Source organism: Eublepharis macularius, chromosome 10 (genome assembly GCF_028583425.1).
Source record: "Eublepharis macularius isolate TG4126 chromosome 10, MPM_Emac_v1.0, whole genome shotgun sequence".
Lineage (NCBI taxonomy): Eukaryota > Metazoa > Chordata > Lepidosauria > Squamata > Eublepharidae > Eublepharis > Eublepharis macularius.
This window is the reverse complement of record NC_072799.1, coordinates 3014282-3084471: the sequence shown is the minus strand read 5'-3', so window position 1 is coordinate 3084471 and position 70190 is coordinate 3014282. Positions and strand designations below refer to the sequence as shown.

At 47.3% G+C, this 70190-nt stretch overlaps 3 protein-coding genes and 1 pseudogene across 4 annotated transcripts; 3 read left to right on the top strand and 1 right to left on the bottom strand.

Moving 5' to 3' along the window:
• Nucleotides 1–18814: 18814 nt before the first annotated feature.
• On the top strand, nt 18815–34004 carry LOC129336934 (C-type lectin domain family 4 member K-like). Its single transcript, XM_054990356.1, has 7 exons — nt 18815–18922; nt 25950–26069; nt 28821–28928; nt 30090–30173; nt 32308–32459; nt 33194–33315; nt 34001–34004. Exons 1-7 carry the CDS (start codon nt 18880–18882, stop codon nt 34002–34004), a joined length of 633 nt encoding a protein of 210 aa, XP_054846331.1. The 5' UTR covers nt 18815–18879.
• LOC129337081 (CB1 cannabinoid receptor-interacting protein 1-like) lies at nt 20165–20658 on the top strand (annotated as a pseudogene).
• Nucleotides 34005–40412: 6408 nt separating the features above from the next.
• On the top strand, nt 40413–53942 carry LOC129336460 (C-type lectin domain family 4 member F-like). The gene is made up of 7 exons (XM_054989561.1): nt 40413–40692; nt 42796–42915; nt 45105–45212; nt 46383–46466; nt 49619–49770; nt 50507–50619; nt 51905–53942. The coding sequence occupies exons 1-7, from the start codon at nt 40689–40691 to the stop codon at nt 52053–52055; spliced, it is 732 nt and encodes a 243-aa protein (XP_054845536.1). The 5' UTR covers nt 40413–40688; the 3' UTR covers nt 52056–53942.
• Nucleotides 53943–56803: 2861 nt separating this feature from the next.
• On the bottom strand, nt 56804–67426 carry AP5S1 (adaptor related protein complex 5 subunit sigma 1). 2 transcript variants are annotated; one of them, XM_054990237.1, is made up of 3 exons: nt 67154–67426; nt 59962–60162; nt 56804–57822 (listed from the first exon to the last, which is right to left on the bottom strand). In XM_054990237.1, exons 2-3 carry the CDS (start codon nt 60132–60134, stop codon nt 57408–57410), a joined length of 588 nt encoding a protein of 195 aa, XP_054846212.1. In that variant the 5' UTR covers nt 60135–60162; nt 67154–67426; the 3' UTR covers nt 56804–57407. The 2 variants fall into 2 exon arrangements, with proteins under 2 accessions (XP_054846212.1, XP_054846213.1); XM_054990238.1 differs by lacking the exon at nt 67154–67426 and adding an exon at nt 63855–63962.
• Between the last annotated feature and the right edge of the window lie 2764 nt (nt 67427–70190).

Genomic DNA, 70190 nt, shown 5'->3' with positions numbered 1-70190 from the left:
CAAAGAGAAAAACCTCGGAGGTACACTGGAAATTAAATTTATAAATTTTTATAATTTTTTTGTGCCAGGTGCCAAGTGCTAATGTATAATTCCTAATAAATACGATATTAAATATCCAATAATTACATACATACAAAAATACATACAAATTCAATCAAGAGTCCAACTGATATAGTTTCACCACTAAGGTGTTGGAGTAGAACCTCCAGAGATGTCAATAATAATATTAAATCTTTTTTTCTGTTCTTTTGTAGAACCATTGATTCCCATGTGGAGTTTCCTCAAAGGACAACATGGTCTAGTGGTTACAGTTGAAGGCCAAAAATTATGGCTAAAGAGCCTGATGGGTTTTGTCAGCCTGTTGTCCCATTTCGGCAAAATGCTTTTTCAAAGGCTCATAAATATATTGTATAAATTACTCCAACACGATAACACTCATCTTGAGGTAGATATAAAATCCAACAGACCGTTGCCAACAATGCCATAATTTTTGGCCTTCGACTGTAACCGCTGCACTACATTGTCCATCAAGGAAATGCCAGATAGGAATCAACAGTTCTACAAAAGAACAGAAAAAAGATTTAATATTATGAACGACATCTCTGGAGGTTCTACCTTACCACTTTAGTGGTGAAACTATACCGGTTGGACTCTTAATTGAATTTATATGTATTTTTGTATGTGTTTATTGGATATTTATATGTAGTACTTATTAGGAATTATTCTTTAGCACTTTGGCGCTTTGCGCTGTGCACGAAAAAAAATTATAAAAATTTATTAGTTTAATTTCCAGAGTACCTCTGAGGTTTTTCTCTTTGTAATTTGGTAGCTTTCCAGACTCGGAAGAGCCCTCCTCTTTTCTGATCCCTAAATCTCAGCAGTGAGGTTGGTAGTGGAAGAGATCGCTTACAGCACCCTATTGGAGAAAGAAAACCAGAGCAGCTGGAATGAAGAAAAGGAACAGCATTTGGGTCGTCGTCATTTTTATTACAGTACTGAGATCAATATACAAAAATTATGTGACATTTGGGTCATTTTGCTGGGCGCTGCAGAGGAACTTTTCTGGTGCCACCTTTCAGGCTTACCTGCTCTAGAGGAGGGGCTTTCTGTTGGAAATAGCAATGTCTGGTGTACTGCAGCAGCAAGAAGGAAGAAGAGCCTTCCATGCAGGGGGCAGCAAGGATCACTTAGTTAGGACAGTGAGGGCAGCACCTCTCTTGTTTCCTGGGGGGTCATTTCCTTGTCTTGTCTCCTATTGGGCTAAACAGGGCAATATCCTGCTTCTTCTCTCTCCTGCCACACTTCTCTCTCTCTCTGCAAGATGTAGTCAGATAGCAAGGAATCTCTCTCTCCTCTATACTATCAAGTATGTAACTTCCTCAAATAAAACTTCTTGCCTCTCTAATCAGCACAGCGTAATTCCGCTGCATTATTTACACTCACTCCATCACTTTCTTCCCATCTCCTTTCCCTTTTGTAAAATGCCATTCTTTCCCCCCACCAGCAGTCATGCTTGCCCGTTCACTTACCACCGCTGTGTTTAAGGTCTGGACGGTCGAGGGCAGATGCCAAGGTGATTCTCAGCTGCTGCATTGGTTGGTCATTGGGGCTCTCAGCTTCCTTCAGGTTGAGATCTAAAGATAGTAAGACAAATGCCTCATATTAAGCTTCGGGAAATATATTCTTATATAAGAGAACTTGATTCTCGAAAGCTTATGCTACAATAAAATTGGTTAGTCTTAAAGGTGCTACTGGACTCTTTTTGATTTCACCCACGGAGAGACGCACCAATGCATTTTAAGATGATGCCGTGGCCTGGGGACTGATTTCATTGAACAGTCACACAGGCAGAGACTCTTAGCCCCTATTTAAAGGGATACAAATAGGCACCAATAAGGAATTGGCAGGAGGTGAAAGGAGAGCTGCCCCGCCACCTTCTCCTCCTCCCAGTCTCTCCCTCTGATGCTTTATCACCTTCTATCCAGGAGGGGAAGGTCTGAAAGAAGGCAGGACACAGCCAGTGGGGTGAGGCTGCACCCTCCTCCTCCTCCTCCTAGCCTTCTCTGGTTTGCCTTTTCTCTTGGGTAGAGACTCGAGAAGGAAGGAGAAAGAAAGGTGTTACTGCCTTGTTTCTTGCCTGTCCTTTGCTTTCTCCTGCCATGGCCGTGCCAACAGCCATTGACTGCTTCCTCCCCCCATTTCTTTCTAGTCCTTTCTCACGGCTCACCCAGCTTCTCTTCCACCTCCCTGGATTCCCCCACGTCTCACCCCACCAATCCATTTTGTGATGACTTCATGCCCCAAGGAGTGTTCCAGGGAACACACACACAGGCCTGGACTCTCAGCACAGATTTAGAGGCATATGAACACACGTCATGGACCCTTGAGGCTTGCCTAGCGCCTACTTTATTCTCTTTTAAGTGCGCTTTTTTTAAGTGCCAGGCTAGAACACATCTTTTTACCCAGGCTTCTCATTAAGGCTTTGTCTTATAGCTTTTTAATAGTCTGTCTCTTTTATGGATAGAATGGTGCAGCTTGCGTTTTGTAACGGTTTGTGTTTTTAAATGCTTGTATTTTATAGACTGTGGTTCTTAATTGGAAGCTGCTTCGAGCAAGACTCTGAAGGGCTGGCATAGAAATATTCTAAATAAATAAATACCCTGAGGCTACTGGGAGGGAAGGCAGCCTGGAACAGCCTGATCTCATCAGATCTCAGAAGCTAAGAGGAGGGGGTCAGTACTTGAATGGGAGACACCAGGGAAGATGCTGCAGAGGAAGACAATGGCAAAGCACTTATGCTTCTCACATGCCTTGAAAGCCCTTTGCTAGGGTCGCCATAAGTTGGTTGTGACTTGACAGCACATAGGTACATACATATATACTGACCCATCTAGCCTAGAATAACTGGCCAAGGTTTCAGCCAATCATCCAGCCCTTTCCTGCCACTGAACCTGGGAATTAGGCTCTGTGCCCCTCTCCTAAATGTCCCTCTCTAACAGTTGATCAGGGCTTTTTTTCAGCCAGAACGTGGTGGAACAGCATTCTGGCACCTCCCAGCTGAAGCTGGAGAAGCCCCAAACTTTAAACTTCAGCTGAGAGGAGAGGGATTCCCCCCTCCTAACTGAAGCTTGGAAAGCCCCAAATGGGCTTTAAACTTCAGCTGAGAGGAGGGGGATTCCCCCCAGCTGAAGCTGGGAAAGCTTCAGCCACTTTTTTTACCCGATGGGAAGGGGGAGGAAGGGATTTCTATCTCCCATTGGGAGAGGGAGGAGGGGGAGGAGGGTACCCCCTCCTCCCCCTCCCATTGGGGGTAGGGGGAGAGGGAAGCTTTGAAAGCTCAAAGAAAGCTTTCAAAGCTTCCTGCTGGCTTTTTCACCTTCACCTTTTTCACCCCTTCAGTGTTTCAGACTGTCCGGGGAGACAGCCGGCAAGACCTGCGGTGGAGGGCACGGCTGCAAGGTAAGGGGTGTGCTTGGGGGGGGCTGAATTGCAGGAGCGCTCCTGGGGGGCAGCCATGCTGTGTGTGGTGATGTCTCTTCCCAGAAGTGATGTCATCACGCAGTTCCAGGAGCGAACGCTTTGCGTTCCACAGAAAAAAAGCCCGAATTGATAGAAAGAGGGATTTGGCAAAGGGGATAGAGCCACATTTCATAAGCCATTGGCTTTCAAGGAGACTAGAAATAGTTTGATGGGTGCAAAATGGAAAGGAAAGAAGACTGCTTTTGATAAGAAACAGGAAAATGCTTAAGAAGCAGAGGAATCTTTTAGGGAATTTTTAATAAAGACTCGTACCGTTTTAGTTTTGTGAGCAAGAAACTTTGCCTGGCATGTGAAAGTTATGGCCGTTTTCACACGTCCCGGCATAATGCTAAACTCACAGAAAGAGGGCGTCTTCATGGCACAATTTCTGATGTCACCGCGCCACGAAAACAGAATTATGGCGTGATGATGTCAGAAATCGCACCATGAAGACGCCCTCCTTCCATGAGTTTTAGCGCTAGGCCGAGACATGTGAAAATGGCCCTAAACAGCACATTCCGTGTCTCTTGTTGTTATGCTGCAGGTCGATATGACATCACACAACTTTGTAAATACATAACTATAAGCAATTTTTATCTAGAATAAGGCTTTCACATTCAGCCTCGGACACTTCATATTGCAGATTGCTTATGCCCCAGCCTTACCAGAAGGAGCCAGAAAGGATTCTTATTTGTATTATTTTGATTGTATCTTGCCACTCAAAGTAACGGTGCCATTACTCTCTGTAAGATGATGTCTAAGTGAACTGTTCATAATCTTTTTGATCTTTTGATTCATTTTGTTCTGTAAACAATTTAGTATTAAAGTATTTAGCCATAAAGATAAGGTAGCTCAGGACACATCAGACCCTGAGAACCTCATGCGTCTGTGGGCCAAGCTACAAGTGACGAATGACACTTGAACGGCAATAATAATAATAACAACATTCGATTTATATACCACCCTTCAGGTCAACTTACAGAGCAGTTTACAAAGTATGCTATTATTACCCCACAACAATCACCCTGTGAGGTGGGTGGGGCTGAGAAAGCTCCAGAGAACTGTGACTCGCCCAAGGTCACCCAGCTGGCTTCAAGTGGAGGAGTGGGGAATCAAACCCGGCTCTCCAGATTAGAGTCCCGTGCTCTTAACCACTGCACCAAACTGGCAAGTGGATCGAGTGGAGAGCAAGTGGAGGGCAAGTGAACAGGGAGGAATACACTTGCTGTTCAAGTGTCGTTCGTCACTTGTAGTTTGGCCCTGAGTTTTGTGTAATAATAAAACTCATATTTCTCTGTATCACTGTGGTTGGTGTCTTGGATTATATTTGGGTAAGTGGCAGAAGGGAACTTTATAATTGGCAGCAGAGTACTATTAAAAAATCCCTTATTCGTATCCTGTTACAGAATAGTCTCTGAAGAACATTCTGTATATGTCAAAAAGTTGGCCTTGCCTGGCTGCATAAATTGGGCAATCCCTGCTTCCTATGAAACTGATAAATGAAACTGATAAATGGCTGAACTGCTGCCATGAGGACTGGTGGCATACCCTCTTGAAGGCCACTTTGAAAACTTATTCATTGTAAAATCTGCTTTTTGTTACAACCCAGAGTACAACGTGATTTCCGTGATGAGTTCTTCGTTGACTGAATCCCTGTGTATAGCAAGAGAGAAAAGGGGTCAAAGCATATCAAAGACTCATTTCAGGAGGATGGACTGGTAACACAGAACTGGACTTACACATCATGCTCATTGCAATAATTGTGGCAGTGCTCAGCAAAGCTATAACCACACAAGCCATACAAATCATTTTGTCACGTCCTGTAACGGCAGGACTTCGACGCCCTGCTAAACGTGCTCTTGATCCCATTGATGGGCTCGTCTGTAGCTTTCCTGATTTTGATGGGCTCGTCTGTATCTTTCCCGATTTTGATGGGCTCGTCTGCAGCTTTCCCGATTTTGATGGGCTCGTCTGTATCTTTCCCGATTTTGATGGGCTCGTCTGTATCTTTCCCGATTTTGATGGGCTCGTCTGCAGCTTTCCCGATTGTGATGGGCTCGTCTGCAGCTTTCCCGATTTTGATGGGCTCGTCTGTATCTTTCCCGATCTTGATGCCACTGAGGGGCTCATCCGTGGCTTTCCAGCTTGGGCCATGGCTTGAAAGACAAAGGAGAAAGGATGCCTGTGAGGTTAAACAGCACAGGAGAAAGACCACCATCTGATTTCTCATTCTCGAGTTCTGCCAGGAGCACAAACATTCACTGGTTGCTGAGCAGGGGATCACTTCTGTCTGGTGAGCCTCGGTCTTCCATCAAAGACACTGTGCTCCACATGCCCACACTAATAGGGATGAGATTGGCAGGTTTCTGAAACAGAGAGATCTATCAGGCTCCCTCTCTGTTCATTTACCCTTCCTGAAAGATGAGGACATGATTTTATTTTGGAAGGAATTTTCATGAAGGTGTAGGGGCTTTACCCCCATTGCCAGCATGCTCTGTTATTTTTTTTAATGCAATATACCCTGCCCCTATTTGTTTGTTTGTTTGTTTGTTTGCAAGATTTTTATCCCATCTTTCTGCCTTCATAGGGCCATCAAGGCAGCTAACAAATTAAAACATACAGATTAAAATCTTGTCTTAAAAAGCCATTAAAACCTGCACACAATTACATCATTAAAATCAGAGGTTCAAATAAATACAGAACATAAAAACAACAGTTAAAATATTGGGGGTGGAGGTGGGATCATTGAGGGAATGCCAAGGGACATTTGAATGTCTAAAACAGCTCCGGCTGTCTCTAGGTTCTCTTGCTGAGTTTATAATTGACTTCTGTTTTTGATCTCTGATGCTTTTTGGAAGTTTTCTTGCTTTTTCAGTTTTTCGATTCTGCAACTGGTTGTTGCTTTAATTAGACCTATTTTTAATTTATTTTATTTGTCATTTATAGTCCGCCTTTCTCACTGAGACTCAAGGCGGATTATACAATGTGAGATTAGTCCAGTTGATATCAACAACATTTCCATAAACAATGCCATAAGGTAAATAAACAGAAGTTTACAAAGACATCGCATTAGTAAGGATCCAATATAGAGTTGAAGAAATGCTGAAACAACACAACCAATTCTAGGACTGAGGGCCAAGCTACAAGTGACGCCTGACACTAGTAGGACACTTGTCAGCTTCCCTCAAGTTTTGATGGGAAATGTAGGCCTCCTGGTCTTGCAGCTTGGCTCTCCGACTGTTGTCCAGTGGACTTTTCAACTGCCACTTGTCCAACATTCCATCAAGCTGCCTACATTTCCCCTTAAAACTTGAGGGAAGCTGACAAGTGTCCAACCTGTGTCAGGCATCACTTGTAGTTTGGCTCTGACATTAGACAACATAAAGCACGGATAGCTCATAGGAGCACATATTTAAAACAACAGATACTACGTAAGGCAACATAGTGGTGAAGTCTATGGTCCTTAACTCATTAGCAAAGCATCTGAGACATAGTACATTTGAGTCCCATCCTGCCTTCATGAATCTTAGGAAAGCATACATGATCCTTCCCCATTTTATCCTCACAACTACTCCGTGAGATAGGTTAAGGAGGTGAGACGGTGATCGGCTCAAGATCATCCAGTGAGCTTCATGGTAGGATTTGAATTCACATCAGCCAGTACCTAGGTCAGCTACTGCTACACCACATTGGCTCTCAATGTGAGAGCCAGTTTGGTGTAGTGGTTAAGAGGGGCAGGACTCTAATCTGGAGAGACAGGTTTGATTCCCCACTCTCCACTTGAAGCCAGCTGAGTGGCTTGTAGGGAGGGGGTCTCAGATGCTTTGCTAATGAGTTAGGGGCCACAGACTTCACCATTATGTTGCCATGCATATTATCTGTTGCTTTTAAGATGTACTCCTATACACTACCTGTGCTTCATGTTATCAAATGTCAATTCTTGAATTGCTTATGTTCTGTTTCAGCAATTCTTCAACTCTGTACTGGATCCTCGCTAATGCTATGTCTTTGTAAAATCCTATTATATTGTTTATGGAAATGTCCTTGACACTGTTTGGAAATGTCCTTGATAAAGTATGGAAATGTCCTTGATAATGATTGTACTAATCTCACACTATGTAATCCGTCTTGAGTCTCAGTGAGAAAGGCGGATTATAAATGGCATAAACAAACAAACAAATATAATATAATTTCCCTCATTCAATTAGTATGTAATTTTCAGAGATTATACCCTTTACCCAAGGGATCCTCCTGGCCAAATTACAGACAAAAAAGGAGAAAGCCTCCCAATTTTAAAGTCCTCTGTTGCAGAGCTGGCATGCAAACCCTGGGAAACAGAAATAGAAAAGCAAGCATGGGCTTGCAAGAGGACTGCCATTGTCCTGGTGGGGCTTGCGGTTCTCCTGGAATTACAGCTGATCTCCAGTGTACAGAGATCAATTTCCCTAGAGGAAAAGTCCACTTCGTAGGGTAAAACCTACAGAATCATAACCTTGCTAAATTCCACTCCCCAACTCAGCCCCTCTCCAGGATTCGCCCCCAAACTTCCAGGAATTTTCCAAGCAGGAGTTGGAAACCCTAGATTACAGACATCCTCATGCTGCCTCAAAAAAGGGCTAGACTGAGTCAAGTCCAAAAGTCAGGGGAAATTTTATTCCGAGTAGCGATCCTTCCAAAGTTAACAGGCTGGATATGCTTCATCTTGGTCCGGCCTCTCTGAATGCAAATCCTGACCTGTGGGCCAGCAGCTGAGTTCTAGCTGGATGCAGCCACGGCAGGAAACATTGAGCTGCAAAGGGAGGCAAGGAAGTGGCCGGACACTTGAGGAAATGAGGAGGAACTGGGAATGTGGGGAGGAGAAGGAAGACAGAGGAAGACAAATTAGGAATTGAAATAATGACTCAGATAAAATTATTGGGCCCTGACCTGAATCTCATCAGATCTCAGAAATTAAGCAGGGTCAGCCTTGGTTAATAACTGGATGGGAGCTTATACGTTATTATGCTTGTTCAACTACATGGGTGGGGCTTAACATTATTAACACATTATTTAGTTGTGTTGCTTCGTAACAAAGCTTCAGGTCCAGAAGATTCAGACCTCCCAGCTTAGATCAGATTTCTCTCTGGCTCCAAAGGATATGGGACTATTTTATAATGGAGAAGATCTCTGATCAGTTAGCACAAATAGAGTGTCCCATAACCACAAATCGTTCTTTATGGAGCAACGGCTCCCAGTGTTAGAATACCTTACCCCAAAAAATCAGATTACAGGTGTACTTCAACTCAGGAGTATTATGATGCTTTGCTCTTTCTATAAACATTTTCAGTCTTTTAAATATATGTATTCAGGGCTTTTTTCTGGGAAAAGAGGTGGTGGAACTCAGTGGTGGAACTCAAGACCGCACAATGACGTCACTTTGGGTCAGCTGAAACAAGGGGGGAGTTTTTTAAAGTTTAAATTGCCCTCGTCGAAAATAGTCATATGGCTGGTGGCCCTGCCCCCTGATCTCCAGACGGCGGCGTGGAGGGCAATCTAAACTCCCCTCTGTCTGGAGATCAGGGGGCGGAGCCACTGGCCATGTGACCATTTTTAAGAGGTGCCGGAACTCCATTCCACCGCATTCCCACTAAAAAAAAGCCCTGTATGTATTAGTCATTATATAACTTACACCCTTGCCTAGCATGTATTTGTACTCTATTGTTTTTGTGTAAATATCTACATCTGGTTAATTCTTCTTGATCGTTGTTGGGCTACTGTTCATGTTTCATCTTTGTTATAATTTTGTGGCAATCAAAGTTAAATAAAGTTTTCTAAAAAAAATAATTGGATGGGAGACTTCCAATAAAGACCAGGGTTGCAGAGGCAGGCAAGGGCAAACCGTCTCTGTTAGTCTTTTGCCATGAAAACCCCATGAGGGGTCTCCATAAGTCAGCTATGTTTTGAGGGCACTCTCCACCAAAATTACCAGCTAAGGGCAGGGCAAGGAGAAAACTATTGGAGGGCCAGAAAAGTTGTCTTTAGAGGGAAACCTTCAGGATCTACTTAGCTTGCCTCAGCACAGGGTAGCATGCCAAGATGACCACCCGGTATTAGAGAGTTTCACAGCCAGTTTGACCACCGACTGCCTTCAGCGCTTCTCCCCCTGTTTCTCTTCAGAGGGGCTGCTTGACACGAGGCCTGCAGGAGCCCCATCTCCCATTGCCTCTGCCTGGCTGGCCCACCCCTTTGCCCTCCCCACAGAGCACAGGCTCAGCCCATTATTGCCCTCCAGGTGCCTGCTGATTGGCTGCCCCTGCCAGGCATCTGCAAACTGGTGGCTGAGAGAAGGCGGACTGTGATGGCACAAAGGGGGCTGTGCCCTCAGGCACCCCTTTCAGCCCTGCCCTTGGGACAGCCAGCCATATACCAGCACACAGCCACATGCCATCAGATACAAAAGATCACCGTGTAAAAGTTAAAGGGCTCATGAATCTATTATAGACTTTTATAATCGACCGTAAATAAATGTTATTTGAAATGTCTGCTAGGATATGTGGAATGAAATCCTTAGTGTTCAGTACAATTGAAAAGTTGGACCTTTCTCCTAGATATTGTTTGTACATACGAATGGTACAACTTGCGTGTTATGAAGATACGTTGTTGTTCTTTCGTGTATGTATGTTTTCTAGTTGCATGTAATTGTTCTTGACTTCAGGTGATATTCTGATGTGTAGTTTGCCTTTGGAATTACATATAATTGCACATGAACACTAAAGATTTCATCCTACATATTCTAGCGTTTATTTATGGTTGATTATAAAAGTCTGTAATAGACTCAGAACTTTAACTTTTGCACAGGGATCTTTTGTGTATGTTTCCATGGTCCATTGTGTTGTGTAGACGAGCCATGAGATGGCATTTGGCATGGGATTTCAACCACAGTATCTGCTTCTTGACCAGCTGATTGGGGAAGAGGAAGTTCATCCCACCCTCCCCCAAAACTTGCTGGCTTGCTAATACCACCACTTGTCTCCAGGAAGTGATTCAACTCTCTTAATTCTCCTTTTAGCTTCCTTCTGATTAGTGCACCCATTTTCTCAACGTCCTCTCTTTTGAAATTATGGGGTTTTGGCAGTTTAAAGGGACCTGCCACTTGCAAGGTAGGAAAGGGCCCTTTAAACTATCAAATTCCCCTTTCCTTGCTACTGCTAAGTGGCCAGAAAATGGCATTTAAACCCCACGAACTGGTTCATAAATTTGCCCCAGATCATGCCAGTTCGTGGTTCCTGGTTCGTGAAAACCCATGAACCACAAACCTCATGGTTCGGGTTTTTTGTGGTTCGTGCCTAACTCTAATCCCTACCTTCTTCAACTCTGAATTTTCCTGAAATCGCCCTCCTTTACTGCCCTGCTTTCGAGTTCTAAATAGATCCCACCAATATTTTGCCAATAATTTACCATCTCATCCCTTTGGGATGAGTTATTTCAAACAGGAGACTGTTCCCCAGTGCCTGTTTGTTATGCAAATAGGAGGTCTCCTTAATTAGTTGGGGGAATTAGCTTTAAGGCGATGCAGTGAGCAGGAGTAACTGGGATTTCTCCACCTATGTATACCAGGGTTATTTCTCAAAGAACTCTCAAATAAACAGGTCGGTGAACAACAGGAAAGGTTTCTTTATTAACAGAGAAATAAAAGACAAGCATACAGAAATAACACATACAGCTAACTGGAAAACGGGGAGGAAAGTGGGAGAGCAATTCAGGGTAGGGTCATATTTACCAGTCCTGGAGAGGGAGAAGGTTCATGGGAATAGCACTGAAAACGATGAGTGCTTCACGGGAAGAAGGAGAAGACTCAAGTGAACTTGAGGGTGCATGGATGGATCCAGAACACACACGCAGAGCACATGGCTGGGAAAGCCCAATTATAGGGCAAAACTTTCCCTGGGGCAAAACTGACATCAGGCAGGTAAGGCCCCCAAAACAATGGCTTAATGGCTGTCTCCAGAGGTGGACAAAGGGGTTGGGAGAGGTTTGAATCGACTAACTGGGGTACACTAAAGATAAAATATTGCTTGATGACATGGCAAGTACTGGACAGGGAGGATATCAGATGTGCTGAATAGCCTTGATTAGGTAAGCAGGAGTGGTAAGGTGGAGGAAGATGTTGATGAGATCAGGCAGGGAGGTGTCTGAGAAAGTCCTGTTATCTCTGCTGCTCTCTGGGGCGTGGAGGGCATCAGCTAGTCAGACCACCTATCACTCACATTCTGGTAATTTTCCAACTCCTGTCCAGCTGATATCCACCCTGGACCAGGGAATGCCATGTGCTTATGGCATATAAGGAAAGAAGTTGCATCCATAAACTGCCCTTTTTGCTAACATGTTCTTTTCCCCCAGGAGCTAGCTTGAAAGTCCTTCTAGCACCTTTTTGTGATAAAGTGCCAGCGGCATGGCTACCTTTCAGTTCAAATGAAACGCGTCTCTTTTCCCTAGGTTCAGCTTTTCCCAGGAAGTTTTCCCCGGCCTAACAAATCTAATCCGTTCCTCCCGTCACCAATTTCTCATCCACTCATGGAGGCCCTTAATCCATGCCTGTCTAGGTGGCCCTGCAAATGGAACAGGTAGCAATGACCTTGGAAGCCATTGGCTTTAACTTTCTGCCTTGTGACCTAAGTTTTTCTCCAGGAGCACAATACTACATTTCCAATGTACCCCATAACTGCTGTCTCTTCTCTGCACAATCAGCTTATGTAGACAACATGTGACGTCCACAACATTTACATAAGGCACCATGCCATCCCAGGCCCTAGGGAGGTTCATCTTGCTTCAACCGAGCCCAGGCCTTTTTCGGCCCTGGCATCAACCTGGTGGAACTCTCTGTCTGGAAACCTTGGCCCAGGATTTGTTATATTTCCACCAGGCCTGCATGAAAGAGATGTTCCACCAGGCATATGGTGGTTGAGGCATGTAGGCCACCAAACCAGCCTCCTGCCGGAGGGGGGTGTTGCTCCCCATACTGTTTTCATCTAGCAGCTGGTCATCCTGCCCCATGGTGAACCGTGCAATATGTGAGTGACTGTCTTATATAGATTTTATTGACTGATGTTTTCGTTTTTACTACGATGTTTTTACTGTATTTATTGGATTTTGTGATCCTCTCTGAGCCGGCTTGCAATGAGAGTGGAATATAAATTTAATAAAATAAATAAAATTACTGTCACAGACCCTGGTCTCTGTATTCCGGATGACCTGTGATTTCCCACTTCAAAAGCCCAGCTTCCCCCATCATAATAAGATGCAAATTCTCATTTCTCTTGACTGGCACTTGGTTTATGACAGAGACTTGAGAAAGCTGATTGAGTGAGCCAGTTTGGTGTGGTGGTTAAGAGCGCAGGACTCTAATCTGGAGAACCAAGTTTGATTCCCGACTCCTCCAAGCCAGCTGGGTGACCTTGGGTCAGTCAATTAAGAGCGGCAGGACTCTAATCTGGAGAGGCAGTTTTATTCCCCACTCTTTCACTTGTAGCCAGCTGGGGGACCTTGAGTGAGTCACAGCTTCTAGCTCTCTCCGCCCCACACACCTCACAGAGTGATTATTGTGGGGATAATAATAACACACTTTGTAAACCGCTCACTGTTAAGTCATCCTGAAGGGTGGTATATAAATCAAATGTTGTTGTTGTTATTATTTTTATTTGTTGTTGTTGTTTGTCCAGGGCTGTGTGTTTGTGGAGAATCCCAACCCACTGATGGGGTTCCCCCTGTTTCTTCCCAAATCTTTTCCTGAGAGCTTGGGGTTTGGGGAATCTGCCACCACCTAATATCTAATATTTTAGATACTTAGAACTGAAAAACAGGCTTTCAGGATATCAGCGCCAAAAGTCTGATGGACAAAAAGTCTCTTCAGTTATCAACTGATCAATGCTTACTAAACAGCCAACTGGTAGAGAAGTTATTTGCAGCAAACTTGCAAATTAAGCAACAAGTTCTAAAAGTCAATCCAAACCAGTATATTTACAACGATAGAGGCTGGAATCCTTAAAGCTATTCTTAAGCCTCTTGGGGAAAATTCTAAAGACGATAAAGATATAGCATTTTTTAAAAAAGATAACGTCTGACTCTGCACCCAACTTTTATACCAGGATAACTTCAAAAAGAGAGGGACAGATTGCATCTTGCGGTCAAGCAATTACAGCATCAAACCCAGTTCTGCTTTCGGCGAACCCAGTTTTGCTTTTGGTGCTAACTTACACAATTCTTTTTTTCCCCTTCGACATTCATCATTATGCCTCACCACCGCCCTTTCTGCAGCTTTCTTTGATTGAGCAATAGCCTCAATAAAGACTGCAGTTTTAGAATAAGGCTATCTTATCCCATTCCTCCATAAAATCATATTAAGCAATACATTTTCAGTCCAACCATCATATCCCTGTTAATCCTGGCCATGTTGAGCACATGCAGCAATTAGCAGTTAAATATCACCAGTGAATCAGCACAAACCAGCTCTGTCAACTGAGGTTCATAACCCTTTTCCAGATTCTTGCCTCTCGCAAATTTTGAAAATAGGGAAGTATAACTCTTGTAAGCAGGAAAGGATTCACTCTTCTTCTTCTTCTTCTTCTTCTTCTTCTTCTTCTTCTTCCTCTAACAGTGTAAAATGTAAAGTTCAGCGAGTGCTGGGTCTTGTGCCAGTCACACCCTGTCATCATAAACAGAAGATGATTGCCCACAACAGGCATAATTCTATGGAGGAATTAGTTTTGGAGAGAAGATGTGAACGTTTTAGATACCTGCTTTGGCCTTTTTCTTAATCTAGAGTTTTTATTTATTTATTTCATTTATTAATTCGATTTTTAGCCCATGCTCCCTGTGAACGGGCTCAGGGTGGGGTACAATAAAATGCTCAATGAGCATTAAATATATATATATGTATATATCAAGAAAACCTAAATACAGGGCTTTTTTTCAGCGGGAACGCGGGGGGACGGAGTTCCGGAACCTCTTGAAAATTGTCACATGGCTGGTGGCCCCGCCCCCTGATCTCCAGACAGAGGGGAGTTGAGATTCCCCTCCGCACCGCTCAGCAGCACGGAGGGCAATCTAAACTCCCCTCTGTCTGGAGATCAAGGGGCAGGGCCACCAGCCATGTGACTATTTTCTCCAAGGGCAACCCACTGAGTTCCACCACCTCTTTTCCCAGAAAAAAAGCCCTGCCTAAATACATAAAATAGCATATCAGATGGCGGTCCCCTCCAGTTTTCCCAATCATAGCATAAACCAAGGGGAGTGGGGGGCATAGTTCGATAATATTCTGGTGACTGTGCTTATAGGGGGGCAGATGACTTTTTAAAAAGAGGCTCCTAAACAATCAGAAAGTCAAAGACTGGCCTCAGCCATATGCCTGGTGGAACAACTCCGTCTTACAGGCCCACTGAAAGGACATAAGGTCTTGGCGGGCCTAGTTGTCCTCTTATTGAGAGTTGCTTTTTGGACAGTGGGAATCTCATTCATCCATTCATACGCATCACTAATTAGATGACGAGGCTGCATTTGGCTATTTAATAAGAGTGGGGACCCACTCTTCTATTCCAAGTTAGTGGGGTTGACTAGGCCCCGATGGCTCGTCCATCCCAGTCGTCTATGCAAGTGATATCGACATGACTCTTGATTGCACAAGATGGTATAGTGCAACCAAGGTAGTAATCATTTCGAACTCCCACCTGTCAGGTGCAAACCAGTGATCTATTATGTACAGATGTATACCACAACCAGGGAACAAATGGTTGGGTAGGGAAAGGAGAGAAATAAAAGCAGGCTAAACCCAATGTGCATATGGACACTCTATCTCCGGAAGATAACACCCAACATGGTGGGAATTCGGAAGCGACAAGTCCATGGGTACTCCCGGCAGGATTTGTTATCTTTCCACCGGGCCTGCAAGACGGAGATGTTCCACCGGGCATTTGGTGGGGGCTGGGCTGTCCTCTCGCTGGCCATACCACTGAAGACCCTCCACCACCCATGCAGGACAATGCTGCATTTTAATATTTAATATTCTACACCCGCCAATTTTAATGGTTTTTTATACGATGTTTTAATGTTTTTATAATGTTTTTACTGTTTTTAATTTGTTGTCAAACCGCCCTGAGCCCGTCTGACGGGGAGGGCGGTCTAAAAATGTAATTAAATAAATAAAATAAATAAATTCTCCCTCAGTTGTTGTTGCCTTCTTGGATGCAAAGGACAACGAGCCATACTTAAGCATTCCAAATCCCTGGAAGAGTAGCCATCTTCCTCCTCCACTTCTCCTCCGAGGTCTTGTGCGATGCACATCTCTCAATGAAAGTAAACTTTGAAGTGTGCATTCAAGCAACTGTCTCTCACCCAGTGCTTGACTTGCCACCCGTCGGTGCACCCCCGGAAGAGTCCACATTGCCCTCTCGCCACTACGGGCAATTGACCTTTAGCCATCATACATCTCTCTGGTACCATCTTCCCACACCCCCAGAAGACAAAATCCTAATCTGGGGATGTGCCTTCTTTCTCGTCAATCTGATTGGAGGGCACCTCCCTCACAATAACTGGGAAACATCCAGTTAGTACCAGGGTGAGCAGCCTCACCAGCACATCACCAGTGCTGGAATTGTCAAATCCAGTCTGGGGTCCAGCCACCTGGACACAGCAGCCGCAGCAGGGTAAGCCCTAAGAGGCCCACTCGCCCCAATGCATGCATTTCCGGTGTTCCTGTGGGCATTAGGGACATAATAACTGATGAAACACCATCTCCAAGGTTTCAGCGCGACCTCCAAACACAGGAGCAAGATTGCTCCATACGACGGGTTTGCGTCACATCGGGGGGGGGGTTGAGGGCAGCCAGACCACACTTAGCCGCTCACCATCTCTCAGCTGGCAAGTGTTACCAGCGGGGCCACAAGGAGGTGGTGGTCTTCTATTGGCTATCCCCGGCAACCAGAGCATTAAATGTTACAGAGTCATAGTTACTCCTGCCGGTTAGTTAAGTTAATGGTTAATTAACACTTAATAGTTAATTAAGTAAACCCATTAAGGTTGTTAGTAAATCAAAGCCAGGTGCAGAATAATGATGATGATGATGATGATGATGATGATGATGATGATGATGATGATGATGATGATGATGATGATGAACAAGAAAAAATGATTAAATATAGAGATCTGGCAATAGAAACCACCTGACTATGTATGAAGAATACAACAGTAGTCCCCCTTGTCATTGGGGCGCTGGGAACTATTTCGAAAAACTTCGCAACTGATACGGAAAAACTGCAGCTTTCTGACATAACATCTACAGAACTGCAAAAGGCGGCGTTACTTGGAACAGAGTACATGTTACACTGATACCTGGCTGATACTTAGGTATCTGGTAGAAACTTGTATCAGCTTAGTAAGGCCAATCAATGAGAACATGTGAACGTTATTTATTATTGATTGTGTTGTGTGTAATTTGAATAATAATAATAATATTAACTACTACTACTACTACTACTACTACTACTACTACTACTACTACTACTACTACTACTACTGTGCTTATATACCGCCCTGAAATTATTTTATATCCGTGGAGTATTGTCATCTATCATATTTGTACTCAAAGCATATATTTTTGTTAGGGAATTTTGGGGTGTCCTGCTCTTTCTTTATGTCTCCCATTTTCTACGCTCTGGAGTAACTAAAGTGTATCAAATCAACATGCATTCACACACACTTTATGTTTTTTATTCCTTTTTACTCTGTTCTTCCTGTGCTCGGTCAGTACAACATAAAGGCCAAACTGAATTTAGCAGGAATGTTAATCCTTGAGTGAATAAGGGCTTGGATGTCTCCCCTTATTGCTCTTCTCTCTCAGCCTTGGGTATATCCTCTCGCAGGCATGTCTAGATACCACTGGAGTCTTAGGATTTTGTTTATAGTATTTGACCCAAAGCAGGTATGTACTTAACCTGTCAATCCATCATATTTAATCATCATGGAACCGTATTTGATTGTTTATATATTCACTTGACTGTTTACACATTCATGTAATAATTTCTTGTTCAGTAAACAAAATTGTTTTTTTTATATCTTCTCTTTCTGAAAAGTATAAAAGTGGATGCTACCAAATTCTGGTATGCACTCTTGCTCTCTGCCTGGTGCATCAAGTTTATTGGAAAATAAACTTTACTTCTGAGATCACTAGATTTGAAGTCTTGATCAATTATGCAGACTAAGAAGAGAGGAACCTCACATTAGTGCATTGAGGAATTAAATTTCCCAACATGTTTCCAGGGTTTTTTAAAAAACATTTTGTATAAATGATATTCTACTTATATTGATAAAAGGCTTCCCGAGTGTGGGGCTGTTTGGGGGAGCATCCCAATGGCGTCATCCTTCCTGCTTCTGCGTCCCCCTTCCACTTTACTGCAGCTGGTCTGGTGTGACATTTTTGAAAGATTGCAACCCAAGCGCCATTGGACAAGGTGTGGTGAAATGTCTCACACCCTAGAATTTATGTCAAAGATATAATAATTGGGTCTGCACTCTGCATTCAGTATATCCTCAGAGAGTGCTCAGAGAGTGCCTTTGAGAGGCAAACAGGTACATCAAGGGAAATCTGACCGGGAGCTGTCCAGCTCAATAGAGACAAGATGACCTAGTCAGGAGCTGTCCAGCTCAACAGTTAATCAGTCGTCATGAACGCGTCCTCTTCTGGTGATATCAATGGTTGGGAAGGTTCATGCTGGGGAACATAGCCCTCGACAGACTCTAGCTTCCAACAATTTATACAGGTTAGAAAGAGAACTTTGAACTGGCTTGGAAACACACTGGAAACCAATAGCAATGTCATGGCATAGATGTGCCAGGCTGAAGTCAGGTTGCCCTCTCAAAAGCCAAGCAGGTGCGCCTTTGGGACCCTTTGAACTTTTCAAAGGCAGCCCAAAGTAGACGGCGTTCCCACTTTCTAGCCAACACGTGGGGTACTGCAGCCATGTCAGTTCTGATTTTCTCAGCACATTCTTCTAGGCCTACAGTTTTTATGTGGCAGGAAGAAATCTTCCTGGACAACGACAACCAAGTTTACATCACAAAACAGCTGGGCATGGGTTTCAGATGGCTACTTGGGAGATCTACGAGAAGAGAAAGCAAAAGAAACTGAGCACAAATGCAGTCAGGAGGTTCTTAACCACAAAACCCACCAGTTCTTTGCCTTCTGCAGTTTCAGAAAATGAATATAAAGAGTGCCTCCACAGTGTCACTGGGTCAAGAAAGAGTCATTTCCCTCTCCATTCTCTCAGCAGCACTCAGAGGCCTCTGGCGAGGGAGCAGCAGGAACAACAACATTCAGGTTCTCGGTGAAGAATGTCTGAGAACTACGAGAATGTTCGGAAACCTCGAAATGACGGTAAGATCACAGCGGAATTCCTGGCTTCAGGGGGTCCTTGCTTGTGTCTTAGGGGTGATTAGGGATGATGTGAAGTTTTCTTAATGTACTGAGTTCAGAGACCAATTCAGTCCCCCTCGTTCAGTTTGCTTATGGTCAACCTGGGAGTCAAGGTGCAGCTAAAACCAAGATACTCTGAAGTGACCAGCAAGATCCTGTATTGGTCATCTCTTGGGGTTTACCATTTGATGCCCGAGGAAATGAAAACCCTGAATCTGTACCCAGGGGAAGAAACTGCACAGGCCTCATGCACCTTCTTCTCCAGCCAAATTCTTGCCAGCTAGACTGTATACCATGGATTGGAAGGAGATACCGGGGCATAGGCAGCTCTTAGAAAATAAAGCTAACTGTATGGAAGCTATGGAGCAATGCACAAAGCCTGCTGCAGTTTCCTTTCTATAGAAAGAAAGGTTTTCTGGGGAGAAACTGGAGATAGATCCAGAGGAGTTAGCCGTGTTAGTCTGTAGTCGCAAAATAGTATAGAGTCCAGTAACACCTTTAAGACTAACCAACTTTATTGTAGCATAAGCTTTCGAGAACCACAGCTCTCTTTGTCAGATGCTCGAAAGCTTATGCTACAATAAAGTTGGTTAGTCTTAAAGGTGCTACTGCACTCTTTATTATTTGGGGGAGAAACTAGCATCAGCAAAAAACAAAGATGGACTCGAGGTAAGCAGATGATAAAGGCACTGCTTGACTTTTTCCGGGGGTTAGCCAAGGGCATTGCTTCCAGTGCCCTGGATCATATAAAGTCAGACTCAATGAACATGCTTCTCCTGAGCCAGAGCCTATAGAGACTGCATCGATGGGCACGTTCCTGAGCAGATGCCGAGCGCCCGTCTTCTCACACGTAAGCAACTAAAAAAAAGTGCTCGTACAGCAGGGATGGGGGCCCCGATCAGCCTGTCATTTGCAGACAGGCTTCAGCCACTTCACCTCTTTCGGAAGAAGACCCACTCTCACTGTAGCTGCTGCTTTAAAAGGCAATGCAGCTTCATTGTGCATTGTTAGCATGAATGAGAGCACAGCGCACAGAAGTGAACGGAGCCCCACAAGAGCTGAAGGGATGCCAGATTTTCAATTTACTCAAAACGTAATCACAGGGATGCCTTGACTGGGCTCAGCTGGCGTGCCCCCGGGTTGGTGGCATCCATGCACCCGCCTGGCCTGGCCTGGCCTCGCCCTTCTCCAAGCCTGGCCATGATGGCCAACCCAGAAGTGCCCAGCCTGCTATGGCTGAGCGTGGCACTGAAGACACAGCCCAATGACGGGCTGGTCTTCTTTAAGGTGGACAGGCAGCACTTCGAGCAGAACTGGACTATCAAGCTGCTCACGGGCGCCAAGTACAAGGGCAACGTGGTGCTGCACTTGGGGCTCATCCAGGCCACGACTATGGGAATAGGGAGTGTGACTGTGCCCCTGGAAGAGAAGTTGCGAGACACCCAGATGTTTATTTACAGTGGAATCTATGATACTGAAGGAGTGCCTCACACCAAAAGCGAGGCAAGGCAGCCAATCCAAGTCACCAGGAGCTCTTGGATACTGGCACCTTTGAAACCGTCTGGCAAGTCAAGTTTTACAACAACCACAAGCGAGACCATTGCCAATGGGGGAATAGTTTTGCATACATTGAGTCTGAATGCAAGCCCAATGAGATGCAAACCCTCTTGTGGATCAATAAGGAGAGCTTCTACTAAGCTGGACGAAAGCAGTGTGGCTGGACGATCTAGTGGCAGACCCTCCCGCCAACAATCTCTTGGGGAACAAGAACCAACACAAAGCCTTAACAGAGGCATTCTACAGAGATGCTTGTGGTTTCTGGCAGTCCAAAGTCCAATTCTTTGGGGATGAGTTTCTTTGGGGTTGAAAATTTGTTTCCATGTGACTGTGCTTAAGAAAGTACAGATTATCTGCATAAAATGGGCATTTTAGGATTTGACATCTACCCCTCCCCCCAGCAAACTGGAAATGCTCCACATCTTCATAGTAAACAGGATGCGTGCAGAGTTCCCATCAAGGTCTAGATGCCCTTCCAATAATTTCCCAATTCAAGTCATTTTGCCATACTCAGCATTGACATTCGATAATAACATTCGATTTATATACCACCCTTCAGGACAACTTAGTGCCCACTCAGAGCTGTTTACAAAGTATGCTATTATTATCCCTACAACAACAAACACCCTGTAAGATGGGTAGGGCTGAGAGAGCTCTGACAGAGCTATGACTGACCCAAGACCACTCAGCTGGCTTCAAACGGAGGAGTGGGGAATCAAACCTGGCTCTCCAGATTAGAGTTCTGCCGTTCTTAAGTGACTGACCCAAGGTCACCCAGCTGGCTTCAAGCAGAGCAGTGGGGAATCAAACCTGGCTCTCCAGATTAGAGTCCTGCCGTTCTTAAGTGACTGACCCAAGGTCCCCCAGCTGGCTTCAAACGGAGGAATGGGGAATCAAACCTGGCTCTCCAGATTAGAGTCCTGCCGTTCTTAAGTGACTGACCCAAGGTCCCCCAGCTGGCTTCAAACGGAGGAGTGGGGAATCAAAACCGGCTCTCCAGATTAGAGTCCTGTGCTCTTAACCACTAAACCAAACTGGCTCTTAGATGAAACCAGTTCGGAGCTTCTGTATTTTACTCCAGTCTTAAACATGCTCCTCCATGCTGGTTGCTTCCTTCTCATCACCACAGGTAGTGACAGGGTAGGCGTTAGATGGTTGCACTTCTGCTAAAGCAAAAGCCACATCTCTGTTTTAAGTTGCATTTGTTTAGTTGCCATATGAGCAGGAGGGGGGGCACTTGGCAATTTCTCATGGTTTTAACTTTTGTTGGCTGTTGTGAAAACTTTTGTGAACAGCTTTCCTATCTTGTGAGCCCCCTTTTCAGGTGTCAAACTTCCCAGTTTCTCAAAACAACCCTTAAAAGCAATGGCAGTAATGAATTGTTGGCACAGAAATATGTAAGGATGGAGAAACAATACATGTATTGTCTTAAGCAACGTGTGTGTCGTATGAATACCTGAACATAACAGTGATTTTAAATGTAATGTTGGCATATAGAGTCTGTTCTATTTTCAGAGTTTACCTGTTTCAGTGATTATTGATAAGGTAAAGCGAAGCAACTCTCCCCATATGATCCCCAGAGGACTCTTTGCTCAAGCGACAAACATCTGTTAAAGATCCCTGGCCCTAGGGAGGCCCACCTAGCATCGACCAGGGCTAAGGCGTTTTTGGCCCTGGCCCCAACCTGGTGGAACGCTCTGTCCTGTGAGACCAGGGCCTGGCAAGACTTGTTATCATTTCGCCGGGCCTGCAAGACGGAGCTGTTCCACCAGGCATATGGGTGATGCTGGGCGGTGCCCCTCCCCCCTAGTGGGGGGGGTGAGATTCTGTGCCCTCCCGCCCAAAGTCATCTCACATCTTTATATGATCGCTGTAATCCACTCTATAGACGGTGATAGGTGATTGTATAGCGTGCTGCTATGTTTTTATTTTTGATAGCTGTATTTACATGGTGCTAATATGTTTTAAATGAATGATATGTATTATTTATATTTTTAATGGCTACTGCTGATGATTGTGTAGTGTGTTTTAAATTGTTGTGATCCACCCTGAGCCCACTTGGTTGGGGAGGGTGGACTATAAATGTAAGTAAATAAACAAACAAACAAACTTGGTTTACTGTTCACTTCTTTGGCTCTGTTCAGTTGCACCAAACAGCCTTTCAAGTAAAATATGATCACAAACAGGACCCACGAGTTCTTGTATTCTCACAATACAAGAACTCATGGGCACTCAATGAAATTGCTGAGCAGTCGGGTGAGAACGGATAAAAGGAAGTACTTCTTCACTCAAAGGGTGATTAACACATGGAATTCACTGCCACAGGAGGTGGTGGCAGCTTCAAGCATAGACAGCTTCAAGAGGGGATTGGATAAACATATGGAGCAGAGGTCCAGCAGTGGCTATTAGCCACAAGGTACAGATGGAACTCTCTGTCTAGGGCAGTGATGCTCTGTATTCTTGGTGTTTGGGGGTGGGGGGCAATCAGTGGGAGGGCTTCTAGTGTCCCTCCTGAGGACACCTGGTTTTGGGCCACTGTGTGACACAGAGTGTTGGACTGGATGGGCCATTGGCCTGATCCAACATGGCTTCTCTTATGTTCTTACGTTCTTTGGCTCTAACTGTTCAGTTGCACCAAACAGCCTTGCAAGTAAAATATGATTACAAACAGGACTATTTTAAGCAAACAAAGTATTTTTGTGCAGGAGTCTGAACTCTGGTGCTATGTCTTCTGTGAATTTGTGTGCAGCTTAGTTGCAAGCAATCTGGAAGCACTTTTTTATATGGGTGAATGAAATGTTGCTCCCTTGAAGTCTCCTGGCCTGAGGTGGCTTGCGTGTTTGCATTGCCATTATATATCAACTGTTGTTAAGTCTCTTCATGTGAATAATCTTTACACTGCAACCACAAGTTTTGCTTTTCCTAATAAAGGAGTTGGAAAGGGAAAAAAAACAGAATCTCAGGGGTGCACCTGCTTTGCTGTCCTATACCTGGCAAGGTGGCCACGTCTGTGCTACTCGTCTGCAATGCTAGAACTTAAGGATCACCTATTGAGACCGATTGACAGAAGACTCAGGGCAGCAAAAGGAAAATGTCAGCTTTAGATGGCTTGGGAGGGGTTAGTTAAAATCAATATGAGGAGAGGCCTATCATCAATGAAGCCTCCATGTACAGCGGCTGTATACCCTGGCAGAACAGAGGACAGCCTCTGTTCTGCCACAGGGCAGAGACCTTTTCAGAGTTATGTCCTCTTTCTCTACATGTGAAATTTCAAGGCATGTGACTTCATATTTTTCCCAAAAATGTTTTAAGGGGTAACCCTAGTTTTGAAGCTTATTAGCCAATTGAACATTCTGCATACACCTGATAGATAAATATTTTGGTTTTATAGGAAAATGTAAAGAGTCCAGTAGCGCCTTTAAGACTAACCAACTTTATTGTAGCGTAAGCATCTGACGAAGACAGCTGTGGTTCTCAAAAGCTTATGCTACAGATCAGGGCTTTTTTTCTGGGAAAAGAGGTGGTGGAACTCAGTGGGTTGCCCTTGGAGAAAATGGTCACATGGCTAGTGGCCCCGCTCCCTGATCTCCAGACAGAGGGGATTGTAGATTGCCCTCCGGGTTGCTCAGCGGCACGGAGAGCCATCTCAACTCCCCTCTGTCTGGAGATCAGGGGGTGGGGCCACTAGCCATGTGACCATTTTCAAGAGGTTCTGGAACTCTGTTCCACTGCTTTCCTGCTGAAAAAAAGCCCTGCTACAGATGCATCTGATGAAGAGACCTGTGATTCTCGAATGCTGGGGCTCAATCCATAATTAATTGCAGATCAGAAGCCAAAACACATCCAGAAAGAGAATTCATCATAGAATGGAACAGGCAGGTTCTGCCCATCTCTCCCCAGAGCCGGAGCGTGTGCAGAATCCACCCAGCTTCTCTTCCTAGGCAAAATTATGATAAGCAAACAACACAAAGCCATCCATTCTCTTTTCACAAGCCGTAGCAGTCCCTGGAGGATCAGGAAATGGAAGAAGGAGCAGTTTAATGTGGTTTAATGTAATGTATAATGTGTGTGTGTACTGAGTATATGTATATGTGTGTGTATATGAGTAGATGTATATACTCATATACATATACTAGCTTGATACCTGTGCTTCGCTAGGGTATTTAAGTACTTTAAATCCAGTTATCACCTTTCTTCAACTGTCTGCAGTTTCCTTGTCCTGATTTTGACCTCAGAACACAGAGTTCCACAACTGACCAATCAGAGAGAGAGGAGTGCAAGCTGGCAGAAGCCTGCCAGCCACACAGGAAAGCCCCACAGGGAGATTGGCAACCGGAGTGAACTTTGAGGGGAAGACTGGGAGGGGCATTTGACCTCAGGACACATTCAATGACTCCCAATATCAACTGCATACTGTTTAGAATGTCATTAGGTGAGGACCAATCAAGTCACATAGGCAAATGAACTCTTGTGTTCCAGCTGTCTTTGGCAGGGATGAGGTGCGGAATTTTGTGAGCCCCAATCTAGTCTATGGCCTCCACAAACTAGTAGGAGAGTAGTAGAGTTTCCCTGCTTGCAGAAAAGAATGTGATGGGTGCAGGAGCTTTATGGGCTAGTGTGCGTGTGTGAGATAGAAAATCACAAACTTAAACTCGGATGTTTGGCTTAGATTTAGAAAAGAAATGAGAGTTGTTTATTATAGGGAACACCATATACTGATAGGAAAGAGGAGAGATAGATTCCTATCTATCAGTCTAGTCAAAGGATGGCACTGGGTAGCAGGATAGGTCCTGCATCCATAGAGCAAGAGGAGAGGACTGTGTCTGTGACAAGGAAGAAGAAGTCAGGAGGAGAAAGTCCTGAGATTAGCAATCTGTGCATCAAAGGACAGTTCAGGGCACTAAGAGTAGGCTTGCCATTTCCCTCTGCTTCCACCTCCTTCCCCCTGCCCCACTTACCTGGCCAGTGGGGGGCGGGCCCCAGGGTACCCCCCTGGTGGCATGGCACACCCCCAGGTAGCGCGGTGCACCCTCATGCCCCGCCACAGCTCCCGCACCCCAACACAATGGGCCCATTTTGGCGCCAAATCAGGCCCACGGGGGGGAGGGCAGCTCAGCCCTTTGGCGAGTGAGGGGCTGCCCTTTGGCGAGTGCAGGGCTGCCCTTTGACCTGCGTGATAGTGTTACTTCCCGGAAGTGACATCATCACCCATGCCAGGAGGGCGCGCATGACACTGAAGCCTCCACAGGGTAAGTGCCAGGCTCCCAGGCTCCCACCAGGGGACTCAAGGGACCTGGCAACCCTAGGAGGGAGTGAACAGATGCACTGACCTCTCTCTCTTTCTAACTTTCAGGTTTGTTCCCCTCTGAAACCTGAGGAAGGGACAGCGTTGATCCTCCTCTTCTCACACTTTGTCCTCCTCTGCTTCCAGGAGCAGCTTCAAAGAAACCGGCCCTTCCTCCCCCTTCCAAGAGTACCGTCTCCGTCCTCTCGTTCCTTGCAGTCCTGGTTCTGCTCCTGGCCGTTGCACTGGCTTCAGTGACTGTCCTGTGTAAGTACAGCTGCCCAAGGGAACGTGCGCCTGTCTCCGCGTAGATCCGGTTGGCTTCTATCCTATCTCCAGTGCTCAGGGCTGGGGGGGGGGGGGCTTCATTCTCCTCGGTCCTGCAGTGACCTGAATTGCACCTCGACTCCTTGGTGGCGGTTGGAGGAAAGTGCTGCTGAGAATTGATTGGTTGATTGATTTGTATCTCCCCAGTGGGAACCCAAAGCGATATACAATACAAAACATCGAATACAGTAGAATAAACAAGGAAATGAAGGGGGAGGAGATTACCCTGAGCTGAAACCAGCTCTCCCCCCCCCCCCGGACTCATCTTCCTGCCAACTCATGCCATCCCTTTGGCTCGCCCCCAATGGCTCACAGCTCTGGGCATGTGCAGGCCTTAAAATGCCTCTCGGGCGGGTGAACAAAGCGTGCCAGTGAGGCCGTGGCATGACTCTTATCCAGGCAGCCAAGACAGATTCCCTAACAAGCTGCGTGCTGGTATCCCTCAAGCCGTGCTAAAAGGGGAGCCGACCAGGGCGCAGGCAGAGCTGGGAAGGGGCACATGCAGAGGGGACCCATCCTCTTATCCCGTGACAGCTAAACGCACTCCGGGGTCTTTGGAGACCCTGTCCTGAGGCCCTGCTCATAAATTCTCAACCAAAGTCCAGCGAGGATGCTGAGATCTTTTCGGCTACTGCTCCTTTTGGTCTTCCTTGGAAGCCTTTTTAAGCCCTTCCCCTCCGTCAGACCCTCTCCGTGGGATCTTGTGGGTAGGAATCTAAACGCTGTGCTGTCTGAAACAGCTCAGCTAACTACGTGCGCCTGGTGCTGGTGCTCAGACTAGGTGGCCTTGAGGGACAGGAGGCTTCGCTCCTTCTGGCCCAGCTCCCTGGCAGCTACCTTGATATCACACGGAGCTCGGACTGGGCGATTATGTTTTAAAAGCAAGCTCTTTACGTGGTTTTTTCCCCTTCTCCTGAGTCCTGACACAGCCCGGCCCAAGGGTAGGCCAGAGTATGAGCACCTGAGCTGCCGGAGTAGGCAAGGCAGTCAGTCCTCTGTCTAGTTAGTCAGTTTTTAGCCCCGATTAGAATAAAGTTGTTTCTGTTTTGTTTGCCATTGCTTCTGCTTTGAGAGTGCCCACTGCTATTTCCCAAGCACTCTCGCAACTTAATCGATCCCTGTTTTCCGTTTCATGCCTGAGTCTCGAGTGCCTGGCTTGTGTGTGCAAGGCCCCCCAGATAAAGAGCCCAGAGACCAGTGAGTCTCACACAAAATCGGTGGGGCATATCCCTCTAAGAAGGCTGCTGGGACTCTGGGTGGTTGTTAGCAGCACCCAGAACCGGAGCCAGAGGGTTGCCTACTCCAGGCATGCGCCTTCTTCCAACTCTCTGACAGGCCAGTCCAGAGAGCTCAAACTGTGGCATGAGAACTATATTCTTAAGGAGAGAATTCTCCCGGACCTTTAACAAATGCTCTTTGCACCTGCTAAACAGGAAGTTAGCCAGTGGTCAAAATGGGGGTTTTTTCTTCCTCTGCTTCCAGAACTTGTTCGTGTTCTTGATCATGAGGAAGCAGCCAGTGGTTTGGGAGGGGTCCTTCGGTTATTTTAAGGGCCAGAGGAAAATGTCAAGGCCTGGTATGGGAGAATCCAGTATAGACCAGGGAGCCAAACTGTTCAAAATGATTCTTCCTCTTTAAAAGCTAAGAACTTCGCTCGCAAGATTTCATGTCGATTAAACCTTATACCTGCAAGAAAAGAAAACACAGCCTGGGGGACATGGCCAGGCTGATGTCAGGCCTTCAGTGGCAAAAAAGGTGGATGATTTGGGATATGAAATCACAATTTCCAGAATGAAACAGGTTCTCTGGATCCAGTCTGGGGCCAGTCCACCTTCCACAGCGTCCTCCTGCCTGCCGCGTGGCCGCCTGCCGTGAGGAGGACTTTCGGCCAGATGTGCGCTGGGAGTTCCCTGCTGGGGCAGGTGGGCCTGATTCAGAGCAGGGCTGCAGTGCAGGGCCAGAAGGGGGAGCCGTCCCCACACCCTTTCCCCAGCTTCAAATGGCCCCAGTGGGACTCCATTTCCCTCTTCAGGGAGTTTACGCAGAGCCGTCAGTGCGCACGGCTCTGCCCAGTGGGGAAAATACCAAATATCCGAGGCCATTTCGAGTCAGGATAACATCACAAGGGGGGAGCTGAAGCCCCGTCTACCCCCGTACCACGAGCCTGATCAGAATTGGGACCAGGAGGGAACTCCCAGAAAACCTCTGTCAAAAGTCTACGAGGGGGACAGGCGGGCCTCAGAGCCAAGCTACAAGTGATGCCTTACACAGGTTGGACACTTGTCAGCTTCCCTCAAGTTTTGATGGGAAATGTAGGCATCCTGTTTTTACAGCTTGGCTCTCCATTACAGCTGCAAGACCAGGATGCCTACGTTTCCCATCAAAACTTGAGGGAAGCTGACACGTGTCTAGCCTGTGTCAGACGTCACTAGTAGCTTGGCTCTGAGGAATGCAAAGCCACCTCTCCCAGCAAACGCTGTTATGCGGAGGGGCTGCTCGTAGTCCCTGTAAGTGCTGCCGGGATGAGGCAGATGTGGTCATTCCTGGCCCAGAGAGTAAAGACTGTGCGATCCTGGGAACGTGGCAGTAAGAGGTTAGACTGCCAGATTTCCTCCTTTTGAATAAACCACGAGGCTCGCCTGCCCTGATGCTGCTCTTCGGAGATTCATCCTGCTCTTGTGTTGCCTGCAGATTTCCAGGAAGAGAGGCAGCTCCAGGAACGAGATGGAATCGCTCGGAAGTCCAGCGACATTCTGCAGCGCTGCAACGTCTCTTATGCTCAACTGGAGGAAGCCGAGAGTAAGTGGGAAATAGCAGTCCTGGGCTGGGCCATGTCTGGAAGCAAACACTGCAGGGAAAGTGATCTGGGGGTGGGGAGCAACACTGGGTAGGATTCCAAGATTCCCTTTTTATGACGAACGACACTTTCCTCTGGTGCCCGTAGATCAGCGGATGCTCTTTGCTCTGGAGGAAAGCACTCTCATTACATATTTATTTATTTATACCCTGCCATTCTCTCCAATGGGGATGCAAAGGGGCTTATAACATTCACCTCTCCTGCATTTTATCCTCACAACAACCCTGTGAGGCAGGTTAGGGACAGGCCACCGTGAGAGCTTCCAGGGCAGAGTGGGGATTCAAACCTGCGTTTCCCAGATTCCAGTCCAAAGTCCTAACCACTATACCACACAGCACTGTGGAATCTACATATTAAGCAAAGAAATCAGCGTCCTGTTATCAAGCTATGCCCATATTTTAAATCAAGCAAATAAAATGTGGTCATTTCACAATTTCTACTGCTATTATGTGCCAAAAAAGCGTAAGAGACCACCTGTTTCTTCCTTACGCTGCCATTTGAGAGACTAATAGTGCAGTCCTGAGCAAGGTAAGCCCACGGATGTCAGAAGACTTAGAGAGGTGAAAGTTTCTTTAGGATAGCATGGAAAGGAGCAGGTCTAAACAAGTCTACTCAGAAGTAAATACCATTTTACTGAAAGTGCTCTTAGGATTGCAGCCCCAAATCGCTTCATTAGCAGAACTACAGACAAGCATATCTCAGGCGGTGGCAGCAGAAGTCCTCTCAATTTCTTTTAGATGGAGATCAGAGCTCCTCCCTGTAAAGCCCAGCAGCTTGGAGCCAGCTGGAGATGTTAGAATGAAGGGCCTGGTGTGCCCCTTCTGCCATATTTCTTTCCCTTTTTGCACGTCCTCCAAATGATTTCTGCTGCTGCATTTGTCCTTCATGCTGCAATTTTAATTACTGTCCTGTTTCCTCCGTTAGAGCTAGACTGATCACCTTTGTCCTGACAGAGGCCTTCCGACAGCTGTATTGCTGCTGTACTTCATTCCACCACTGCTATGCACGATATTTTTAGCAAGATGGGAGTCTGAGAAAACGTTGCCTGCCTTCTCTCCTCCCCCTTCACTCAGCTTGATGTGTTCAGAAATGTCTTCTTTCAGATTTCAATTCCTCGGCTTGCACTGAGATCCTGGCCTGTTTGAAGAATGTCACAGCATCACTAACATCTCTACAACAGCGTTACAGTAGGTAGCCCACTTGAGCAAATGCATCTACTTGTCCCACTTCTATCCCACCCAGCTACTTACTTCTCCTCCCTTGCCCCTCCCTAAGCACGCCCAAACTACTTCCATCCTTTTGCTCTGGCTTTGCTTCCCCCCCTCTGCAACATGCTTATACCCTCTTCACCAGGGACATCTAATTGTCCAAACTTAGTTCTTTTTTCTCATCCCCACATCCAAACATCTGCCTGATCTTCTGTTCTTCCAATCAATTCCCAGTCCACCCATTGATTCCTGCCCCACAATGGCTCCATCTCTCCCCACCATGTTCCCACTGCCTCTGTTCCTTCCACCTCACTCTTCCTCTAGACTCACTCATTGCCATTTGTTCCCTTTCCCTTCTACCTTTGGCAACGTTGCTTTGGATCACCTAGGCAACCCCAAGTGGCAGCCGAGATCTCATGAGGTGGTCTTGCAAGGTCTCAGCACTTTTTAAACTTTTATTAATTTAATTTCATCTCTGTGTGCACTCCGTTTTTTGCTATTAGTTGTTTCAACAAACCTGCAGGTTCCTACAAGATTGCAGAAACATCTACCCTAGTCCTGAATGGCCCTATTGGCCCCCATCTGCAGATTTTTTGATCTGCATGGGGGAGGAGCATACTGGCGATCAACTATATTATACTGTCATGCCATAAAAAGCTTCACTTGCCGATTCTGCAGATTAAAATCCAGTTAAAATCACAAGAGCAACCAAGAATGTCCCGTCCTGCCCCCCACCCCCAGTCAGCCCTGCTAGTCAAGCCAGGATCTGTTTGGGGGGGTTCAGGTGCTTCGGATACCTTCAGACCAATTGAGCTTGGGGAAAGGTGATTGGAGGATTGGTTCCCAATGTCTTTCTGTATGGAAACAGATCCGTTTCCATGCAGTCTGATATCCTGAGGTGATGATATCTCAATTGTAATGAGCAGTTGCAAAAGGAGAACAGATTGCCTGAACCTTTAATGGTTGCTGAGTTGGTTGGGAATCATCATGCAGGGGTGAGATCCTGCTTTGAAAATCTTTCTACTCAGCCATTAAAGGCACAAGAACTGGGTCCTCCTTTGGCCAATGATCCTTGTTCACCTCTGATGGTGTTTACATTCTTTTTTTAATGGAACTTAAGCTGAAACGGTAGAGCCCACAATGCTGCTTCTTGGTTCCTAATTCTGCATCCAAAAGAGAAAAGGTCCACGCTGGTTGGTCCATTTGGCTAACAGGGACCAGCATGGGAGCAGCGTGGATAAGAACCTCAGAAGGTGCGTGTGGGATCGGACCAAGAGTCCATACAGCCAAGCATCCTTTTTCTAAGACAGACCGCTAGATGATTTTTCAACTCAGAGTATCAGTTATTCACATATCCCATTCCTGTCCTCAGGGCCACGTAGGCCCACGAAGGAGCCTGACCCTTGGGCACGTTACTAAAGGGGGAAATTTAAATTATTTTGGAATATAATTCCTGGTGGCAGCAATCTATCCAGAGGGTGTAAAAGAAGAAAAGGGTTAAAGGCAAAATCTAACAGAGAGAAAAAAGGGCTCATAACAAGTGGAGGCTTAGCGGTGGGATGTCAAACATCCTGAGGAGGAGAAAATATTTTACGTGGGATAAAATATCCCGGGAGGAAGGAACATTTTGAGAGAAAGGCATTTTGAGGGGACAGATAGCCAAGGAGGCAGAGTGTTCAGTTGAATTCTATGAGGAAAATAGAACTGGTAGAAAAGAAAGAGACATAGAGAAACTAGTAGGATTTTTAAGAGAGAATGTAATCTGGTGAAGTTTAGTACAATTGTAGAAGGAAACACAATTAAAAGAGAGAAAAAAGGCAGAGTTTCTGGGGATGAAGAAGGAGGCTCTGATTCAGAAGTTCAAAGAGTTAAATTTACCTCATGAGGGGAAAAGTGTAGAAGACCTGAGAGTTATACTGCTACAAAGCAGTGTGGAGCAGCCTAGGAGTACTGCATCTGACAGAAACTTTGAAGGAATGTCATCTTTTCTCTAAGCCGAAAAGCCCCAGCAGACGCTTTAGTCCTTCTTCCCAGGGAAGGTGCTTCGCCCCTTGACCCCTTCCATCGCCATCTTCCCCGCTTTGTGACTCTGACTGTGCTCTTGTTCTCAAAGGCGATCTCATGAGTTTTGTCTCCGCCGGCTGGAATTTTTACAAGGGGAGTTTCTACTTCTTTTCGCAAGAGGCTAAGACTTGGCGGGAGGCTGAAGAGGCCTGCATGTCGCACGGGGCCCACCTCACCTCTGTCGCCTCCAAGGAAGAGATGGTGAGCCTTTGGCACTCTTCGTTTACTGGCAGGGTTACCAAATGCATGAACCTCGCGGGTGAGCAAAGGTGTTCCTTTACGGAAGCTGAAAGGGGCACTCCAAGCCGTGGTCGACCCCTGGGAATCCTGGGATAAGGTTGGGTCCAGGGGAACCCCCGAGCGGCAGACCTGGTCCTTCCTGAAGGTTATAATCCAGCCTTGACTCAATGGACCCAGTGAAAGTGGAAACACGTGCCTTAGACAGGATTATACTCTTCAGGACGGACTAGGTGAGCCAGTTTGGTGTAGTGGTTAAGTGACTGGAGAGCCAGTTTGGTTAAGAGCGTTGGACTCTAATCTGGAGAATCGGGTTTGATTCCCGACTCCTCCACTTGTAGCCAGCCGGGTGACCTTGGGTCCGTCACAGCTCTCTCAGAGCTCTCTCAGCCCCACCCACCTCGCAGGGTGTTTTGTTGTGGGGATAATAGTAGCATACTTTGTAAACCGCTCTGAGTGGCCGTTAAGTTATCCTGAAGGGCGGTATAATTGTTAACCCTGCTTAACTTCCCAGATCTGACAAGATTAGGCTTCCTGGACTATCCAAGTATTTAGGCACTTACAATTTATATATTTGGTCATAAAGATCTTTATTACTGATGTAAACAATATTGTTTGTTCATAATGTGTATGATACCTTGGATTTTTTTTTAACATAATTATATTTTTAAAATACAATATATATATATGTATCACAGGAATATCTTCACGGAAAGACCAGAGGGATAATGTTTTGGATTGGACTCACTGATCAAAAGGAAGAAGGCAACTGGACTTGGACGGACGGCACCAAATACAACCACGGCATGAGGCAGGAAAAGTTTGCAAGCTGGGGGTGGGGCCAGGGGCTGTTGTCAGGAATAGCCCAGCAACCAGCAAGAGTCCAGGGGTCGGGGGATGAGGGGGCGCCATCAGCAATAACATGAACTCGCCTATGACAAAAACCTGGAAATGATATCCAGGTTTTACCATAAGGTTTCCAGTTATTCCTAGAGAGGACTGATATTTTCCCTGGAAGTGATGTCATGCTAGGGCTGCCAGGTCCCCCAGTCGGGGCGGGGGATCCCCCACTCCCACCCTCCACCCACCATCTCCTTGGCAGGGGAGAAAGACATGGGAACAGCCTTCCTAGATGTACTCCTGGGGTGACATAATCGTGCAGGCCACTGGAGTCCTCCCGCACTTTGCACAGGGCCGACCTTTGGGGACCAAATCTGCCCGATGCAAAGCTCAGGAGCATCCCCAGGGCCTGTGTGATGACATCACTCCCGGAAGTGATGTCATTGCACTGCTTCAGGACAACAAAAAAGGTGAGTGGCAGGTCCCCCCTGCCACCGAGAGTGTAAGGGGACCTGGCAGCCATATAACATGTGGACAGCCATTTTTTATCATTGTAATAGCAGGGGCTGAATAGCCCTACTAAAGGACTCCTGGCAGCAGTTGTATAAAGCTGATATTGCTGTGGCCTGAATGTGACATCTGCTTAATTTTTGTTCTTTTTTCAGATGAGTCCTCAATTCATTGTTTAGTCCTGAATAAAATGGCATGGTCACTAAAAGTGGCAATCTCTAGAGTCACCCCCCCCCCCATGCACACACACACCTGACTCCACTTATAAGTAAGCAAACTAGCACATCTCTCACAGAGATCTCCAGGAGACCGATATATCCCTCCTGCTGCCAAACTGCTTTCCTTCCCACACTCCATGTTCCTTTTATTGATTTTTATTCATTGATTTTATTTATTTTACCCATACCTTTTTCTCCCCAAACGGGGATATGGTATGGTTCACCTCGTTCTCTTTTCCTCCATTTTATCCTAATGATCACCTTGTAGGGTAGGTTAGGCTGAGAGTGTATGGGTGGCCCAAAGTCACCCAGCCAGCTTCCATGACAGAGTAGGGATTCGAACTTGGGTCTCCCAGATTCTAGTCGAACACTCCAACCACTATGGTGCACTGGCTCTGAAGTTACTGATTAATATGGGAGAAAGGCAGGAATCCTCAAGGCAAAGAGTTTCCACGTTCCATAGAGGGAATCCATTTATTTTGCAACGATATAATCTTTTTTCCCCTTCGTGCCAAATCTCTGCAGTTTCTGGCATTTAGGACAACCTGATAACTGGGCTGGATCACCCGACCAGCAAGAAGACTGTGTGCATTTGAAATACGACGATTCACAGCCATGGAATGACATCACCTGTAGAGATCAATATAGATGGATCTGCAAGAAGGTCTTCTCTTGAGTACAAAAAAATATCAGCTGCCTTCCTGGATACCACTCGCCAACCCATAAAAGAACCTTTTCCAGGGCTGCTAAACTTTTTAAAGAACTTTCAGTGAGCAATTTGGTCAAACTCTTTTTGAAAGGCCAACAACATGTCTCGTGGATTGATCCAACTCTACAGATCTGTTATACAAATCTGGTAGAAAGGAAAGGCTTTCCAGGGCAGCAGCCATGCTTCTTCTTCCTCAGCAAGGCTTGTTCTTCTTTCCACCAATTCCCCTGGTGCAGAAAGTTTGGCTGGTGAATCTTGTCACTTCCTTTTCTCCTTTATGAAAAGGTGGTGGTGCGCAGACAACATTCACTCCTTAGTTTATATTAGATATGATCAGAAAATTAAAGTTAAGTTTATTTTATTTTAATCAAAGGATTTTTGCTTTGTGTTTGTGGCATGTTGTACTAGTCTGGATTGGTTTAGGGGTGTTTTTAAGGGAGAAAAACTGGGCAAGAAGAAAAACTCTCCCTGCACATGCATGCGTGTGCACACACACACATACACACACACACAAATATGCACTTTGTGCAGTCCAAAAGACTAGGAAGAATGCAAACACAATATCACTCTAATAGGAAATTGTCAGTTCAGAATTTCTGCCATATGTGGAGGGCTCTCATAAGAGAGTAATGGGTCCAAAGCTGATAAAGAGTTGAGAACCTACTGCATCCAAATTATTGGCAAAGAATGGCAAGCCACAGCATCTATGAGAATATAGAGGTGGCTGAAAACAACGGAAAGATCACTGACTCCAACATAACTTTTCTCTTGCCTTATTTTTAGGGATAATGTGAACATTTCTTGAGTACTGACTTTTACACTTGCAGTTTCTGCCTCAAATTTGTTTTGGGGTCAACCCTTTGTAAGCGGTTGGCCCAGCTGCCATTTTAATAGCAGTTTTATATATGGCTGCTTGTGATATTAAAGATGGTCAGGCCTCTGGAGTTAAAATGGCTGCGGTGTTGCCACTAGAGAGCCTCTAGCAGGTGCTGAGTCCCGCCTGGGAGAACCTGGCAGGCATGGAATGCTGCACAGGAATACGGAGTGATTAAGAGACAATTGGACCTTCCAGCCCCAAAGGTGTCCAGTGCAACAAAGGTCTCACAGAGTCATCCCCACTTAACACGTTCCTTTCCCTTCTTCCATGATGAGATCTCCTTTCACGCACCCCGGCAGCTACCAGTCAAGGTACTCAAACCTTTTGTCAAACCCAGGAACTGACCATTGGGAGTCTTTGCTCTAATGGCTGGGTGGGCTCTTCCACCTCAGGGCACATTTTACCTATAAAGGTAGAGCCCTGGCCTCATTCAAATTGTACATGCTTCCCGGTCCACAAGCACTGTTCCCTTGAGGTTTACCCAAGCCTCTTGCTCTCTTGGCCGAGGACGCTGGCCGTTCGAAGCTACTCTCTTCTCCCGCAGACTAGACCCCTCTTCAGGATAGGCAGATATATTTGCTCCCTCTTTCTCTATTCCCAATTTCTGACTAAGCTTCTTAGGACTCTGTGTGTGTGTGTGTATTTTTACCCCACAATCCTGCGTGCATGTACATGTCATTTTGTTCTTAATAAAAGTTATTGTTGGACCTTAAGAACCAGCCTTGTTTGCTACTTTGGGAAGGGACCTGGTAGAAACTGGTGATAGATCCCTGCGGTTACCGGCCTCTTGCACAGCCCTTCTCCTTGCTTGCTAATTCCCCCACAAATCATTTTACTGCAAGGAAACCAGTCCTGGTAACACCTTGTTACAAAGGAAGCCTAGTTCCAAACTTCTCTTACCTGTAAAGGAGCACGCAGAGTCCTGCAGTTCACAGTTTAAGTCAAGAATACCTTAAGGTGGAATAGCTGCCAGGGGGCCCACTGACAACTCCCTGCTCATATACCTGCCCCGCCACCCATCAGTGTACCCTTCCCCCTGCCCACTTATGAGCCAGCCACAATCTCAGCTGCATGTACAGCTGGAGAAAATTGTCCAGGCACAGCATGGTGGTAACAGTTTGGGCAACCACAGAAGTAGCACTCCTAGTCGAGCACTGCCTGGAACCCTTGGGGAATATGAGTGTACACAGCCAGAGGGATTGTGAGTAAGAGGGTGAAGGGTACCCTGGCAGGTTTGAGGCATGCGGGTGGCAGGAAGAATGCTGTAAGTTGGAGGTTCGTGGTGGGCAGTGGAGAGGAGGGGGTCTGGAACTGACCCAAAGGAATACCACCCCAGGACCAAGCTCCTGCCATCAGGACTGTGTTCCAAAGACTGGAAAGGGGCACGGGGGGCACAGGCAAATTTTGCTTTTTAAAAAAGTAACTAAATGGATATTTTTGTGCAACGCACAAAGCCTAGTGTTGCTTCCTTTCCAGAGGAATGAAGTTTCTCCTTCAGCCACGGGTTTCATAGAGAGAAACCAGCACCAGCAGGAAATAAAGATGGGCTCGAACCAAGTAGGTCCTAAAGGCAGGACGTGGCTGTGCTGTGCACGAGGGGCAGAATCTCTAAAGACATGAGATGGCAAAGTAGCAGGGTCTGTGCAAGGGCTTGGTTTCCAATGCCAAGGTTCAGCCCTGGAACATAGGAAGGAAGGATCAACAAACGTGCCCCTGAGCAGATGCAGTGTGTATTTCCTCTCTCCATTATGCAAATACATTGAGTCCCCAAACAGCCGGAACTGTGGAGGGAGATGAGACTCCAGCTCCACCACCTTCTCCCCTTCAAGAAAATAACTTCTGAGCAGAGGCTCCACCTTAAAAAGAAATACACACTGCCGTTTGGGCATGCATCGGAGGGCAAAATCCACTGGCCATTGGTGCCCTGCAAGCCCCACGGAAGTGAACGGGGCTGCTTCAGTTCCTGGAAGCTGAAATCAGAAATCTTGCAAGATTTTGAGCCAATCTGAAATGCAATTTCAGAGCCGTCTTCCACAGACGCTGCTACTGGTCTATAACCTTGTACCAGCATGAGTTAATTTTCTCTTAAAGTATTTGCTTATCTGGTTGTTGTGGGTTTTCCGGGCTGTATTGCCGTGGTCTTGGCATTGTAGTTCCTGACGTTTCGCCAGCAGCTGTGGCTGGCATCTTCAGAGGACACTGAGAGATCTCTGTCTTTTGGTGCTACACCTCTGAAGATGCCAGCCACAGCTGCTGGCGAAACGTCAGGAACTACAATGCCAAGACCACGGCAATACAGCCCGGAAAACCCACAACAACCATCGTTCTCCGGCCGTGAAAGCCTTCGACAATACATTTGCTTATCTGTTTGAAACTCTGACTTCCCTCACCATTCAGTAAAGAGTAACTGCTTATTCTGGTGATTTATGGACAGGACACACATCTAACTTTTCTACATCACCTTCTCCTTTTTCCCTTATGTTGAGATTTACACTTGAAAGACTTATGCTGTAATTCACCCCAAGTCTTGGCTTCTTCCCCACCCAACCCCATCAAATTTCCCAGTATGGTTTTCCCTTCACCTGTCTATCTGACGAAGGGGGCTATGGGGCTATGTCTCATGAAAGCTCATATTGAAATAAATGGTGTGAGTCTTTGAGGTGCCTGTAGACTTCTCCTTTATGATGAAAGGATCTTGCCGTATTTCCCTTTCCAACAAAAATGTTAGACTTTCACAATAATGTAACTGGACTATTTGGGATTGGCTGCCAAAACATCAGTTCAGGAGGTAACCAGAATAGCCTTGGGATACACTTTATCCTTACCTGGATGCTTTCACTCTCTTACATTCTGCATGCACCTGATAGATAAATATTTTAGTTTTATAGGAAAATGTAAAGAGTCCAGTAGGACCTTTAAGATTAACCAACTTTATAGTAGCATAAGCATCTGACGAAGAGAGCTGTGGTTCTCGAAAGCTTATGCTACAGATGCATCTGACAAAGAGAGATGTGGTTCTCAAATGCTGGGGCTCAATCCATAATTAATTGCAGATCAGAAGCTAAAACACATCCAGAAAGAGAATTCATCGTGGAACGGAACAGGCAGGTTCTGCCCATCTCTCCCCAGGGCTGGAATGTGTGCAGAATCCACCCAGCTTCTCTTCCCAGGCAAAATTATGATAAGCAAACAGCTCAAAGCCATCCATTCTCTTTTCACAAGCCGTTGCAGTCCCTGGAGGATCAGGAAATGGAAGAAGGAGGAGTCTAATGTAGTTTAATGTAATGTATAATGTGTGTGTGTACTGAGTATATGCATATGTGTGTGTATATGTGTGTGTATGAGTATATGCAGCTGCTCCGCCCCGCCCTGCTCTGCACCTGGGACACTTTGAGAACACTGCCCAGGAGCCGTGTGCTGCCAGAGAGGGAGGGAGGGAGAGAGCGAAGAAGAACAAGCTCCTGCCTGCTGTGGTGAGTGAGCCAGCTGCTCCGCCCCGCCCTGCTCTGCACCCGGGACACTTTGAGAACACTGCCCAGGAGCCATGTGCTGCCAGAGAGGGAGGGAGGGAGAGAGCGAAGAAGAACAAGCTCCTGCCTGCTGTGGTGAATGAGCCAGCTGCTCCGTCCCGCCCTGCTCTGCACCCGGGACACTTTGAGAACACTGCCCAGGAGCCGTGTGCTGCCAGAGAGGGAGGGAGAGAGCGAAGAAGAACAAGCTCCTGCCTGCTGTGGTGAGTGAGCCAGCTGCTCCGCCCCGCCCCGCCCTGCTCTGCACCCGGGACACTTTGAGAACACTGCCCAGGAGCCATGTGCTGCCAGAGAGGGAGGGAGGGAGAGAGCGAAGAAGAACAAGCTCCTGCCTGCTGTGGTGAGTGAGCCAGCCGCTCGGCCCCGCCCTGCTCTGCACCTGGGGCACTTTGAGAACACTGCCCAGGAGCCGTGTGCTGCCAGAGAAGGAGGGAGGGAGAGAGCGAAGAAGAACAAGCTCCTGCCTGCTGTGGTGAGTGAGCCAGCTGCTCGGCCCCGCCCTGCTCTGCACCTGGGGCACTTTGAGAACACTGCCCAGGAGCCGTGTGCTGCCAGAGAAGGAGGGAGGGAGAGAGCGAAGAAGAACAAGCTCCTGCCTGCTGTGGTGAGTGAGCCAGCTGCTCGGCCCCGCCCTGCTCTGCACCCGGGACACTTTGAGAACACTGCCCAGGAGCCGTGTGCTGCCAGAGAGGGAGGGAGGGAGAGAGCGAAGAAGAACAAGCTCCTGCCTGCTGTGGTGAGTGAGCCAGCTGCTCGGCCCCGCCCTGCTCTGCACCTGGGGCACTTTGAGAACACTGCCCAGGAGCCGTGTGCTGCCAGAGAAGGAGGGAGAGAGCGAAGAAGAACAAGCTCCTGCCTGCTGTGGTGAGTGAGCCAGCTGCTCCGCCCCGCCCTGCTCTGCACCTGGGACACTTTGAGAACACTGCCCAGGAGCCGTGTGCTGCCAGAGAGGGAGGGAGAGAGCGAAGAAGAACAAGCTCCTGCCTGCTGTGGTGAGTGAGCCAGCTGCTCCGCCCCGCCCTGCCCTGCTCTGCACCTGGGACACTTTGAGAACACTGCCCAGGAGCCATGTGCTGCCAGAGAGGGAGGGAGGGAGAGAGCGAAGAAGAACAAGCTCCTGCCTGCTGTGGTGAATGAGCCAGCTGCTCTGCCCCGACCTGCTCTGCACCCGGGACACTTTGAGAACACTGCCCAGGAGCCATGTGCTGCCAGAGAGGGAGGGAGAGAGCGAAGAAGAACAAGCTCCTGCCTGCTGTGGTGAATGAGCCAGCTGCTCTGCCCCGACCTGCTCTGCACCCGGGACACTTTGAGAACACTGCCCAGGAGCCGTGTGCTGCCAGAGAGGAAAGGAGAGAGCGAAGAAGTGTTGTATTCATTTGAGACCAAATACTGCCATTGGGTTCCATCCAGTGGGAAGTTCTCCTTCTGGTCATTGTAATCATCATCATCATCATCATCATGATCAGCAAGATGGCGGCACGAGCGGAGTGGTGAGAACTGAGCTCCATTATGAGTAAGCAGATAACAACTAAAATGCTGAATAACACCTAAGATAAATTAACTAACAACTATATACGGATGTTTAGAAGTGACGGTAACAGTGAGTAGAGCAAAGAATTAAAGGAAAGAGCTGAAAGGAAGTGTGAGCGGAGTTGCGGCATCTGAACAGCAGCATACCGGGTGGGGTGGGGGGGCATCTGATCAGCAAAATACCAGAGAACATTTAGTTACTAAACCATCAAAGAACGGAGAGATAACTAACCAACAAAGACGAAGTGATGAAAGATCGAAATTGTAGAGAGTAGTAGTAGATTGGAATTTGGTAGACATGGGGGATGAGTATTAGAAATTAGATTAAAAGCGATGTTAGATACTAGACATTGGATGTTAGATATCAGATATTAACAACTTTAATGGATGATCTTGAACTAAATTAGAGTGCTCGAAGTGGTGTAACTTATAAACTAAATTGTGGGACCGGCACTGTTCCCTATGGGAATTGGAAACTAGCTTGTGAGATTAGTACTGCTCCCTATGTATTAGAATCTTTCCCTATGTGAATTGGAAATTAAATTATGAGATTAGTACTGCTCCCTGTGTATTAGAACTGGCACTGCTTTATGGTTTTTGTTGCTTAGGATGTTTGTATGCTGTGATAGGGGGATGGATATGTGGAAGGCATCTGAGATAGGGCCAGGGATACCAGTCCTCTGGGGACGGGGGACGTATGGCGGTGGGGCCTGGTTTAAAGGGAGAAGGTCACGGAGATGTGGAGAGGCTCGGTGCCCTTCTAACCTACGCCCCATCCCGAGGCACGCCGGTGTTGGAGCTAGGAAAAATCCTCCTTCGACACTGATGTTGTGCAATGCCAGGTCCATAAATAATAAGACCAGTATGCTGCGTGATACTTCCATGGCAGCTAATATGGACCTGGTACGCATGACCGAGACGTGGGTGAGGGAAGGAGAAACAGTTGCTCTTGGTGAGCTGACCCACCCGGGTAATGCGGTCCTTCATCAGTCACGAACTGAGGGTCGGGGGGGGGAGGGGTGGCAATCCTTGTCCGGGAGGGTTTCTCCTTCAAGCCGCTTCCCGCCCCAAAGATCTCTGGCATTGATTGTGTGGGCCTGGTGTGGAATGCCGAGGAGAGTTTGGCTGTCTGCTTGGTGAACCGACTGCCCAGCCTTACCGCGCCTGCTAGCTGCGGAATTTTGTGAGCCCCAATCTAGTCTATGGCCTCCACAAACTAGTAGGAGAGTAGTAGAGTTTCCCTGCTTGCAGAAAGGAATGTGATGGGTGCAGGAGCTTTATGGGCTAGTGTGCGTGTGTGTGAGATAGAAAATCACAAACTTACACTCGGATGTTTGGCTTAGATTTAGAAAAGAAATGAGAGTTCTTTATTATAGGGAACACCATATGCTGATAGGAAAGAGGAGAGATAGATTCCTAGTCTAGTCAAAGTCTAGTCAAAGGATGGCACTGGGTAGCAGGATAGGTCCTGCATCCATAGAGCAAGAGGAGAGGAGTGTGTCTGTGACAAGGAGGAAGAAGAAGTCAGGAGGAGAAAGTCCTGAGATTAGCAATCTGTGCATCAAAGGACAGTTCAGGGCAGTAAGAGTAGGCTTGCCATTCCCTCTGCTCCCACCTCCTTCCCCCTGCCCCACTTACCTGGCCAGTGGGGGGCGGGCCCCCAGGGTACCCCCCTGGTGGCATGGCACACCCCCAGATAGCGCGGTGCACCCCTATGCACCGCCACAGCTCCCGCACCCCAACACAATGGGCCCATTTTGGCCCAAATCAGGCTCATGGGGGGGGCAGCTCAGCCCTTTGGCGAGTGCAGGGCTGCCCTTTGACCTGCGTGATAGTCTTACTACCCGGAAGTGACATCATCACCCATGCCAGGAGGGCGCGCATGACACTGAAGCCTCCGCAGGGTAAGTGCCAGGCTCCCAGGCTCCCACCAGGGGACTCAAGGGACCTGGCAACCCTAGGAGGGAGTGAACAGATGTGCTGACCTCTCTCTCTTTCTAACTTTCAGGTTTGTTCCCCTCTGAAACCTGAGGAAGGGACAGCGTTGATCCTCCTCTTCTCACACTTTGTCCTCCTCTGCTTCCAGGAGCAGCTTCAAAGAAACCGCCCCTTCCTCCCCCTTCCAAGAGAACCGTCTCCATCCTCTCGTTCCTTGCAGTCCTGGTTCTGCTCCTGGCCGTTGCACTGGTTTCAGTGACTGTCCTGTGTAAGTACAGCTGTCCAAGGGAACGCGCGCCTGTCTCCGCGTAGGTCCGGCTGGTTTCTACCCTATCCCTACTGCTCAGGGCTGGGGGGGAGGGGGGGGCTTCATTCTCCTCGGTCCTGCAGTGACCTGAATTGCACCTTATACAATCCTAGGGTTGGAAGGGACCTCCAGGGTCATCTAGACCAACCCCCTGCACACTGCTGGAAATTCACAACTACCTCCTGCCTCGGCTCCTTGGTGGCGGTTGGAGGAAAGTGCTGCTGAGAATTGATTGATTGATTGATTTGTATCTCCCCAGCGGGAACCCAAAGCGATATACAATACAAAACATCGAATACAGTAGAATAAACAAGGAAACGAAGGGGGAGGAGATTACCCTGAGCTGAAACCAGCTCTCCCCCCCCCGACTCATCTTCCTGCCAACTCATGCCATTCCTTTGGCTCGCCCCCAATGGCTCACAGGTCTGGGCATGTGCAGGCCTTAAAATGCTTCTGGGGCGGGGGAACGAAGCCAGCTGTCAGGTTCAGACTGCTTCCCTATATGTTGTAACCAAAGAGACTCCATTTTAATTCTTTTAGTGTGCTGAATGCTTTGATCCCAGGTGCCAAGATGTTCCCTAGCAGCTATCTCTCAGAAGAAGAATGTTTTGGCTACAGCTTTTCCAGTCCTGGGAAACTTTCACTTTCTCAGCTTCAAAGGGATTGTTTTGAGAACTATGGGGGGAGGCTGGGCCTACTGAGTCTTGATACTTTGTACCTTCTTCTTTGCCTCTCATTCGTAATAATACACGTGTACCAGCCCAGATATTGCATCTGGGCCAGTGGACTATAATGGTTGCTTCTTTCAGTAAATCTTTTGAAAACAACGGACTTTTGTCTGATTGCAGAAGGTAGGCTGGATACAACTATTATTTAGCCACAGATCTGACATTTTGTTACGAATGAGAGGCAAAATGGGGTTTTTTTTCTTCCTCTGCTTCCAGAACTTGTTCGTGTTCTTGATCATGAGGAAGCAGCCAGTGGTTTGGGAGGGGTCCTTCGGTTATTTTAAGGGCCAGAGGAAAATGTCAAGGCCTGGTATGGGAGAATCCAGTATAGACCAGGGAGCCAAACTGTTCAAAATGATTCTTCCTCTTTAAAAGCTAAGAACTTCGCTCGCAAGATTTCATGTCGATTAAACCTTATACCTGCAAGAAAAGAAAACACAGCCTGGGGGACATGGCCAGGCTGATGTCAGGCCTTCAGTGGCAAAAAGGTGGCTGATTTGGGATATGAAATCACAATTTCCAGAATGAAACAGGTTCTCTGGATCCAGTCTGGGGCCAGTCCACCTTCCACAGCGTCCTCCTGCCTGCCGCGTGGCCGCCTGCCGTGAGGAGGACTTTCGGCCAGATGTGCGCTGGGAGTTCCCTGCTGGGGCAGGTGGGCCTGATTCAGAGCAGGGCTGAGTGCAGGGCCAGAAGGGGGAGCCGTCCCCACACCCTTTCCCCAGCTTCAAATGGCCCCAGTGGGACTCCATTTCCCTCTTCAGGGGAGTTACACAGAGCCGTCAGTGCGCACGGCTCTGCCCAGTGGGGAAAATACCAAATATCCGAGGCCATTTCGAGTCAGGATAACATCACAAGGGGGAGCTGAAGCCCCGTCTACCCCCGTACCACGAGCCTGATCAGAATTGGGACCAGAAGGGAACTCCCAGAAAACCTCTGTCAAAAGTCCACATGGGAGACAGGCGGGCCTCAGAGCCAAGCTACAAGTGATGCCTTACACAGGTTGGACACTTGTCAGCTTCCCTCAAGTTTTGATGGGAAATGTAGGCGTCCTGTTTTTACAGCTTGGCTCTCCATTACAGCTGCAAGACCAGGATGCCTACATTTCCCATCAAAACCTGAGGGAAGCTGACAAGTGTCTAGCCTGTGTCAGACGTCACTTGTAGCTTGGCTCTGAGGAATGCAAAGCCACCTCTCCCAGCAAAGACTGTTATGCGGAGGGGCTGCTCATAGTCCCTGTAAGTGCTGCCAGGATGAGGCAGAGGTGGTCATTCCTGGCCCAGAGAGTAAAGACTGTGCGATCCTGGGAACGTGGCAGTAAGAGGTTAGACTGCCAGATTTCCTCCTTTTGAACAAACCGCGAGGCTCGCCTGCCCTGATGCTGCTCTTTGGAGGTTCATCTTGCACTTGTGTTGCCTGCAGATTTCCTGCAAGAGAGGAAGCTCCAGGAACGAGATGGAATCGCTCGGAAGTCCAGCGACATTCTGCAGCGCTGCAACGTCTCTTATGCTCAACTGGAGGAAGCCGAGAGTAAGTGGGAAATGGCAGTCCTGGGCTGGGCCATGTCTGGAAGCAAACACTGCAGGGGGAATGATCTGGGGGTGGGGAGCAACACTGGGTAGGATTCCAAGATTCCCTTTTTATGACGAACGACAGTTTCCTCTGGTGCCCGTAGATCAGCAGACGCTCTTTGCTCTGGAGGAAAGCACTCTCATTACGTATTTATTTATTTACTTTATACCCTGCCTTTCTCTCCAATGGGGGTGCAAAGGGGATTATAACATTCACCTCTCCTGCATTTTATCTTCACAACAACCCTGTGAGGCAGGTTAGGGACAGGCCACTGAGAGAGCTTCCAGGGCAGAGTGGGAATTCAAACCTGAGTTTCCCAGATGCCAGTCCAAAGTTCTAACCACTATACCACACAGCACTGTGGAATCTACATATTAAGCAAAAAATCAGCGTCCTGTTATCAAGCTATGCCCATATTTTAAATCAAGCAAATAAAATGTGGTCATTTCACAATTTCTACTGCTATTATGTGCCAAAAAGCATAAGAGACCAACTGTTTCTTCCTTACGCTGCCATTTGGGAGACTAATAGTGCAGTCCTGAGCAAGGTAAGCCCACGGATGTCAGAGGACTTAGAGAGGTGAAAGTTTCCTTAGGATAGCACGGCAAGGAGTGGGTCTAAGCAAGTCTACTCAGAAGTAACTACCATTGCAGGAAAGTGCTCTTAGGATTGCAGCTCCAAATCACTTCATTACCAGAACTACAGACAAGCATATCTCAGGTGGTGGCCGCAAAAGACCTCTCAATTTCTTTTAGATGGAGATCAGAGCTCCTCCCTGTAAAGCCCAGCAGCTTGGAGCCAGCTGGAGATGTTAGAATGAAGGGCCTGGTGTGCCCCTTCTGCCATATTTCTTTCCTTCCCCCACGTCCTCCGGATGATTTCTGGTGCTGCATTTGTCCTTCATGCTGCAATTTTAATTACTGTCCTGTTTCCTCCGTTAGAGCTAGACTGATCACCTTTGTCCTGACAGAGGCCTTTCGACAGCTGTATTGCCGCTGTACTTCATTCCACCACTGCTATGCACGATATTTTTAGCAAGATGGGAGTCTGAGAAAACGTTGCCTGCCTTGTTTCCTTCCCCTTTGCTCAGCCCCAGAGCCTGATGTGTTCTGAAATGTCTTCTTTCAGGTTTCAAGTTGTTGGGTTGCTCTGAGATCCAGGCCTATTTGGAGAATGTCACAGGCTCATTCACATCTCTACAACAGCGTTACAGTAGGTAGCCCGCTTTGGCAAATGCATCCCACCCAGCTACTTACTTCTCCTCCCTTGCCCTTCCCTAAGCACGCCCAAACTTCTTCCATCCTTTTGCTCTGGCTTTGCTTCTCCCCCTCTGCAACATGCTTATACCCTCTTCACCAGGGACATCTAATTGCCCAAACCTGGTTCTTTTTTCTCATCCCCACATCCAAACATCTGCCTGATCTTCTGTTCTTCCAATCAATTCCCAGTCCACCCATTGATTCCTGCCCCACAATGGCTCCATCTTTCCCCACCATGTTCCCACTGCCTCTGTTCCTTCCACCTCAGTCTTCCTCTAGACTCACTCATTGCCATTTGTTCCCTTTCCCTTCTACCTTTGGCAACGTTGCTTTGGATCACCTAGGCAACCCCAAGTGGCAGCCAAGATCTCATGAGGTGGTCTTGCAAGGTCTCAGCACTTTTTAAACTTTTATTAATTTAATCTCCACGTGCACTCCGTTTTTTGCTTTTAGTTGTTTCAACAAACCTGCAGGTTCCTACAAGATTGATGAAACATCTACCCTAGTCCTGAATGGCCCTATTGGCCCCCATCTGCAGATTTTTGGATCTGCATGGGGGAGGAGCATACTGGCGATCAACTATATTATACTGTCATGCCATAAAAAGCTTCAGTTGCTGATTCTGCAGATTATGATCCAGTTAAAATCACAAGAGCAACCAAGAATGTCCCATCCTGCCCCCCCCCCAGTCAGCCCTGCTAGCCAAGCCAGGATCTGCTCGGGGGGGTTCAGGTGCTTCAGATACCTTCAGACCAATTGAGCTTGGGGAAAGGTGACTGGAGGTTTGGTTCCCCATGTTTTTCTGTATGGAAACAGATCCGTTTCCATGCAGTCTAATATCCTGGGATGATGATATCTCAATTGTGCTGAGCAGTTGCAAAAGGAGAACAGATTGCCTGAACCTTTGATGGTTGCTGAGTTGGTTGGGAATCATCATGCAGGGGTGAGATCCTGCTTTGAAAATCTTTCTACTCGGCCGTTAAAGGCACATGAACTGGGTCCTCCTTTGGCCAATGATCCTTGTTCACCTCTGACGGTGTTTACATTCTTGTTTTAATGGAACTTAAGCTGAAACGGAAGAGCCCACAATGCTGCTTCCTGGTTCCTAATTCTGCAGCCAAAAGAGAAAAGGTCCACGCTGGTTGGTCCATTTGGCTAACAGGGACCAGCATGGTGGCAGCATGGATAAGAACCTCAGAAGGTGCGTGTGGGATTGGACCAAGAGTCCATGCAGCCAAGCATCCTTTTTCTAAGACAGACCGCTAGATGATTCTTGTGTCCTTAGGAGTGAAATTTGAAGGCAGCCCACACACCTGCCCTGCAGTTGGACCGAAAGTATCTGGTACTCAGATGTGTGTGTGTGTATATATAAAGTGTCATCAAGTCACAACTGATTTATGGCAAGCCCTGCTGGGGCTTTCAGGGCAAATGAGAAGGAGAGGAGGTTTGCCAGTGCCTTCCTCTGCAGAGCCTTCCTCGGTTGTCCCCCATCCAAGTACCGACCCTGCTTAGCTTCCGAGATCTGACGAGATGGGGCTAAACCACGCCGCCTTCCCTCCGTACTCAGAAGTGTACTGCCTCCAAATATGGAGGCGCCAGTTTGTCATGATGGCGCATAACCATCGATAGGCCTGAACTCTGCGTCTTTCTCTAAACCTCTTTCAATGCCTTCTGAGCTAGCAGATGCCATTACATCTTGTGGAAGTGGATTCCATCCAATGTGCATGATGCACATACTTATGTGCTTCCTTTTTACATACCCCAAATCTACTGCTGATCAATTCCACTGGGTCACCCAGGGTTTTAGTCTTATGACACAGGGAGGACAAGTTCTCTCCATTCACTATCTCACACTGTGTGTGTGTGTCTTTAAATGCTTGGTGGGGTACAGATGAAGAGTGGAGGCTTAGCGGTGGGATATCAAACATCCTGAGGAGGAGAAAATATTTTAGGTGGGATATCAAATGCTGGCCATAGTCCTCGCGCGAAATTGCACCAGGAAGATGCTGTCATTCCGGGAGCTCGGTGCGATGTTCCGTGGCCGGTAAGCAGTGTGAAAATGGCCATTCTGAGGAGGAGGCAGTCAGGGCAAGAGTGGCAAACTGTGTGTGCACCTCAGAGAAAGTCTTGCGTGTATTTGAGTGAGAAATTGATATCTGAAGCAAGCCAACTGTGCGTGCAGCCTAAGAGAAGATTTGTGTGACTGTGTCTATGAAAAGTAACTTTAAGAACAAATAGCACTCTATTGAAACCATCAAGCTTAAGAAATAATATGAAACTGATATGCTTATTGTAAAAATAAAAGTTTATTTTGTTTTTTCAACCCAGAGTATCAGTTATTCCCATATCCCATTCCTGTCCTCAGGGCCACATAGCCTCACGAAGGAGCCTGACACTTGGGCACGTTACTAAAGGGGAAATTTAAGTTATTTTGGAATATAATTCCTGGTGGCAGCAATCTATCCAGAGGGTGTAAAAGAAGAAAAGGGCTAAAGGCAAAATCTAACAGAGAGAAAAAAGGGGTCATAACAAGTAGAGGCTTAGCGGTGGGATGTCAAACAACCTGAGGAGGAGAAAATATTTTACGTGGGATAAAATTTCCCGGGAGGAAGCAACATTTTGAGAGAAAGGTGTTCTGAGGGGACAGATAGCCAAGGAGGCAGAGTGTTCAGTTGAATTCTATGAGGAAAATAGAACTGGTAGAAAGGAAAATGACATAGAAAAACTAGTAGGATTTTTAAGAGAGGATGTAATCTGGTGAAGTTTAGTACAATTGTAGAAGGAAACACTATTAAAAGAGAGAAAAAAGGCAGAGTTTCTGGGGATGAAAAAGGAGGCTCTGATTCAGAAGTGCAAAGAGTTAAATTTACCTCATGAGGGGAAAAGTGTAGAAGAATTGAGAGTTATACTGATACAAAGCAGTGTGGAGCAGCCTAGGAGTACTGCATCTGACAGAAACTTTGAAGGAATGTCATCTTTTCTCTAAGCCGAAAAGCCCCAGCAGACGCTTTAGTCCTTCTTCCCTGGGAAGGTGCTTCGCCCCTTGACCCCTTCCATCGCCGTCTTCCCCGCTTTGTGACTCTGACTGTGCTCTTGTTCTCAAAGGCGATCTCATGAGTTTTGTCTCCGCCGGCTGGAATTTTTACAAGGGGAGTTTCTACTTCTTTTCCCAAGAGGCTAAGACTTGGCAGGAGGCTGAAGAGGCCTGCATGTCGCACGGGGCCCACCTCACCTCTGTCGCCTCCAAGGAAGAGATGGTGAGCCTTTGACACTCTTCATTTACTGGCAGGGTTACCAAATGCATGAACCTCGCGGGTGAGCAAAGGTGTTCCTTTACGGAAGCTGAAAGGGGCACTCCAAGCCGTGGTCGACACCTGGGGATCCTGGGATTAGGTTGGGTCCAGGGGAACCCCCGAGCGGCAGACCTGGTCCTTCCTGAAGGTTATAATCCAGCCTTGACTCAATGGACCCAGTGAAAGTGGAAACACGTGCCTTAGACTGGATTATACTCTTCAGGACGGACTAGGTGAGCCAGTTTGGTGTAGTGGTTAAGTGACTGGAGAGCCAGTTTGGTTAAGAGCGTTGGACTCTGATCTGGAGAATCGGGTTTGATTCCCCACTCCTCCACTTGTAGCCAGCTGGGTGACCTTGGGTCCGTCACAGCTCTCTCAGAGCGCTCTCAGCCCCACCCACCTCACAGGGTGTTTTGTTGTGGGGATAATAGCAGCATACTTTGTAAACGCTCTGAGTGGCCGTTAAGTTATCCTGAAGGGCGGTATAATTGTTAACCCTGCTTAACTTCCCAGATCTGACAAGATTAGGCTTCCTGGACTATCCAAGTATTTAGGCACTTACAATTTATATATTTGGTCATAAAGCTCTTTATTACTGATTTAACCAATATTATTTGTTCGTAATGTGTATGATACCTTGGAGATTTTTTAACATAATTGTATTTTTAAAATACAATATATATATATATATGTATCACAGGAATATCTTCGCGGAAAGACCAGAGGGATAATGTTTTGGATTGGACTCACTGATCAAAAGGAAGAAGGCAACTGGACTTGGACGGACGGCACCAAATACAACCACGGCACGAGGCAGGAAAAGTTTGCAAGCTGGGGGGATGGGGCCAGGGGCTGTTGTCAGGAATAGCCCAGCAACCAGCAAGAGTCCAGGGCTCGGGGGATGAGGGGGCGCCATCAGCAATAACATGAACTCGCTTATGACAAAAACCTGGAAATGATATCCAGGTTTTACCATAAGGTTTCCAGTTATTCCTAGAGAGGACTGATATTTTCCCTGGAAGTGATGTTATGCTAGGGCTGCCAGGTCCCCCAGTCAGGGTGGGGCATCCCCCGCTCCCACCCTCACCCACCCCCACCAGTCACCTGCTTGACAGGCGAGAAAGGCATGGGAATAGTCTTCCTAGATGTACTCCTGGGGTGACATCATCGTGCAGGCCACTGGAGTCCTCCCGCACTTTGCACAGGGCCGACCGTTGGAGCCCAAATCTGCCCGATGCAAAGCTCAGGAGCATTCCCAGGGCCTGTGTGATGACATCACTCCCGGAAGTGATGTCATTGCACTGCTTCAGGACAACAAAAAAGGTGAGTGGCAGGTCCCCGCTCCCACCGAGAGTGTAAGGGGACCTGGCAGCCATATAACATGCGGACAGCCATTTTTTATCATTGTAATAGCAGGGGCTGAATAGCCCTACTAAAGGACTCCTGGCAGAAGTTGTATAAAGCTGATATTGCTGTGGCCTGAATGTGACATCTGCTTAATTTTTGTTGTTTTTTCAGATGAGTCCTCAGTTCATTGTTTAATCCTGAATAAAATGGCATGGTCACTAAAAGTGGCAGTCTCCTGGGGTCCCCCCCCCACACACACACACACACACCAGACTCCACTTATAAGTAAGCAAACTAGCACATCTCTCACAGAGATCTCCAGGAGACCGATAGACCCCTCCCACTGCCAAACTGCTTTCCTTCCCACACTTCACTTTCCTTTTATTGATTTTTATTCATTGATTTTATTTATTTCATCTCTAACCTTTTCTCCCCGAACGGGGATATGGTATGGTTCACCTTGTTCTCTTTTCCTCCATTTTATCCTAATGATCACCTTGTTAGGCTGAGAGTGTATGGGTGGCCCAAAGTCACCCAACCAGCTTCCATGACAGAGTAGGGATTCGAACCTGGGTCTCCCTGATTCTAGTCGAACACTCCAACCACTATGGTGCACTGGCTCAGAAGTTACTGATTAATAGGGGAGAAAGGCAGGAATCCTCAAGGCAAAGAGTTTCCACTTTCCATAGAGGGAATCCATTTATTTTGCAACGATATAATCTTTTTTCCCCTTCCTGCCAAATCTCTGCAGTTTCTGGCATTTCGGACAACCTGATAACTGGCATGCAGCACCAGAGCACCAAGAAGACTGTGTGCATTTGAGATACGACGATTCACAGCCATGGAATGACATCACCTGTAGAGATCAATATAGATGGATCTGCAAGAAGGTCTTCTCTTGAGCAGAAAAAAGTAACAACTGCCTCTTTGGATTCCACTGGCCAGTCCATAAAAGAACCCTCTCCAGGGCTGCTAAACTTTCTGCAATTTGGTCAAACTCTTTTTGAAAGGCCAACAACATGTCTCGTGGACTGATCCAACTCTACAGATCTGTTATACAAATCCGTCCAAATTTTAGAGCAGCAGAAAGGAAAGGCTTTCCTGTGCAGCAGCCATGCTGCTTCTTCCTCAGCAAGGCTTGTTCTTCTTTCCACCAATTCCCCCGGTTCAGAAGGTTTGGCTGGAGAATCTTGCCACTTACTTTTCACCTTTATGACAGACAACATTCACTACTTAGTTTATATTAGATATAATCAGAAAATTAAAGTTAAATTTATTTTATTTTAATGAAAGGATTTTTGCTTTGTGTTGGCATGCTGTACTAGTCTGGATTGGTTTTGGGGTGTTTTTAAGGGAGAAAAACTGGGCAAGAAGAAAAGCTCTCCCTGCACATGCACGCGTGTGCACACACACACACAAATATGCACTTTGTGCAGTTCAAAAGACTAGGAAGAATGCAAACACAATACCACTCTAATAGGAAATTGTCACTTCAGAATTTCTGCCGTATGTGGAGGGCTCTCATAAGAGTAGGGTTGCCAGCCTCCAGGTGGTGGCTGGAGATCTCCCGGATCTCCAGGTGACAAAGATCAGCTCCCCTGGAGAAAATGGCTGCTTTGGAGGGTAGACTCAATGGTATTATACCATTCTGATATATAATACCATTCTAGTATTATACCTTCCTCTTTCCAAACCCCACCCTCTCTAGGCTCCACCCCCAAAATCTCCAGGAATTTCCCAACCTGGACCTGGCAACCCTACATAAGAGAGTAATGGGTCCAAAGCTGATAAGAGTTGAGAACCTACTGCATCCAAATTATTGGCAAAGAATGGCAAGCCACAGCATCTATGAGAATATAGAGATGGCTGAAAACAATGGAAAGATCACTGACTCCAACGTAACTTTTCTCTTGCCATTTTAATAGCAGTTTTATATATGGCTGCTTGTGATATTAAAGATGGTCAGGCCTCTGGAGTTAAAATGGCTGCGGTGTTGCCACTAGAGAGCCTCTAGCAGGTGCTGAGCCCCACCTGGGAGAACTGGCATGCATGGAATGCTGCACAGGAATACGGCGTGATTAAGAGACAATTGGACCTTCCAGCCCCAAAGGTGTCCAGTGCAACAAAGGTCTCGCAGAGTCATCCCCACTTAACATGTTCCTTTCCCTTCTTCCATGATGAGATCTCCTGTCCTTGACTGAGGAACTAATCAAATGACATTCATAAGTATATACAGTCGTTCCTGGGAAAGTACAGTCCCCACCCAAAATCCATCAATTTGGCTCCGGTGGAATTCACTAACAAACTATCCCTTTTGTGCAGCACTAGAACACGTTTTGCATTTGCTTTCACGCACCCCGGCAGCTACCAGTCAAGGTACTCAAACCTTTTGTCAAACCCAGGAGCTGACCGTTGGGAGTCTTTGTTCTAATGGCTGGGTGGGCTCTTCCACCTCAGGGCACATTTTACCTATAAAGGTAGAGCCCTGGCCTCATTCAAATTGTACACGCTTCCTGATCCACAAGCACTGTTCCCTTGAGGTTTACCCAAGCCTCTTGCTCTCTTGGCCGAGGACGCTGGCCATTCGAAGCTACTCTCTTCTCCCGCAGACTGGACCCCTCTTCAGGATAGGTAGATATTTGCTCCCTCTTTCTCTATTCCCAATTTCTGACTAAGCTTCTTAGGACTCTGTGTGTGTGTGTGTGTGTGTGTGTGTTTTTACCCCACAATCCTGCATGCATGTACATGTCATTTTGTTCTTAATAAAAGTTATTGTTGGACCTTAAGAACCAGCCTTGTTTGCTACTTTGGGAAGAGACCTGGTAGAAACTGGTGATAGATCCCTGCGGTTACCGGCCTCTTGCACAGCCCTTCTCCTTGCTTGCTAATTCCCCCACAAATCATTTTACTGCAAGGAGACTAGTCCTGGTAACACCTTGTTACAAAGGAAGCCTAGTTCCAAACTTCTCTTACCCGTCAAGGAGCATGCAGAGTCCTGCAGTTCACAGTTTAAGTCAAGAATACCTTGAGGTGGAATAGCTGCCAACTCCCTGCTCATATACCTGCCCCGCCACCCATCAGTGTACCCTTCCCCCTGCCCACTTATGAGCCAGCCACAATCTCAGCTGCATGTACAGCTGGAGAAAATTGTCCAGGCACAGCATGGTGGTAACAGTTTGGGCAACCACAGAAGTAGCACTCCTAGTCAAGCACTGCCTGGAACCCTTGGGGAATATGAGTGTACACAGCCAGAGGGATTGTGAGTAAGAGGGTGAAGGGTACCCTGGCAGGTGTGAGGCATGTGGGTGGCAGGAAGAATGCTGTAAGTTGGAGGTTCGTGGTGGGCAGTGGAGAGGAGGGGGTCTGGAACCGACCCAAAGGAATACCACCCCAGGACCAAGCTCCTGCCATCAGGACTGTGTTCCAAAGACTGGAAAGGGGCACGGGGGTGGGGGGCAATGTTGTTTTTTTTAAAAGTGATTATAAGGATATTTTCGCACAACGCACAAAGCCTAGTGTTGCTTCCTTTCCAGGGGAATGAAGTTTCTCCTTCAGCCACGGGTTTCCTAGAGAGAAACCAGCACCAGCAGGAAATAAAGATGGACTCGAACCAAGTAGGTCCTAAAGGCAGGACTTGGCTGTGCCATGCAAGAGGGGCAGAATCTCTAAAGACATGAGATGACAAAGTAGCAGGGTCTGTGCAAGGGCTTGGTTTCCAATGCCGAGGTTCAGCCCTGGAACACAGGAAGGATCAACGAACGTGCCCCTGAGCAGAAGCAGTGTGTATTTCCTCTCTCCATTATGCAAATCAGGGTTTTTTTCAGCTGGAACGCAGTGGAATGGAGTTCCAGAACCTCTTGAAAACGGTCACATGGCTGGTGGCCCCACCCTCTGAACTCCAGACAGAGGGGAGTTTAGAGTGCCCTCCATGCCGCTCAGCAGCGTGGAGGGCCATCTCAACTCCCCTCTGTCTGGAGATCAGGGGGCGGGGCCACCAGCCATGTGACCATTTTCTCCGAGGGCAACCCACTGAGTTCCACCACCTCTTTCCCCAGAAAAAAACCCCTGATGCAAATACATTGAGTCCTTATACAGCCGGAACTGTGGAGGGAGATGACTCCAACTCCACCACCTTCTCCTCTTCAAGAAAATAACTTCTGAGCAGAGGTTCCACCTTAAAAAGAAATACACACTGCCACTTGGGCATGCATCGGAGGGCAAAATCCACTGGCCATTGGTGCCATGCAAGCCCCATGGAAGTGAACGGGGCTGCTTCAGATTCTGGAAGCTGAAATCAGAAATTTTGCAAGATTTTGAGCCAATCTGAAATGCAATTTCAGAGCTGTCTTCCACAGACGCTGCTACTGGTCTATAACCTTGCACCAGCATGAGTTAATTTTCTGTTAAAGTATTTGCTTATCTGTTTGAAACTCTGACTTCCCTCACCATTCAGTAAAGAGTAACTGCTTATTCTGGTGATTTATGGACAGGACACACACCTGACTTTCTACATCACCTTCTCCTTTTTCCCTTACGTTGAGATTTACACTTGAAAGACTTATGCTGTAATTCACCCCAAGTCTTGGCTTCTTCCCCACCCAACCCCATCAAATTTCCTAGTATGGTTTCCCCTTCACCTGTCTATCTGACAAAGCGGGCTATGTCTCATGAAAGCTCATCTTATTATATAATTGAGTAAGCGTGTTTCAGACAACTCACTTTATATCCTGGTGCACCACCAGAGGGCGCTGCCATGACAGGAAGCCTACGCAGGCACCATGTCCCTCCAGAAAGAAACAGGGAGCAGGTGGCAATGCTACCGCCACCATGACCCTGTTGGTATTAGTAGCACAGCAGGTGGCAATGCCCACCCCCCACCTTAACCCAGCGAGTATTAGGAGAGGAGCAGATGGCAATGCCCATCCCCACCTTAACTCAGTTGGTATTAGGAGTGGAGCAAGTTGCAATGTTGCCCTCCACCTTAAACCAGTTGGTATTAGGAGCAAAGCAGGTGGCAATGCCCACCCCCACCTTAACTGAGATATTATTAGGAATGGAGCAGGTGGCAATGGCTGGCCCCACCTTAACAAGGTTGGTCTTTGGAGCAGAGAAAGTGGCAATGCCCACCCCTGCCTTGACAAATTTGGAGTTAGGAAACAGGAGCAGAGAAGGTGGCAATGCCCGCACCCCCTTCACCCAACTGGGATCAGGAGCAGAGCAGGTAGTAAAGCCGAACACCCATCTTCACCTGTCAGTATCAGGCATGGTGCAGGAGGCAATGCCTGTTCCTCCCTTCACCCAGCTGGGATCAGGCTTGGAGCAGACAGTAAGGCCTGCCCCCCTTCACTCAGAGGTAGCCAGGTGCAGAACTGGAGGCAATGCCCCCCCCTTTACATGGCATGCATGGAGCAGGTAGCTGACTCATCACCCCTTCACATGGCCAAGATCAGGTGGATCATGTGTGGAGCAGATGACAATGCCCACCCTCTTCCTTCACCAGCTGGAATGAGTGACAGAGGAGGAGCGAATGTCTGCCCGCTCACCCTCCCCTTTCTAGATCCCGTTATATATATATATATATATATTTTTACTCACAACGGGCTTTGTTGCTAGTATTGAAATAAATGGTGTGAGTCTTTGAGGTGCCTGTAGACTTTTCCTTTATTATGAAAGGATCTTGCCGTATTTCCCTTTCCAACAAAAATGTTAGACTTTCACAATAATGTAACTGGACTATTTGGGATTGGCTGCCACAACATCAGTTCAGGAGGTAACCAGAAAAGCCTTGGGATACACATTCTCCTTACCTGGACACTTTCACTCTCTTACCTGTTTGGAAATATTCCCAGGAACCACCACCCCATCTCCTTTTGGGCCAATCAAGTAACCTCAAATGTAAAAGAACCATTGCACCTCGGCAACACACCTGCATGCAGGATGGTTGTAAACATTGACTGTGTAAGGGAAATACTTTGAACACACAAAATTCGCTGTTGCAAAGCTGTTTTTAACAGGCAGGACAGGATGGGGTTATGTAGTGAGGAGACAGGGAACAGACTAGTATTTGGGTTGCAGAAGGAGGCGACGAGTGCCTGCTGAATTACCTCCTTTCCTCCCCTCCAAAGTTTTTGTATCACACCATCATGGTGCTGCAGAGCGTGACACAGAAGCCAACTGCCGGCCCCTGGCTACAGACGCCACCAGCGAGGCTCCCGCTCAGCCCAGGCGAGCATTCAGTTGGGTGCCCAGCCCTTCTATTTAGCCACCTCCTTCTCCAGGCTCAGCACAAACTGCTCATTCAGGAAGCGCAGCTGGCCGTGCGGCAGGAACTTCTCGAGGAGGACTTCGGTCTTGTCGGCCTTGAGTACTACATCACTCCCCGAGCTCAGCAGCTTGAGGTGTTCCAGCAGCCCCTTCACGAGCAGCCGCAGGTTGCTCTCGGCAAGCATCAGGTTCTCGTGCAGGTCGCAGACCAGAGCAAAGCCTAGGCACTGGACACCCAGCCAGAGCACAGTCTTGCTCTCGCAGAAGGGGTCCCCCGGAGGGAGACGGAAGACCCCCGAGGGAGCATCCTGTAGAGAAATGGGTTCATCAGGCAGCTGGATGAGGTGCTCAGGGTGGGGCTTCCCAGAGGCCTGTTGATGTAATTTGCACGCCGACTCTGCTTGCCTGTGGATGGGGAGAAGGGAAGGGCCAAAATGCAGTGAATAAAAATTGGTGGGGGATGGGTTTAAGGTCACCTAGAGAATTGTCCCATCTGTAGAGACGTGGAACATTCAAGACCCAACAAAGTGCATCTCCACTCAGGGCAAGATTTAGGACCAGTGGCAACTTTAAGACCCACTAGATTTCCAAGTAATGAGCTTTTGAGAGTCAAAGAGTCAGTTTGGTGTAGTGGTTAAGAGCACAGGACTCTAATCTGGAGAGCCAGGTTTGATTCCCCACTCCTCCGCTTGAAGCCAGCTGGGTGACCTTGGGTCAGTCACTTAAGAGCGGCAGGACTCTAATCTGGAGAACCGGGTTTGGTTCCCCTCCACTCCTCTGCTTAAAGCCAGCTGAGTGACCTTGGGTCAGTCACTTAAGAGCGGCAGGACTCTAATCTGGAGAACCAGGTTTGATTCCCCGCTCCTCCACTTGAAGCCAGCTGGGTGACCTCGGGTCAGTCACAGCTTCTAGGAGCTTTCTCAGCCCCACCCACCTCACAGGGTGATTGTTGTTGTGGGGATAATAAATAACATACTTTGTAAACTGCTCTGAGTGGATGTTAAGTCATCCTGAAGGGTGGTATATGAATCGAATGTTGTTGTTGTTGTTATAAAGCTCCCTTCGTCAGATATGAGGTGTGTAATACAGGTAGTAATTAGCTTGATACAGCATGGGTGTGAAGTACAGAAAATCAGCATCTGTAATGCAAGAAAAATCTTATGTCCCGATTCAACCCCGGGGGGGGGGGCATTGTCCACATTTGTGAATAAACTCTGTTTCAGCACCCTGAAGTTTCTCTGCTTGAGAACTGCTACGTTTAGGTCAGTGATGGAACGTCCTGGCAAATTGAAATGTTCTCCACTGGTTTTTTAATATTACAATTTTTGATATCACACTTATATCCATTTATTCTTTTGAGAAGGAATTGATCTGTTCGTCCAATATAGAGAGCGGAAAGGCATTGCTGACAGTTGAGGGCATTGTCGAAGGCTTTCACGGCCGGAGAACGATGGTTGTTGTGGGTTTTCCGGGCTGTATAGCCGTGGTCTTGGCACTGTAGTTCCTGACGTTTCGCCAGCAGCTGTGGCTGGCATCTTCAGAGGTGTAGCCAAGACCACGGCAATACAGCCCGGAAAACCCACAACAACCATAGTTGAGGGCATATCTAATGTTGGAAGAGGAACCAGCGAAGGAGCTTTTCTGCATCTACTTCTGTTTGACTCTAGCTTCAAATGAGCTCAAAAAATGATCATTGGCCAGGCTTGGATACCATAAGGGCTCTGAAACAACTTAAGATTGATGAACGGTTTGATTTTAACAAAAATGCAAGAAATCTTGGGGGTGCGTCCCTGCTAGGCTCAATGGACTTAGACAGGAGTAATACTGCTTAGATTTTCACTGTAACTTAGTTTTCTATTTTTATTTTTTCAAGAAATTTTAATTTTATTAATAGAATTAAGAGCCCAGTAAAAAGGGCAAGAAAGAAAGAAAGAAAGAAAGAAAGAAAGAAAGAAAGAAAGAAAGAAAGAAAGAAAGAAAGAAAGAAAGAAAGAAAGAAAGAAAGAAAGAAAGAAAGAAAGAAAGAAAGAAAGAAAGAAAGAGCACACAAAAAAAGAAAAGAAAAACAAACTAAAAAAAACAGAAAACAATACGTTTCATTTTCCATTTTTCTCTACATCTATCATATTTTAACAAACATTGTACTTTAAATTTTAATCTCTCCAAAATTTCCTTTTGCACAAGTTTTCAACTTAGTTTCCAGTTAAAGGGGCTCCGAAGACTCTTTTGTGAGGGTGAGACAATGAGATGGTATAGCTGGTGCTGTTAGGTCCACTGATTGTATTGTTGGAGTAAATATGAGGAACAGAACTGGCATCTTGCTTTATTACGGCCCTGGTCCCAAATACTGCTCTCTGCCTGGATTATAAATACTCCTTCTGTTTTCCACCCCTTGTATCTGACAAACAGAGCTCTGACTCTGGAAAGCTCGTAAGTTGGAAATCTAGTCAGTCTTTAAGGTGCTACTGGACCTGGATCTTGCTCATGGACTGCAGACCAACACAGCTACCCAACTGAAACTATCCCCAGCTTTCATTTAATTACCTTGCTACAGCCAGGATCTGTTCCTTCCTGCCCAGCCGCTCCTTCTCAACATCCTGGTATCCGCCGTCATCCAGTCTTTCAGGACCGAACACCCTTGAATAGAGCACTCGGCAGTGCCCCGCCTCATCTCCTGGCCGGCAGCGAATGGTGTGGATCAAGAACGCGTGGACCATGGAGGCAGGCGGGTTGCGACGGAAGGGGCTGCGGATCAGGAGAGATGGATACAGTTCCAAGAATGAGCCAACACTGAGAAGTCCAGCCAAGGCACATAATCTGAGTGCCTGAATTCAGGGAGGTCGCTTTCAAACAGCCCCTCGATCTGCCCAGCTCCTTTTCTTTCCCTGCATATCGAAGCACCGGCAAGGACCCCATTGTCGGGAAATATACTTCACTTCAGAGATTTCCTTTCCCTCCTGAACATCCTCTGCAGCTCTTAATACTGATAGGCAATTCACGCTCCCCAGCTGCTGGCACTTTTGCAAACATCCCTGTCGAATGCTCAGAAATGCTCAGTGGGAATTTGCAAGCGTTCGGTGAAATGCTTGCAAAAAGCATCTGTACACAGAAGTGCCTGCCCCCTCCCTGAAAATTCATCCTCCACCCCCAAGCTGCAAACCCTACCCTTCCTTCTGTAGATGAAGTTGGCAAAAGCGTCCTGTCCCTTCAAAAAGGCAATAGTGGTATTGAGCCATAACCAACTAATCATGTTCATAGATCCAGAGGAGTTAGCCGTGTTAGTCTGTAGTAGCAAAATCAAAAAGAGTCCAGTAGCACCTTTAAGACTAACCAATTTTATTGTAGCATAAGCTTTTGAGAATCAAGTTCTCTTCGTCAGATGCATGGTACAGAAACTGGTCAAATATAGAAGAGGAGGCGGGAGGAGGGGAGGAGAGAGAAGACTCCTCTTCTATATTTGACCAGTTTCTGTACCATGCATCTGAGGAAGAGAACTTGATTCTCAAAAGCTTATGCTACAATAAAATTGGTTAGTCTTAAAGGTGCTACTGGACTCTTTTTGATATAACCAACTAATGGCACCCCATGAAGTTCCACCTCATAGGGCTTTCAGGGCAAGAGGTGAGCAGAGGGGGGGGGGTCTTACCATTGCCGCCTTCTGCACCAAAGCCCATCTTCCCTGGTGGTCTCCCATCCACATAGCGACCCTGCTTAGCTCCTGAGCTCCAATGAACTCCTAAGGCTTCTCCTCCTCTATCTTTAACATGGATGTCATTTACCAGGCGATGTCATTTACCTCCAATGCCATGAAAAGCTTCAACTGCCCATTTCCACTCATTAAGCAACTATTAAAGGGGCAAGGCATTTTTCTCCAGGCCTGTTGGCAACAGTGTATGAAGGGAAGGAGAGACATCTCACCAAAAGAATGGCTTTAAAAGAGAGAGGGGGTCTGTCCTGCAAATTACTCTTGCTTCTCTTGGACATCCTCCTGGGGTTGGCACAGCCCCAGCCTCCCAAACTGAATCACAAAACTGAGAAAACTAGCCAGTAAGTTCTCAGCCTGAGCCAATGGGGGTTAGTGACTGGCTCTCTGGGTTTAATGTAAATGGGAATAAAAGGAAAAAAACAAATGAGCATCAGCAACTACCGTCCCCCACTTGGATACACACCTTAACAGGGTAAGGGAATCTGAGTACGTCAGTGAAGCTGAGAGCAATACTGTTTGGAGCGCAGGCTTGGTCAAGACGAGAGCGTTTTTTTCTGGGGAAAGAGGTGGGGGAACTCTCACCCGGGGCAACTCCCGGCAGGAGGTGGTGCCCCTGTCACTACATGCATGTAGAGAAAGGAAGGGAAAGAAAGACATGGAAAGGAGGAAGGGAGGGAGGAAGAAAGGAAGGGGAAGAAAGAAGGAAAGGAAGGGAAAGGAAGAAAGAAGGAAAGACATGGAAAGGAGAAAAGATAAAGGAAGGGAGGGAGAAAGGAAGGAAGGCTTCAGCTGGGAGGAGGGGAATTCTCCTCCTCTCAGCTGAAGTTTAAAGCCACTTTGGGGCTTCCCCCACCAGCTGAAGAGCTCCTTTCCCACAGCTTGCCAAGCAGAAAGGAGCTCTTTTAACTTCCACTCTTCAGCTGGGTGGGGGGGACTTCACCCCGACCAGCTGAAGAGCGGGGGTTAAAGAGCTCCTTTCCCTTGTAAGCTGGTCAGGGCCACCTGAACATGTGACTACTTTGTAGAGTTGCCGGAATGCCCTTCCAGCGCGTTCCAGCAGAAAAAAAGGCCTGGGCAAGAGTCTAAACTCCTGGAAGAGTCACTCAAGGCGGAATGGGCAGATCTGAAACACCAGACTAAGATGTATCCACCCCCTTCAGGAATAAACAGTCACATCAGCAGAAGAAAACTGACTGTTCCAATGGTGATGGGAGCAGAGGCATTCTTGGTCAGCTACTGGGCAGCAGCAATACTGGAAGGTGACCCTGGTGGAGGATCTTTCACAGACCACAGCCATATCACTTCAGCTAACCCTGTTTAGTACTGTGCAGAAGAAGGCACCGGTAAATCACTTCTGCTAACCTCTTAACCTTGAAAACCCTATGAGCCATTCCAAAATGAACGAAGATAGAGTGCTGGAGGACAGGTCCCCTAGGTCGGAAGACACTCAACTGGCTACTGGAGAAGAGCCGAGGACAAGCTGATGGGACTGGATTAAAGCCGAAAGGACGTCCAGTCGCAGATGCAAACAGAGGCAAAAGGAACTTCCAAAGCTTTGCAACAAAAGGATCGACTACTGTAAGTACACAAAACACACCTGAAATCCTGTGCATTTGAACTTGCCATCAGACCAGCTCTTTGAGAAAGAAAACAGACTGCCCCTTCCAGAGACACCTGAGCCAGCAGGTCCTGGGGTACCACTGAATTGCAGCGATTGATTTAATAGCTACAGCACCTTCCAATTCCCCCGTTGTGCAGAGGGAAGGAGAAGAACGGCTTGCTCTCCCTTAGGGGGCCCTCTTATCAAGCTTTCTTGCATTCACGGCAGTGGAAAGACTAAAAAATTGGGGGGCTCTGCGGAGACTGGTTCACTCCAGCCACTTCCATAGGCCTGACACCTAAGGCTGCCAACCTCCCAAAATTACAACTGATCTCCAGATGACGGCTCTCCTGGAGAAAGCGGCTGTTTTGCAGGGTGGACTGTATGGTATTATGCCCTGCTAAGGACCTTCCCCAGGCTCCACCTCCCCAAATCTCCTCCACACTTTCAGGTGGGTAGCCAAGACTGAATCAGGACATAGGATTTTTCTCACACTGCCGATGCTAATTTTCTGCATTTTACACCCCTACTGTATCAAGCTAACTACACCTATTATAGCTAGCTCCTGACAATACCCCTCCCACACTCTGCTTGGATTATAAAGACTCCTTCCTTTTTCCGTTCCTTGTATCTGACAAAGGGAGCTCATATCCCGGAAATCTCCCGGAAACTCCCAACCCAGAGTTGGAAATGTTTTGCCAGCCTCCAGGAGGGTGCCTGGACTTCTCCAATCACAGCTGATCGCCGGACGACAGAGATCAGTCCCCCTGGAGAAAATGGCTGCTTTGATGGGTGGACTCTCTGGCATTACACCACACGGAGGTCCCTCCCCAGGCTGAACTCCTCCATGAATTTTCCAACCCGGAAGTGGCAACCCTAAGAGGCAGCTGGTCTCCCCACAGCCCTTCAAGCTCAGGGCTTTCTGGCACCACTTCTTGCAGGGCTGGTTTTTATTTGCTCCCTTGTGCATTATTCGCAAAGCGAGACCACGCTTCACGCATCCCTAAGCAAGCGGCCTCTGGTCCACGGAACCTTCCGCCACAAGACATTTGAAGGGAGCCAACACACTCGTTGCAAATTGCCTGACACTCTCCCCGGAGACCCTCCCCAGGGCGAACGGTTCTCACTCACCCCTGCTTCCTCCTCTTCTTCCTCTTTCCGAAAGCAGCAGCTGAAATCTCAATTCCCACCAAAGTGTTGCAAAAAAAAAGAAAGAAGGGAAACAGCCGAGACTGGAAAGCGGGGGCTAGGAAAGCAAAGAAACTACATTTCCCAGGAACCCGTGCGTGGCACTGGAAGCAATACGCGACCTCAAGCGTTGTCTGACATTATGGGAAATGTAGTCAACTTGAAAGTTGGCGTTAACTTTTCGGAGGCTTCCTTTTTCTAAAATAATGCGCATGCGTTTTATTAAGCCCCCTTCTGGAATTGGCGAAAGTAATAGAGGAGGGCGTGGTCTCACGGATCAAAGTTTTAAAGGATTCTAAACCTGGTAGCGTTGCCAACTCCAGGTTGGGAAAGGCTTGGAGATTTGGGGACTGCAGGGAGGGGTAGAACTTCAAGGGATATAATGCCATACAGTGTCTCCCCAAAGCAGCCATGTTCCCAATAGGTTTGCCAACTCCAGGGCAGGAAATTCCTGGAGATTTGGGGGAGGAGCCTGGAGAGGGATATCAGCTGGGTGTGATGTCATAGCGTCCACCACTCCAAAGCAGCCGTTTTCCCCCCAGAGAAACTGATCTTTGTGGCCTGGAGATCAGCTGTAATGAATGGAGATCTCCAGCCAACACCTGCAGGTTGGCAACCCTTCCAGTGACTAATGATTGGCTGGCAATAGGACAACGGGCTCATCCAGTTGTAGGCAGTGGCATCGCCTAATTCCAGCCACAGTAGAGGTGGAGCCTGAAGGCAACAGGAGACTGCAGTAGGACTCCGAATAAAAAGCCAGGCGCCCCTTTTTAACCACCCGCTGCTCCTGGGCACGAGATGTCTGATGCACGAGAGCTCCGGCCCATGAACAGCAGGCTGGAATAGAACCGCCAGTCTTGAACGGTTCTGGCGCCCCTTGAAGCGCAGGAAAAGTGTTTTCAGCAGCAGGGGGAGCTCCAAGATCATGTTTTCTAAACAGTCGCAATCATCCTAGCCCCAGATTCAGCACAGTTGGACTGTGCAAACTTTCGCGCTGGGATTTTTTTTTTTGCATTACAGATGCTAATTTCCAGCACTTCACACCCAGGCTTTGTCAAGTTAAATACAACGCGTATTATTCTAATTCACAATACCCCACCCTCTGCTTGGATTATAAGGACTCCTTCCTTTTTTCGCCCTTTATCTGACTAGGGGAGCTCTGACTCTTGAAAGCTTGTACCCTGGAAATCTAGTTGGTGTTGAAGGTGCTACTGGACCCAAATCTTGCTCTTCTGCTACAGACCAACACAGCTGCCCACCTGAAACTACCTTGGAAATCTAGTCAGTCTTTAAGGTGCTTCTGGGCCCGGACCAATTTCCAAGGGATGGCTGGAGATCTCCCAGAGTGACATCTCCAGGAAACAGAGATTAATTTTTCTGGAGGAAATGGCAGCTTTGGAGGGTGAATTGTGTGGTATTATGCCCTGCTGAGCGCCAGCCCTCCCAAAACCCTGCCCTTCCCAGGCGCCACTCCCCAAATTCTCCAGGATTTCCCGACTGGGAGGTGGCAACCAGAATGCTCTTGGTGGGGAAGCCCTGCAAAGGGCAGATACGTGTCCCACTCAAAAGCTGGCAAGCTGTGGGCAGCCCCCGTGGCTCCTTTGCCAGCCACAGGGCAGGGCATGTTGCAGAGCCCCGTGAGCACTGCTGGCAGATGCCCGACCCTCCTCGCCTGCTTCCCAGACACTGACTTTGCTCAAAGCCCAGCAGGCAGGGAGGTGAGCGCTTCTTTGCAGCAGGCAAGGACGGGGGCTTGGCCAGGCACCGGCTCTTCTAGAGCCAGGCTACAAGTGACAAATTACACTTGCCTGGCAAGTGAACAGACTCACGTGTATTCCTCCTTGTTCATTTGCCACTCACTTGCTCTCCGCTTGATCAATGGCAAGTGAACAGGGAGGAATACACGTGAGTCTGTTCACTTGCCAGGCAAGTGTAATTCGGCACTTGTAGCTTGGCTCATAGGCTCATTGGGGAAAGCTGCACGTGTCTAGCCCTTAGGGCTACAAAACGCTTTAAGGATGTGGGGTCTGAGAAGCCTGGGCAGCCTGCAGAAGGGACTGCCAGTGGTTAAAGACTCGGCTCTTGCCCCCCTCCCGCCCACCCCCAAGAACAGCAGAGAGAGAGCAACTTGCGCAAAAGAAGAGTTCTTTGCATGGTGCATTCCCCTAGCAGAGCCAAGCGATTAGGGTTGCCAGCTTCCAAGTGCTAGCTGGAGATCTCCCGTTAAGAGGATTCTTGTAGAAAAGTTCAACATGCACAGCAAAACACACACCAGCCAACGGTGCCTCTCCTCCTCCTAGGTTGCCAGTGTCCAGGTGGGGTCTGGAGCTCTCCCGGAATTATGACCGATCTCCAGGCAATAGAGATCAGTTGCCCTGGAGAAAATGGCTGCTTTGGAGGGTGGACTCTATGGCATTACACCCTGCTGAAGTCTCTCCCTTCCCCAAACTCTGCCTTCCTCAGGCTCCACCCCCAAATCTCCAGGAATTTCCCATCCTGGAGCTGGCACCCTTACTTTGCGTAGAATTTCAACCAAATGTTATCAAGGCCAATTTCCTATAAGGACTGGCAACAGCTGGACATTGAACCATCACTTGCAAAGGCAGGGGGCAGAGGAGCAGCATTTGGCCACCGGGATGCAGTCATAGGGTAGGCCTGGCCTACATCCCCTTTTTAGGGATGCCCAAACTGGAGTTAAAAAAAAGAAGAAGTAATCAACTATGGCAGGTGACTCCAGTAAGTGGGCCAAGCCACATATTAGAGCAATCTCATCCCCCGCCCCAAAAAACAAACAAAACAGACCTGTTGCATCCTCAGGAAGACACAGGTTATTTGATCCAGAGGAGTTAGCCGTGTTAGTCTGTAGCAGCAAAATCGAAGAGTCTAGTAGCACCTTTAAGACTAACCAACTTTACTGTAGCATAAGCTTTCGAGAATCACAGTTCTCTTCGTCAGATGCGTGATTATTTGGTCATCTATCAGGACTTACAGCAGGCCACGACCTCAAGATCTCTCTCTCTACCAGCAGTTACTCAGAGCCTAGGAGGACGTGCTACATGTGCTCAGAGGGCCTTTCCTAACTAGGCTTGCTTTACTTGTTCCGTGGCGAGGCCTAGGGGCCCTCATCTCCAGCCAGCATATCTGATCATTAGCCAGATGCATAATTTTTTGCTGCAGAAACTAGAACAGAAATTATTTTTGCAGGTTGATGCCTTAAGAGTGGCCCTTTTCCCACACCTTACCAGCGGGTTTGTGGCACGGAGTCATGATGGGTAATCGCGCCAGGAAGACGCCGTCATTCCGGGAGTTTTGCACGATTTTGCGCAGTAAGACGTGTGAAAACGGCCAGTGATGCAAAGCAGGCCGAAGTTCAACAAAGCACCTTTCCGGATCACTGCACTGCTGCTGCAGAGCTTCACCTGTTGATTTCTGCCTGCCAACCAACAGCTGAAGACATCCATTGCTCCCCAAAAGGATACATGGCTAAAGCCTTCCCTCTCACCAGCCCCGCTGTTCTCAAGCGTCCTTCCCTCCTGGGTTTTGAAAGTGCATTTAGCTTTATCCGTACATACTGAATAACCGGAATTCACGTGTGCAATAATGGCACCCCTCAGAGTGGGAAAAAGTAGTCAGTTCTCACCATAGCTGCCAGCTTTCAGTAAGGAAACGCCCTTCATGGCACGTTGAGCTGCCAATGCCTCCTGTGTGTTGGCAGCAGATGGCACACGCATCAGAATCTGAGCCAAAGGGGAGGGGCTGCAGCTGCACCCTCAGCAGGGGCGGGGAGCGCAGACTTGGCTAGATTTTACTGCAGACAGGACTGCGTTCCTGGGACAGCAGCTGGGTTTAGGAATAACAGCTTCTGTGTGTTTTTAAACAAAAGCACATACTTCATTTTAGAGTGTACTATTGGACATTAGGAAACTCAGTTTGTTTACACTCATACTGATCATTTCTTTTTGAAACTGGCGTAAGTCCGAATCCCTGGATCTCTTTCCTTCTGTGCAAAACCAAGTGAGAGAGGAGACGAAGAGGTGGGCTCTCAGATGCTTCGCTAATGAGTTTGGGACCACAGACTTCACCACTATGTTGCCTTACCTACTACCTGTTGTCTTAAATATGTGCTTCTATAAGCTACTTGTGCTTCATGTGGTCTGATGTCAGCCCTAGAATTGCTTATGTTCTGTTTCAGCATTTCTTTAACTCTTTATGTCTTTGTAATATATTAAAAACCAGAATCAGCAAGAAATACATTTAAAATCTCAAGGTAGCAGCTCCTTCCACTCTTCCCAACCATAATATAAGCAAGGGGGAGAGGGGGTACGAACTGTGACTTTGTATGTGGGGGGGCGCAGATGTTATGGACCCCCCCCTTACTGGAGACTGGTTGGGAGGCATGTCTAGAACACCTAAGACCAGTCTCAATCATATGCCCGGTGGAAATTAACTGTATTGATCTTAGTGTAAGGTGGACTATAAACGACAATGTTTATACCATTCCCACTGCATTGTAATTCTGAAATTCGCCTTAGTGTCAGATTATGAGCGTTATCAGCCTACAAAACAGGAAAATATATTTCCTGCTTTTGAGCATCTGGCCTTCAGAAGCAACAAAAAGAAATTCCACTGCAGCAGGAGACGGGGAGAAAAATTGGCCCAGCGCACCTTATGTTAAGTCCAAGGTCAACAAGAACTGCTGCGGAAATGCCACACCAAAGCACGTGTTGATCTGAGGCCAATTCGCCCTCTGGCAAGGTGTGGTTTCCCCAAGTTTTGGCAGGCAGAAAAGGTTTGGGGTTTGGCCACGCTTTGCAGAAGCAATGTGCGGGTGGAGCCCCCACCCCACCCTTTAGCCACGTGAAACTTTGGCTGGTGCTGAGGTTCAACACATGCCAGTCAGTAGGAATTAAAACGTGACTTGGGAGTTTCTCTTTTGAAAACAAGACCGTTGGATTGCTTCTTGCACTTTTAAAAGGAAAAAAAGGAGATCAAGAATTGCAGCTGGTTTAGAATTAAAGTTTAAAAAAAAAAAGAATTGCAGCTGGATTTCACTTTAAGCTCCAACACTGTATTTTCTCAGGGCTTGCTTTATCAACTGCCAGCCTTGACATCTTTGGGCAAAGCTGCCACTCCAAATGCCCCAGCTTCAACATTACTGCCCACGGCCCTCAGTAACCCAAGGGGACACCTGGGCTCTAACGTTGTATAAACGTTGTATAAAGGGCACTAGAACCTTGTTGAGAATTAAACCCCTTGGGGAGAAAAGCCAGTTATAAATCAATCTGCAAGAAACAAGTGGAGACACCCTGCTGCTCAGGTATTCCCTTCCCCATAATTTCTAGCTACAGGAACTAGGTTGCAAAATAGAGTCCAGTAGCACCTTTAAGACTAACCAACTTTATTGTAGCATAAGCTTTCAAGAACCACAGCGCTCTTCGTCAGATGCATCAGATACAATAAAGTTGGTTCGTCTTAAAGGTGCTACTGGCAATAACCCAATCTGGAAACTTTATTCTGTAATGTCAAAATATGACAAACTGTATTGCCTTGATTCCTCTTTCTGTATCGAGGTCACCACTATACTGGGAGTTGTAATAATACTTGTTCAAATGTTAATAGTTTATATTGTTGACTTATGTATATTACTTGTTCATATTCAATAAAATGAAAATTAAAAAAAAAGTGCTACTGGGACTCTTTGCAACCACAGACTAACACAGCTAACTCCTCTGGATCTAGGAACTAGATTGAGATTTCTATGCCCACCATCATGAACTCCCTTCTGGCTTTTGAAAGCATGGATCCATTTCTGCACCAGTCTTTTCCTGTTGGTGCATAGGGCAGGCAGAAATCTTTCCACATCAACTTCCTGCAACTCGGTTCACTTTGTCACCCCCACGCATGCACAGGAGCAAACACCATCACCGCAGCCAACGCCCACGTGAACATGTCCAAGACCCTGCAATGGAGTTCTGGATCGAGTTCGAGGTGTTGGTTTTAACCTATAAATACCTTAATGGACTGGGACCAGCATATCTGCGGGACCGCTTCTCACCATGTTCCCCGGAGGGTACTTAAGTCAACTGATAAACAGCTGTTGGTGGTACCCAGCCCCAAGGATGCTCACCTGGCCTCGACCAGGGCTTTCTGGTCTTGGCACCCACCTGGCAGAACTCATTGGTGGAAACAAGGGCCCGGCAGGATTTGCTATCTTTCCGCTGGGCCTGTACAACAAAGATGTTCTGCCAGGCATATGGTTGAGGTTGGGTGGGCTTTTTA

What these genes read in the sequence shown, in the direction of transcription:
- LOC129336934 (XM_054990356.1), top strand. Translation starts at nt 18,880, where the DNA reads ATGTCTGAGAACTACGAGAATGTTCGGAAACCTCGAAATGACG. An exon ending in TCGGAAACCTCGAAATGACG is followed by an intron (nt 18,923 to 25,949) that starts GTAAGATCACAG and finishes CTCTGCTTCCAG; the next exon opens with GAGCAGCTTCAAAGAAACCG. An exon ending in ATCTCTACAACAGCGTTACA is followed by an intron (nt 30,174 to 32,307) that starts GTAGGTAGCCCA and finishes TTGTTCTCAAAG; the next exon opens with GCGATCTCATGAGTTTTGTC.
- LOC129336460 (XM_054989561.1), top strand. An exon ending in TCGCCTCCAAGGAAGAGATG is followed by an intron (nt 49,771 to 50,506) that starts GTGAGCCTTTGA and finishes TATGTATCACAG; the next exon opens with GAATATCTTCGCGGAAAGAC. An exon ending in AAATACAACCACGGCACGAG is followed by an intron (nt 50,620 to 51,904) that starts GCAGGAAAAGTT and finishes AAATCTCTGCAG; the next exon opens with TTTCTGGCATTTCGGACAAC.
- AP5S1 (XM_054990237.1), bottom strand. Translation starts at nt 60,134, where the DNA reads ATGGTCCACGCGTTCTTGATCCACACCATTCGCTGCCGGCCAGGAGAT. An exon ending in CAGATCCTGGCTGTAGCAAG is followed by an intron (nt 57,823 to 59,961) that starts GTAATTAAATGA and finishes CCCCATCCACAG; the next exon opens with GCAAGCAGAGTCGGCGTGCA.